The sequence below is a fragment of the Micropterus salmoides genome, unplaced genomic scaffold (genome assembly GCF_014851395.1).
Source record: "Micropterus salmoides isolate LMB-PRFRI ecotype aquatic unplaced genomic scaffold, ASM1485139v1 Ms_hic_scaffold_5, whole genome shotgun sequence".
Lineage (NCBI taxonomy): Eukaryota > Metazoa > Chordata > Actinopteri > Centrarchiformes > Centrarchidae > Micropterus > Micropterus salmoides.
Genome location: NW_024044237.1, coordinates 16,770,626 through 16,825,073, shown reverse-complemented (window position 1 = coordinate 16,825,073; position 54,448 = coordinate 16,770,626). Strand labels below are relative to the sequence as shown.

Sequence of the window (54,448 nt, the reverse complement as noted above, 5' to 3'; positions counted from 1 at the left end):
GAATGGCCACTGATATTTCATTATCAAGGTTTTGTGATATTTATATGAATTATATTAGACCATTGTTTTTATTGCTGATGCATTACACAGACATTAACATCTTGACAACTGATAAGTGTGGTGCTTTAAGCGTTAAGTACTTTATTGATGCTGAATACAAATACATAGTAGTATCATACAGGAATGTGTATATGAAGTAGCCTACAAATACCTGTAAGTCTGCAAAGATAATGGCACACACTGTATTAGGCCTACATTTCCTAATTACTCACATAAATGTAGACTATGTCTACTTCTAAGCAGCAGACACTAACGTTACTTATGATACACAGCCAATGTTACTACCCCCTATATTTATATATTTCTTATATGCCCTATATTCTCGTCCCTTCCTATATTTACTTAATTTTTTTTCTCACTAAGATTATGTCTGATAGTTTCTTGAAATAGGGCGACACCCTTTGGTCGGACGTGGTTCTCTGGCGCGGTGCATTGTGGGCTGACACCTCTTGTGGCGTCGGTCGGTTGTTGGGCCCGCTTGGCTCACATTCTGCAAAATGGCGACGTCCCTGGGATCCAACACCTATAATAGACAGAACTGGGAAGACGCGGTACGTTTAATCGGCATTATAGATTACAGAGCAAGGGTTACGACTAAAACGCAGTCCTTTCCAGTTAAAATCGAGGATTTAACGTGATTATAAAATCAGCCAGTTTGCCTCTAATTTGGCTGTTTGCTTGGTGTCTAGTTAGCCTCCCGTTAGCTACTAGCAACGTGGCTGCTACCTTCATAATAACATATCTCTGCAAATGAACGTTAGCTAAAGTGTTGACGTTAATTCATACAGCATCACAGTTTAGTCCGGACCCAGAAGTATTGGGCTAAATTGGGTGGGCGATAAACAAACTGCCTCGGATAATTTAACCGGAACGTACTTTGTGCTAAAGGTAGCTAACGTTATCTAAGCTAGCCAAGGCTAGCACTCGCAGGCTAATAATAATAAAACGAAGTCGTGTTAATTAACCTTAACGCTAATCAGATAACTCGTTCTACGTATAAGTGGGCTTTGCTGAATCGAGCCAGGCCGGCACATCGCAACGTTGTTTTGGATGAGGTATTCGGCAATGTGAACTCGTATCGTAGAGATGAACCTGTGAAGTCACGTTAGCTTAGCAGGCGCCCATAGAAAAGGAACATATCCGCCTACTTCACGGGTCAGTCTTTACTTTGCATTAACGTTACGACTCATCGGCATGTTAGGAAAGTGTAGATTTTGTTATAAACAGCTCTGAGGTCCATTCAAAATTGTTTGTGCGTATTTTGAGCCATGATTGTTGTTTGTCAGTCATCATCATACAGACAAGCTGGTCATTGTAGTGGAAAACTAACGTTAACTGATGTAACGTTGCGTTTGAGCTAAATTGAAGTTGTCATAAATCCAATCTTAACTCTTCCATTTACTGTGCACATCTTATGAACTTCTTAAAAGGTCCACCCTGCTATATAAGGCAAGAAATCAGTTTCCTCTCTTGAGCCATGACACAGTAGGGCCTTTGGCCAATGTTGGTTTTATCAAGACACCAGAATATAAACTTTGCAACCTTAGACTATGTACTTAATGTTTGAGCCACAAGAGCTGCTTATATTTAGGTGTTTGGCTGAAGCTGTCAGTGAGTTGGATTAAGGCAAGGTCATTTTCAGCAGCTAGCACTTGGACTGAAACAGCATCCTTCAACAGATGGCAGAGTAGGAGTGAGCAAGTCCATTGGCGCTCCCTGCATCCCCACATGTAACCTAACCAAGGTGCCCACACCAGAAAGCAATACAGAGAACATGGGCCAAGTTACTGCTTCAGATAACTTGCGTCAGAGGACTGCTGGATGACTGACAGATATGGGTCTGAATAACAGACACGGGGCATGGTTTTTATTAAATGAACATCTGTTTTCCTTTGACTTCCAGGATTTTCCAATTCTGTGTCAGACATGTTTAGGAGAAAACCCTTACATCCGTATGGTGAGTGAGCATTACTGTGTCATCATAATAAATTGGATGTTATTTTCTTGTAGTGCTGATTCCAGTAGGTGTGTGGACTCAAATGTGTTCATGCTTGTTTTTACAGACCAAGGAGAAGTATGGGAAAGAATGCAAGGTGTGTTTTTCTCAATATAACACTTTAAATCTTGGTTGTGTGTCACACAACACAGTTTAGCTTAAACTTGTAAGTCCATGTAAGAATTTTTTTTTTTTATGTTATTGTTCATTCTTTGCCCATCAGATTTGTGCTCGACCATTTACGGTGTTCAGATGGTGTCCAGGGACACGGATGCGTTTCAAGAAGACAGAGGTCTGTCAGACCTGCAGTAAAATGAAAAATGTTTGTCAGACATGTCTGCTGGATCTGGAGTATGGTGAGTCTCTGCGACTGACTCCTTTGTATTTTGTAAATGTAATTTTGCGGTCCCCTGAAACATAGAACTATGTGAGTTTAACCCTCTTGTCACACCGTGTGTTTTACAGGTTTGCCCATCCAGGTCCGAGACACTGGGCTGTCAGTTAAAGATGAGGTTCCTAAGTCAGATGTGAACAAAGAGTACTACACACAGAACATGGAGAGAGAGGTATAATGGCTTTCTGATTCAGACAAAAAAACGTTTGTTGTCTAGAGCTTCAATAGCTAAAACTAGCTTGTCGGGATTTCAGAAATTTCAAGTTCATATACTTTACCTACAGTGTACTTGCATTGAAACTAGTAAACCATTTCAGATATGATTGATACCTAAATACTGTTGCATTAAAAAACCTGCGTTTCAGCTTTCCTTTATAAATTTACTATAATATTTTGTGATGTACATGGAGAGAGGAAAGTTACTGTGAAATTGTTGTGGCAGCAAGGTTTGGACAGGGCTTAGCTTGTCTTTATTTTCATAATAAATACAATACTGAGTAAATGCATGTTATAACCATTAGTAGCGCTTTAGAGCACCTATAAAACAGGCCCAAAACAGGACATCCCTATAGTCTGTGTTTTTTTTTTTTTTTTTTAAGTTGGGATTTTTTGTCCTCATGTCTGTTTGGATCCTGGTCATTGATCCCTCATGTCTGTGTGTTCTTAGATAGCCAACTCTGATGGCACACGGCCGGTGGGCCAGCTAGGTAAAGCGCCAAGCTCTAGTGATATGTTGCTGAAACTGGCCCGGACCACACCATATTACAAGAGGAACCGGCCGCACATCTGCTCCTTCTGGGTGAAGGGAGAGTGTAAGAGAGGGGAGGAGTGTCCCTACAGGTGAGTGACACTTCAGAAAACAGGCTACAGTTGCTGTTCCTTAGGATGAACTTGGCAGCGTGTGGTGGAGCTGATTGTTTCTCATTTGATGTATGAATTTTAGATTTATTTAAGTACTAATTACCTTAGGCAAAATGGAAATCGGTGTTTTCTTATGGTTTAGTTTGACTTTAATGTTTTTATATTTGTTTGTGGTTGTTATGTCAGCATTGTCTCATTTTGCTTCTCCTTTTCACACAGGCATGAGAAGCCCACAGATCCTGATGACCCGCTGGCTGACCAGAACATAAAGGACCGTTACTATGGCATCAATGACCCAGTTGCTGACAAGCTGCTGAAACGGGCCTCAACTATGCCCCGACTAGACCCGCCAGATGACAAGTCCATCAGCACCCTCTACATAGGGGGTTTGGGAGATACTGTCACAGATGGAGATCTCAAGTAAGGATTTATTTTTCATAACAAGCTCTTGTACAACTTCCTGTGGCCATTGAGAGTAGGTTTTTACTAATTTCGTACTCAACAGTTACAATTTTAAACCTTTACTTCCAGTGTTTTGGGTCTATTGGACATTTATCTGTTTTATTGCAGGAGTCACTTCTACCAGTTTGGTGAGATTCGCACCATAACCATAGTCCAGAGACAGCAGTGTGCCTTCATCCAGTTTGCCACGCGGCAGGCAGCTGAAATGGCCGCTGAGAAGTCCTTCAACAAACTCATCATTAATGGAAGGAGGCTCACTGTCAAGTGGGGAAGGTAAGAAGCTGATCACAATGGTTATGCATTGGGGTGTGCGGGGTTTTCTTAATTGTGATGATTATAAAGACAAGAACACTGAACCCACTTTAGTCCCACCCAAGATTTTATTGTCCCGTTCGGGAAGAGGAGAAGTATGTAAAATACTTAGAATTCTCTGATGCACAAAATAAGCTTTTACACTGGTATCCTCCTCCCATCCCTATTCAGGCACATTCTGTAGGTTTGAATACACCATCTTTCTTGTAGCCTCTAGGTCATTTCAAGGGGCTTTTCAGGTAACATACAGCAGGAGGGCGTCTTTTGTACGTGAGGAAATGAAATACAGCTAGAAGAACCACTTGGATACCAGTACATTTGTCATATACAGTTCGGGTGTCCATTGCCAACCTGACTCCTGGACACTGAATTCATGCTCAAGCAGCCATGCTTGTTTATATGCAACCCCCCCAAAAAACTTAAGTATACTGAAGGAAAAAAGTATACTGAAGTAATAATTTGCTGCCGGCTGTATGTTTGAAATTAACAGCCTGCAGTATCATCACATTTTACAGTTTTTACAGTAAGAGCTTTACCACTGCGAAGAATTTGTGCAGGATGTTAAATGTTCTGTTATCGACACAGGTTCGCCGCTGCTATTTATTTTTATTTTCTGTCTACTGTACTCAGGGCTACTCTATGTGATATTACCTGATTTTATAATAAAGGTTGTGTGTATATTGAGGGAATAGCTTGTGGTGTTCATCCTATATAGTATTATTAGTAATATATAATAGTTCCACAGACTTCGCAAGGAGCACTGAAGCTGTTGTGGTGGTCTGACTCCATATTAAGATACATTATAACCCTAACCCTATTATACATTTTTTTTTTTCCTTTTATTTGTCACTGCTCTGTGTATATATGTAACTATATGGTTTGTCTTTTTAGGTCCAGGCAGCAAGAGGGAAGGATGGCATCAAAGATGGCGTCAGTGAGATGGGTACCAGACTTGATCCTGTACCTGGACTGCCTGGAGGTGAGTCTGCAAACACAGGGAGAGTTGGAATTTGTGTGTGTGAACATGTGTATGGATAGATGTAGTCATGTGAGAGCAAGTTAAAGTAGTATTTAATGTCTACATTGTGCCAGTAGGTGTTTGTGTGTCATGTCTTTAATTTTATTGCCCTTTGTACTACAGCTCTTCCGCCACCACCTGCTTTAGATGAAGAGGCTCCTGCAAACTACTTCAACCTGGACCCTGGCACCTCTCCTGCTGTCATGAACATTGCTCTTCCCCCACCTCCGGGCATCAACCCGCCTCCTCCAGGTAAAATCATAACCATGACCTCATAGATGCTGCCAATATCACGTACAGAGTGTCTCAAAAATAAGATAATAATTAGATCTATTAAAATAATAGATAATAATTATATAATGTATCATTTAATTCAGGCAAAATGAAATTGCAAACCTGCAACACCGGCTCTAAAAAAAAAAAAAAAAAAAAAACTTCCCGAGAGCATTTGTTTTATTGATTTACTGTTGGGATGTAAAGAGACAACAACTAAGAACAAATAATACCAAAAGGCTTCTGAAATGAACAACCTACCTCAGCTTTAAATTTGGATTTAACGATTTAAACATTGAGTTAGACGCTAACACTGTATTCTCTTTTTGAATCTATTTATCAGGTTTTGGCCCTCCAATGTTTCACCACATGGGTCCAATGGCTCCACCTATGCCACCTCCAATGAGCATGAGACCTCCTGGTCAAATCCACTACCCTTCCCAGGATCCTCAGCGCATGGGCGCCCATGCCGCACATGGCTCACGTCATGGTGATTAGCTGCTAGAGTGAAATCATACTGTGATTAGGCGTCAAACCTGGTCAGGTGCTTTTACTTCAGATGCTGTCAAAGGGCCTGAAATCTGCAGACTACTTCTGGGAGAAATACATTCATAGAAGATAACATCTGATTTATTATGCCCCCTGCAGTGCAGTGAATGAACTGAACGAAGCGCCATCTGTGTCTGGAGAGACAACAAGATGTCTTTGTCACTACTCGCAGTTAAAAAGCACCAGAACAGCATCTGAACAGTGGAAGATAACATTGTAAAAGACGTCAAACATGAGAGTAATGGCAAATGTGATCAGGGCCTTTTTTTTTTATTATTATTTTTTTTTTTACTACAGGCTCCTGTGGTTTGGAGCCATTGTACATATAAAAACTGTATACTTTTAGGTTAAACTCTATGTGTAACATCGTGCAAAGTATCACGTGGGGTATTAAACCTGTTCGTTTTCAGTTGCATTGACTTTTTTTATTGTTTATTTGACACAATCTTCATATTCCACAGCATAATGACCTAGTTTATTGTAAACCTTTCTTTGAATGTTGTTTTCACTTGTCATTAAAATGATGCAGTTGTCATTGATCATCTGAGAGTGCATATTGTTCATTAATATTCACGCATTTACTATTGTGAAAGAGCAGTGTTATCTCAAACTATTGCGCTTACACAATAGTAGGGGACAAAGGGGGGATGAAGATGTAAATCGACAGCGTGAAAGGTAACAGATGAAGACTGGATTGGGGGGCGGGGGCGTTGGGTGTTTAGGCATTGATTGGATCGGATGCTGCTACGGGTGATTTAAAAAAAAAAAAGTATTGTCCAGGACTCTACTGCGGTAATGAACTGATTCCAGCATCTGTGAGTTTGCCTCAGCTGGTCAAACCACTGAACAGTAGCAAACCACTTGATATATCGTGCGAGAGTGTTTTATTTATTTTTTCTTGCCCCTGCAGTTCCCACTAATTAACAGAGAAATTGTCTTTGTGGCAGGAGAGAAGCAAGCTTAGCCAGTCTTTAGCTGATCAGCCCTTTTTTCATAGTTCATTAGATTCAGGGCAGTAATCAATTCCCCATCCCCTGGGTGCTCTGTTGAAGTTGGGCCGCCGACACATGCGGTCCAGAGCGATGCCGGGCAGTTTCTGGGATTCCACTGCATCAAAGCTAATCACTGGGATCACCCTCTTGCTGGCCACAGCTCCCCCGAATGGCATAGCAGATCTGAGAGACAAAGAGATAGAGTCCTTACTGTGCAGGCCGAATGCATTGTGTTTTATGTTCCTGGCAGAAAACAACCCTATGTATCATATTTCTCAGACTCCATCCCATACGGGGGGGAACGTTGACATGACACTTAAGACCCAGTCTGGTCATCTGATTTTAACTGGTCCAGTTATCAGAATAAAACCACCCGGGAACAGGATGACTCTGTGTGTGGTGAACCCAACCTTTTGTACTTGTGTAGCTGTTGACTTCAGATTTAATTAAGGCATCACATTTTCATAGTAATCTTCAGGGTGTAAACAGATCCCTCCACAGGGGGTACAGTTCCAGACTGGTTGGCAGAAACAAAGTGATTGACAGCCCTAATTGACTAAAGTCTGAATTTGTCTTTCATATATTCTGCTTCATTTTTATTATTTTTTTTCCATCTGTCCAAGTTTAACCTTTGTGACGCCTCACCACAGTGATGCAATTCCCTGTGTGCCATGAGAAAAGTGATTCCCTTTCGTGCGTAATCTGTCTTGCGCGCGTGTGTGGCGGCAGCAGGGGGGCATTATAAACTCCCAATAGATCATCTGTCAAGAGCCGGGGTTCAAAATAACCATCATGCAGCCACACTCCTAAGGAGGTGCAATCCAGAGACAGGATTCATTTTCAAACTGGAAACATGGAGTGGAGCCCAGGGAAGAGATGTTTGTGATGGATAACGTGGTTAGGTCATGTGTGGGTCTATTTGAAGATGGATGGGTCTCCACACCTGTGCTTCCAAATGAATAGGGCATTTTAAAAATAAAGGAAAGGCAGATTTACCTGTTGAAGCACCTGTAGTTGGCAGGCTGTAGTCTTTGTGGGAGCTGGGGCAGCTGGGAATTGAGAGTGTTCAGGAGCTCTTCGTTGCCTCCCAAAGCCTCCCTCCACGGGGACCAGTAGGATTTGGGGATTACTGTTGTGTTGAACTTCTCATGAGGAACTTCCTTCAGAGGACCAGAATATCCTGACAGAAATAGACATTTAATGTCAGTGGGTAAAAAATGACATACCACTGTGAGTAAAGTGAAAGCTGTGTTACTTAAATCATTCTGAGTAATTTCATCTTTTAAATTCAAATTGAGCAAAATAAGGTCCCCTGTGTTACTAAAAATTGATATTCCTTGGGTTTGAAACCAATTACAAAACCCATTAGATAATGTCAAAAAAAAAGCAAGCCCCGACCAAGCAAAAACAGATCTAACACACTTATAAATCTCTTTGATGTCGCTCCTGTCAACAAGAGCAACTAGTAATTAGATCTCAATTTGAATCCCCGATAATAAATAGCGCTTAGCTCACTGTCAGTCAGCCTGGAAGCAGTGCCTTCTGTCAGGCCAAATACACAACAGCACTTAAGATGGTTTCAGATAACTGCTTTCTGCAATCTGCCGACTCTACTGGCTCTGATTGTAATAAAACCAATTTATTTGCTCAACACATTTCCATATGAAAAGGGAAACACTGACAGATCAAAGTGACATACAGCGTCCATGCTTTGCCCAAGCATTTGGCATTGTAATGAGCTAGTCTTATATCCTCTCTTCACCATGCGTTACCATTTACCTGGAGCGAGGACGTCAGGACTGCCCTTCTTTGCTACAGTCTTCTGAAGGTTCACGACCAGGCTATGCTTACCAGCGATGGAGAAGGCCTGGTTCTCTTTCCCACCCTGTGGTTCTGGGATGATCTGCTGGGGAGGAACAGCCTCTGGATGGACCTGGATGATGACGTCAGGGTTACCTCAGCTTGGATTTGAGACTTTTTTCTTTTTTTTTTTAACAGAAAGCCTGCATTACAAACTTGGAGATGTGGGATATAAAAGAACAGTAGTTTTTGGATGTTGTCCTAAATTTAAGACACAAATTAAAGCCCTCTCAGCCTCTGCTGCTTTGATATCGTCCATTCTTTTACAAATGTGTCTCATGTATGTGCAATAGGCTACTAAACTGCTGTAACATCTCCTCTTACATCGATCATTGTTCTTTAAGGGAATCACTGTCTGATGATTTTTTTTACAAAATGTCTCATAAATCAAGTTAGAAACAACCATTTTGCATCTGCAATTATTGTGGTGAGATGTTAAATGCCTGTTGCTGTACTCCAAAGAAATACGACAGCAGATCCAGAGAAAGGTTGTGGAAGAGTCAGACATAACTGGCCATTAATTATAGCTCTTCGATAAATCCAGCACACTAACAAGCTGTCATTAAGCATTAACTAGATGTCAGAAATGCAGGCACGTCGCACATTGTGGGTGTGTGGGTTGCAGTAAGTTCAGGGGATATGAGTCATTATGTGCTATGCACCAACTCTCTGTTCCTTACATTGTTGGTATAGTAAGCACCGCCGGCAGCGTTCTCCAGTGTGAACTTCTCGACCCTCCTCTGCCTCTCCTGAAACATTCGAGAGCCTCGATTAGATGGAAGGTTGAGCTCCTCCATCATCACGTCCTTTGGCACGCTGATCTTCTTCCCCAGGTTCAGACCGTCTGGTACAACATGACAGACAAGTGGAGCTTTTTAAATAAGTGATTGCATCTAATATTCCAATGCATTTTCAACATAGCTAAGAGAAATCTAATTTTTAGGCTGTGTGGCAGGGCATCAGGTGACTAGGTAATTCTTACCCTGCATAAATACATGTGCAAAGGCAATGATGACATTTGAAAAAAGAAGGAAAGTAGCACGGACTAATAAGGACCTATTGCAAATCGTGATGTCTCCTCTGATCTTCCTGTTTCTGTGGACTTTAAATAGCTGAGGGGCAAAGATATAAAAAAAAAAAAAACAACAACTGTGTTCAGCATCACTAAGTTGGTATATGCACAGCTTTCACTCAGGGTCTCTTCTCCTGTTACATCATGGCACAGTGGAAGGTCTGAAATAGCCTTAAGATGATGTCAAGGGGTGTGTAATGTTTGTTGTGCTCCAGGGTTTCAGGGGTAACTTGGCATATAAATAGGATCTTTGGATGAGGGACTCATGTAAGAGCGGATGGCCCTCTTTCTCACACATGAAAAATGTTAGGAGAAGTCTGGGCATGTGCCACCCTTGAGGAGCTGCCTTTGATCGGCCTGTGTAAAATTAAGGGTGGGAGTCACATTTTGCTGAGTTTGGGTTTCAAAGACAGTGTTAGAAAAACAGACAACTGGGATGGTCCCTGCTGGAATGTTTGGAGAATTTGAACAACACACTGGCACTCCTGGGATTTGGGTGTACCACACTGCTAGTGTCCCAGGCTGTGGGCTAACTTGTTTGGACGTTTGGCTCAATTACATCTGACAACCCCTGCTGTGATCACCCACTATGACAGTTTGAATATGAGTGCAAATACACACAAGAGCATACCAAGTTGTTGACGCAATATTAAGTAACCCATGTGAAGTGCTTCATGAAAAACTGCATAAATATTAATGTAAACTAATGTGTATATTTATTTGTTTACTAATGCGTGTATTTGTTTACTTCCAAATATTATTATGTGTATTTGTCAGTTCTATTTCAGTATGTGCAGGCACAGACTGGAACAAAAGCAGATCAATGCACAATCTCATCCCACCCAAACTTACCTCTCCTGACCTCATTAGAACGAGCCTTAGCCTGCAGCATCTTCTGCTTAGTCATGTCATCCAGGCCTGACTGCATCATCATCATCATTATATTCCTTTGATGGACACATGTGAATTATTATTATTTTTCGAAATTGCAATTTGTTCCCTTTGTCACTAAAGTATTAAAGTATAAGAGTATCTTATTTTGTGACAAAAGCAAAAAAAAGCACACTTCTATAGATGTCCTGTAAATTAAATATATCTCAAGTCCTAAATTAGGCACCACTCTATTAAGGGCACCTCCATTTTGTCATTTTGGCTAAATTACTCCAGTATTTCTCCTTCATTCCAGTCAATGCCTTTTCTGATATTGTGTTTAAGTTTCTAAAATTAAAATACCTATTTACTTATTTGGGTGAACTATCTTTTTCACATTTCACCCATTTCATGTATAACTAGAAAAAAAATCAAATCTCTCCAGCATCATAAAAATGTAGTTCCCTGTTTACTGTTCATTAAAGGACCTGAGGCTTCAACACTAACACTTATTTCAGTCAGACTGACCATAATGAAGGCCTACACTCCCCTCACCTCAGTCCTTACCTGTGTCTGCTGCCTGTCTGTATGACGGGTATTGGAGGTAGTCTGGATGGTCGTGTGTGGGTTTTCCGTACTGGAGACAGGATGCTTCCACCCTCCACTCTGACACTCCTCAGCAGAGAAGGAACAGTCGGTATAAAACTCATCCCAGGGTGCCTTGGGTTCTTACCTCACTGGGTAATTTTAGCAGAGAGAGAGAGAGTGAGGATGGAGGGTGGAGTTAGGGGGGTGGATTAAGGGGAAGGGGCAAGTATAAAGATTTACATCCTGACCTCGAACCTCTTTGATCATAAAAATCTGATCTCCTCTGTCTGTCTGTGTGCATGTGTGCGTGTACGGCAACAGCTGCTGTCAAGACAGTGACACTGAGCTCTCAGAGAGGCCAGGCATCCAAGCTCTCCGCTGCAAACACAGACACACAAACACCTCCCTGTTTTCTCTCTCTCTTTTCTTGCTTCTGTAAAGTGCTTTGTAAACTGCTCTGCCATATATGTATATCTCAGATACTTACACCATGAGTTTCCCACATCCAGACAGTTTTACAGGGGGGCAGATTGATGGGGTTGCTGAGATCAGAGGTTGCAATTCAGTTTTCCAGTTTGGGGTGAAAGGTTAAACTCTGTGGCAGTTTGCTTTTCCATATTTGATGGTGTGAGACCTTTAACATACTTTTCTTTCACAGTGCTGTGAGTTATGGGCATTCTACATACCTCTTAGTTATTCAGTAGTGTATAAAAGATTGTAATAAATAACAATACCGTGTTTTTGTGACTGTGTTTTCATTTATTTGCTGCCTGCCAACTGCTGAGAAACTCCAGTTGTGAGTTCTGCGTGAACTCGCATTTTGTGTTAGGCTAGCAGTGATGCCCTTCAACTTTATATTTGGTTGCCCTTTCTGAACTGAAGTTAGACTATCGAGCAGTTATTTCCCCCCACAAATTGATTCATTGAGCTCAGCAGGAGCCTGGAGGGAAAAAACATTTTCCTTATCCCTGTTGAGATTGAATATCGATTTTGCACCTGTTCTGCTCCACAATGCCTCTATCCCCCAGCGGGATTCCCCCCTGGCCTCAGAAAGAAAATGTGGAGTCATCCTGAGTAACAGAAAACACACAAGTGAAGTTGAATATTAGCTGCACGCTAAGGGTTTATTTAAGTAGAAAAGGCTTTTTTCGCTTTATTAAAAGCAACCAGAGCAGGCTAGTAGCCTCCCTTTAACCAATAAAATTCCAGCTTTTTTGTGGCGCTGCATCACACATAGCCTTAGTGATTAGAATCAATCTACCAGCTGTAGTTTATTCAGACCTGAGGCTTATTACAATTCATTTACAAAGAGTCATTATGACACATCTATTGATAATTTATTGATTTTAAAAAGTCATTTTAGGAAAGGACAGTAACAAGATAATGACAAATTGTTGTGACCGGTGACATCTGTGTTTGAGAGGTGGCTCCCGCAGTGTGTTCATGTCACATAGAGAGAGGTGCACAGCCACCAGCCGTTGACAGCTGACACAAGAACAATAGAGGCCCATTCAGACTCAAGGGTTTATGCAATTAGGGCACCTTTAAAACCATTAGCCCTGTTGGCTTTCAGATGAAACCTTATTTGGCTGGCTAGTCTGTGGAAGTTCAGAGCTCCATAGGTGGTGTTGAGAGCAAGAGAAGACAAAAGCAGCAAAATTCCGTTTATGCCTTTTTATAGCTTCACGCTGAAAGCAAAATGCATTAATATTCAGCTTGCAGGACTGAAAAAGTCATCATTCTGAACTTTTCTTATTCGCTTGCAGGTGCCTTTGGGAGGACTGTTGGAAGTCAATCAGTTGGGAAGCTGTCTTGACAGGTGCTCATTTTAAGCTGCAATCCAGAGAGACATAATGTACGGGCTGCTGTGTGAGAGTCTTCATGACTTCATCAAGGAGTCTTATGGGGATGATGTGTGGAAGCTAGTCAGAGAAAGAGCAGATGTCAGGCTGCACTCCTTTGTCACCCACCAGGTACAGTGTCTGCATTTCTGAAATGAGTGATATGATTCTGTATGTATGCACTGAATAGTAATATACTTATGAGGCCTGTGCTGCCTGTGCACATCTAAGTGAACCTGCCAGCTTTTGTCTGAAGGTTCATAGTCCTGGAGACAAAATATATATACTTTTCTCATTGATGATATATATGTGTGTCTGCAGGTGTACAGTGAGAGTGTGATTCCCCGTATTGCAAAGGCAGCTAGTGGAGTGACAGGCACGCCCTACAATGAGCTGATGAACTCCTGGGGTGTCTACTTCCTGGGCTTTGTTGGCAAGTACGGCTATGACAGGATCCTCAAGGTGAAAAAATGATCTTAGGCTCAAAACTGTCAGTCTGTCTGTACCTCCTTAAAACTACTATTATGCAAGTGAAAGGTTGTGGTTTTTAAATCCCTGCTTGTCTTGCTGCCTCATAGAGTGTTATTGTGTTTTTGAACAGTAGGTTCATGCCTCTTTATATAGTCATTAGACAACTGACAAATGAACATGTAACTCACACACCAGTCAGTATAAAATTAGGGCATTTCACACAAATGTACAACCTTAAAGTTTTCCATAAATTCCAAAATAAGGGGTTATCAGTGCATTACATGCACTTATACAGGCATACACACAAGTTTCTGTCCAGCCCTTATTATCAACCAATATATGTTTTGAATATTTCTGCAGGGTCATGTTTTGGAGAATTACGAATTAAGAATTTGAGTACCATAATGTAGTCAGTGCTTTAAAATCATCAAATCATTTTAAAGCAAAGTAGGAGCAAAAAATGATTGATGATAATTAAAGGAGTACCTCAGTAAATTAGGATTGCACTTTGATGAAGGTGAGATACTCCCAAATGATGGATTATGAAAAGCAGCAAAAGAGAGGATATCCTGATTTGTAGTCACTTGTGTGGGTCAAGCCCCAAATATGCTTGGTCCTAGAAATGTTTTAATGTTTTATCCTCAAGCACTAGCCAGACCTCCAGAGCCACAGAAGACACTATACAACTGTTTTTACAGCCTGAGTAGTTCTCCTCTTGACAAGTAATCTGCACTTTTTGTCTTAAATCAGTTGAATGTCTTTGATAAAAAGTTAGAGCAACAATTCCAGACATGACCTCTAAACGTCTCTGCCTTCAGGTGCTGGGCCGTCATGTACGTGACTTTGTCAATGGCCTTGATAATCTCCACGAGTATCTGCGCTTCAGCTACCCCAAGGTGCAGCCTCCAACCTTCTTCTGCCAGGAGGAGTCTGCCACTGGAGTCACCCTCCACTACAGGTCTGAGTCGAGCAGGATGAAGAGGAGGTGGAGGGCAGATGGTTGGAGTGTGTGTGTGTGTGTGTGTGTGTGTGTGTGTGTGTGTGTGTGGGGGGGGGGGGGGGCAGGGGGGTCATGATAGACTATCAGGCATCAGACATAAAAGTAGAAGGACAGGGCAAACAGAGACAAAACTGTGTGATTAAATTCTTTAGAATGATATTGATTCCTCCCTGCTGTGACCTGCAGGAGTAAACGCAAAGGCTACCTCCACTACGCCATGGGTCAGTTGAGGCAGATGGGGAAACAGTTCTACGACACAGACATCCATGTGGAGGTGCTGTCTGAGCAGATGGTCGGAGACTACTCCCATGTCACCATGAGGTACACACGCTCACAGCTTTTTCACTTGTGGTGGAAAGTAACTAAATACATTCATTCAATACTTCTACTCCACTACATTTATTTGGCAGCTACAGTTTTTCCTGATAATACATCTGTACTTTTACTTAAATACATTTTTTAATGCAGTATTTTTACGGTGTTGTTGTATTGTTATTTTTACTTATGTAAAGTATCTGAGTACTTCTTCATCCACTGGTTATGCCTCACATTAAACTTTATAAAACATATTGATCTTTATGTCTGTGCAGGCTGAACTTCGACAACTCAGCCTACCGCTACATCATGAAGGAGGATGAGGAAGAGCAGGAGATTTTGCCCATCACCTCAGACTTCTTCTTTGAGGTCTTCCCCTTTAACATCGTCTTCAGGCAGGTAATCCCTTTGAGTTACATTCCTGAACTTATCAAGTGCAGTTAACAAATGAATTGATGCATTAAATAAATGAACAATGCAATGCAACTCTTTAATTCGTTAGGACATGGTGGTGCATAACGTTGGCTCAGGCCTTGCCACAGTTTTCCCTGATCTGGATGGGAAGAAAATCAACGATGCCTTCTTGCTGGCTCGCCCCCTAGTGGAGTTCACCTGGAACATGGTAAGACATCATTTTACATGTCCCCGTTTCACACAGAGACAGTTTGAGTGTTTCCAGCCAATTCAGGTCTAACTTTATCTATAGCCTTCTGCAGTGAACAAATATGTATCTTAAAACATCATCTTCAAACAGAGTGCTGATGAGTGCTGGGAATACTGGCTTCTAATCTGTACACAGATCATCTCCCATCCCAACAACCTGTTTGAGATCATGTCCAAGGAGCCTGTGAAGAGAGAGAGGAACCTTCACAACCGAGTCCAGAGTAAGAGTGGGAAACGTGTGAACACCCGCAGCGGTGTGTGTCTGGTGGGCGAGGATTCGCTGGCGTGTGGTCAGATCAATTTTTCTGCAGTCAGTTACAAAAGACACTCTCAATTTCAGTGAAATTAAATTAAAAAAGAAGGAGCACGGCTGCAGTAAAATGTCTGTTCTTGTACTAGAGCTTGAACATCAACATTTAACCACAAAAACATTGCTGAATTAAGGTTTAAGAGTTGCATAAAGGGAATTGTTTGATGTCTAGATTAAACTTAAATTGATTGAATTCAGTGGAACTGATCCCAGCCAGGTTATGAGAAGGAATGTTTCTGATAGTTTACCCTGTTTATCCACAGATTCTGACTATGAAAACGCCAATCGCTCTGCTGATGTAGATGTGGAGCTCATGGCTTTCCAGTCCATCATTGGAGATGATTACAAAGGTCATGACCTTTCTGTTATCTAAAAAGACACATAATACCAAATAATCTTACTGTAAAGGAATAGTTTGACATGTTGGGAAATATGCTTATTTGCTTTCTTGTTGAGAGCTTTTGAGTTGATAAGAAGTTTGAGACCACTCTCATGTCTGTATGTTCAATATGATGCTAGAGCTAGTAGTGGGTTAGCTTAGCTTAGCATTAAGATTGGCAACAAGGGGAAACAGCTAGCCTCTGTCCAAAGGGAACACAATTCCACATACCACCACCTCTAAAGTTTACTAATTTACATGTTATATCTCATCTCATATCTCAGTATGAGATGTACATATCTCATATCTCAATATGTGCAAAAACAAAAGTGAAAAGAGACAAATTCATGATTTTGTGGAGGAGTATGTGCAGGACTCCTTCTTGGCAAGGAGTAATGACTTTCTGAAGTGTTGTTTTCACTGTGTGTCTGCCAGTGGACTCTCCAAGAAATCACTTCTGCCATCCAAGACAGCACATAACCCGCTAAAAGCCATTAATTAATTGTGGTTACTTTTAGACAGAGTCAGGTTAGCTGCATCCCCTTGTTTCCAGTCTTGATGCTAATCTATGCTAATTGGCATCTGGCTTCAGCTTCATATTGAACATACGACTGTTAGAGTGGTATTGATCTTCTTATCTAACTGTTTTCAAGAAAGCAAATAAGTATGTTACCCTATTCCTTTAAAAATTCTAAACTACTTAATCCATTATGATGAAATTGTTAACACAGTGCAGTAATTATCTGCTGCTGAAAATGAACCTAAAACACCTCTCTAAATGCTTGTCTTGCTGGCATTTCATCGTGCTCCTCTTTTAGACGGCAACAGCGCTAATGCGATGGAGAGCTGGGGCGATGGGAGCCGCTGCCTAAAACTAAAAGGACAAATGAGGTATATGCCGGAGTGGGAGTCCATCATCTTCCTGGGAACCCCTGTGTAAGCCCCCCCCACACACACACACACGCACACAAATGGACACACACAGATCTTTATTAAAACGCTGCAGTTTAAAAGTAAAACATTCTAAAAAGCAGCAAGAGCTAAACTGAATTACGAGGCTGGAAAGAAAAGTCCGGGCAGTGAATCAAATCAGGGGCCCATTCTAACAGCACTTACCATGCATGAAATGAGCTGCTAATTAGCTTGTAATCAGACAGTGCAGCTCTTGTGAGCCTAATGGGAACCCATTTGCAAATGAGAGTGTTTTCCACAGAGTACATTACCAAAACATTCTCCCTCCTCTTCTAAAACATTGTGTTTTGCAAGTAAATGCTCTTATGCCTGTATTGACCAAACTACTGAAATATTAAATGCCTTATAAAACTGCTTGGATTATTTATATTGTAGGAAAACTGCATCTCTCCAAATTACTGTATTTTAATTCCCCAACATTTTATAAAAACTGCTCATGGTAATTCTAAATTTATTTTGCAACTTTATTTTTTACATCATTGTTGTTATTTGTCTTTCATTTTAATCTTTTACTCTCTATATGTGTATTTGTGCATGTGTGTATAGGATGGAGAGTCTGAGTGCTATGTTTAAGACCGGCCTGTACATCAATGACCTGAGCATGCACGACTCCAGCAGAGACCTGGTGCTGGCAGGCACGCAGCAGTCAGAGGAGCTGAAGAGAGCTCTCATACAGGTTCACTCTGCCAAAGTGCAACTACATTTTATATGTGTGATCAGCTCACTTGTCACTCTGCATTATGCAAAGTCACTCTGAAGCCCTTCCCTCAGTCTAGCGGCCCCAGCTCACTTGCCACCCACAGACCTGAGATGAAAGAAATAGATACAAACTCACAGTGTTATTCTGTCTTATTCTCCATTGTGAGTGCAGGAGCAGAAGAAGTCAAGTAAGTTGGAGGAGAGCATGAAGATGTTGGACTATGAGATGAAGAAGACTGATGACCTTCTGTACAGGATGATTCCCAAGCCAGTGGCTAAAAGGCTGCGCAAAGGAGAGCCGGCTGTAAACACGTGCGAGGTCAGGATTGTAGATTGAGCCACGGATATGCCACTGTGATTAAACTATGATTAAGCACCCGAAGTACCAAAAACAACAGAAGCAACAGTTTCAGTCTTTTAACATGCTCTGCTCTTTAAATAGTTAACATTGTGGGAAATGCTGTCATTCACTTTCACGCATTGAGTTGATGCCCAGCTCATGGCCGTAACCTACAGCCAGTTAGCTTAGCACAACGTCTGGAAATAGGGGGAAGTAACTAGCCTGGCCCACTCCAAAGGTAACACAACACGTCTACAACCACCTCCAGCAAAGTCCACTAATTACAAACATGATATAACATATTAATTAGTGAGTCATTTAACAGGCTGCTGGCTATAGTTTCATATTTATTGTACATTGACATATCAGCCAAACTGTCTTTAACTCACATTCATGTACTGTACTGAAGCAAAAAATAACTATTGCACAATTAAAGATTTTATTTTATCAATCACAGGGTACAAACTGAGTTTTTTTCTTGCTCAATAAGAAAGTGACTGGGTATCTAAACACACACCCACACACTCACAAACATACGTATAAATCTTCTGAATTCTTACTACATGTGTAGTCACACTATTGGAGGTTTTGCTATAGTAAAATTCATGTTGATTGAGAGTGGCTGATGTTGCTTAGCAGCATTTGCAAAAAATGGCCAATGAATGCCTCCCTCACCTCTCTGTGTGTGTGTGGGCAGCATATCAACCTGCCTGCTCATCAACTCCCTTATCGCTCTTCTTCCAGGTGTTCCCAGATGTGACCATTCTTTTCAGCGATGTAGTGGGATTTACTCGTATTTGCAGCCACATCACTCCAATGCAGGTGGTCTCCATGCTCAACACCATGTACACACTGTTTGACACGCTCAGCGAGAAGCACCGCGTCTTCAAGGTTTGTGTGTGGATTTTTCCTCTGTTTCATATACTTTATAAACAAGTGCTGCTGCATAAGAGCTGCTATTTCTGCCTCTTTCCAGGTTGAGACTATTGGAGATGCCTACATGGTGGTAGCCGGAGCTCCAGAGAAGACAAAGTATCACGCTCATAACATCTGCGACATGGCCCTGGACATGGTGCGCTCCATAGATCACCTGAAAGACCCCTCTAATGGCAACAACATACAGATTCGTGTTGGTAGGTAGAGTGCTGTGTGGACCTATTTGTGTGTTTATGTTGGCGTTTGACTGAATTAACTCTCCTGTTGTTCTGGTTGCAGGGATCCACTCTGGGATGGTTGTGGCAGGTGTGGTGGGACATAAGATGCCACGTTACGGTCTGCATGGCGACACAGTGCACACTGCATCTGCCATGGAGAGCAATGGAAAGGTAGGGAAAGATAATGAGTGAAAGGAAGACCAATGTGAGAGAAATAAACACTCAAAGTAAGTGTGTACACTGAACTGGTCTACTATATTTATATAATACATATACTGCGTGTGCGTATATAGATACATTAATGACATATTGAAGTGAAAGTCTGATTTTGTTGCAACTGACTTTTTAAATACTTTTCCTCTCGTTCAGGAGATGCACATTCAGCTCAGCAGTGCCACCTACGAGCACCTGAAGGGAAGTCACTTTATTTTTGAAAGGAGGGGTATCATTACCATCAAGGTTAGGGGTCAATTCACTACATTAATTGCATTCACTCACCCACTATAACTACATGCAATTAATATGATTTGCTGCAGAACGTATGAGCAACACACAGCGTTGATGTGTTGGTGTGTTGAGAGGTGTCTGTGCGTCTCCACCTGAAAGTAAATGTCAAATGTTCAGGTAGGTTGTGTACATTATGCACAACCTACCTGAAACTAAACATTGAAGGTAGATTTGCGTATCAGCATATATATATATATATATATTAATAACTCATAATGTTTTTGTCTCTGAAGTCAGCACACTTAGTATTCAGGGCTGGTAAATTGCAGCTTGCTTGTTGATTTGCCAGTCTGTTTTATCACTGGTCTGACTTTGAGGCTGTACATTCAGTGATAATGGCAGCACAGTGACTCCCAAAGGTTTTTGAGGAAGCTGATTACAGGTGCCAAGTTTTCATTAGGGAATCTTGATGATTGAAAATCTGCATTTTACTCCCCTCCATAGCAGAAATGATTCCCATGAGTATGTCTTTTTGAATTTTTGGGCATATGGCACCTTTATGTCCAACCCTAATTCTCTCTTTCACGTTTTGCTTCTCTTGGTCCATTTTCAGGGGAATGTAGAAATTGAGACCTACTGGCTGAAAGGAAAGAGGGACAAAGACGGCAATGCTCAGGCAGCGTGTCCTCAGTTTGAGACCCAGACTATCAGTAAGGCCATAAGCAAGGCCACCGTCTCAGGCCCTGAGGCCACAGTGGATGAGCAGGGACTGGTAAAAAATTGGAACTAAGACATGCTTGAATAGTATACACTCACTGGCGTTATTGCCACCACCATCACCATCTGATTCCCCAAGTCTCCTTATGACTTTGCCCCCAGGTTTTCCCACTGGTGGCAGGGGAGGACGAGGATGATGTAAAGTCTGTTCGCTCTCATCGTATCAAGATGGAGATTTCAGGCCATTCTCTGGAGGGGTCGACGGAGGAGTGCCGGGTGGAGAAGATGTCGGTTCATAAGGTGAGAGAGAATATGTGGTGCCAGGTTTTTTAGAATGCAAGACTTTTCATCCACACCTGTCACTGCGATTCCCTTCCTGGGTTATAATCAGCTGTTAACACTGCTTTATACTTGCTGTTTTGTTATTGGAGTGAAAAAATGAACGTTTCCTTCACTAGTCCCACTATAAGGTTGCTTTGCAGGATGGCCTCCATGACTCTCACCTGGAATTGGACTCACTTCACTCTGACGGCAGAGACTCCATCATGGAGTCCCGTAACAGCTCCTGTGACTCCCGCTGCTCCAAGAGTGCCATGTGCTCCGTGTCATGAACAAATGATGCTTTAGCCAGAAACTCATTTGTATTTTTTGCTTTTTTAGGCCAAATACCAGATAGGAGTGCAGTTTTTGCTGCTCTTTTTGCCTTTTTGGAAGAGTTCTTATAGTGATGCCATGGCAATCTCTAATGCTGTGTTGTTTATACATGGACTAGTCTGTAATGCTTGAAATTTGTAGTGGCATTGTGTGTTGTTATATTGCACAGCAAAATCATCAGTGCTCATTTAGCGCTGTACAGTACAGAAATCCATCTCAGCTGTCGTTAAACAGTTTTAAGAGCTGCCTCTGAGCTTTTCCATCCCTAGGAGTGACACAGACACTTCCCCAATTAATACCCCAAAGCCATTGCCACTAAAACATTGCTGTGTACCTATTGTATATTGTGTTTTAGTATCAAAAAGTGTTCACTGCCATGTCAGCTGGACACAAGCTTGGTAATTTTCTGCACTGTACTTGCACTTGTTTCATCCTGTGAAGAAATCACTCGGACTCTGTCCTCCATCCCTCTCCCTCCTCTCTCCTTCTCGCATGCCTGAACTCATTGTTCTATATCAGTCTCGTCAAAAACACAGCCACAGCACAATGTAAACGCTTGTCATCTCACTGAAAATAAAGCAAGATGACTGCAGAGCCGCGTGTGGATCCGCTTGTTATTGTTTGTCTCTGTCACTCAAAGGCATTTGCAGTTAGAGTCACATTTACATTTGCATGTATTTTTCAATTTTTCATTGAACACAATTCTCCATGGATATGGATGTATGGATATGTTTTTATTCTCTGTGTGTGCTTACGTGTCATGCATGCATTTTAAACACCAGGAAATCTAGTACACAATCATTTTATGCCCTTGCAGTTTAGCTTCAAAATGCATCATAACTATATGTTTGTGTGATTGCCTAGTGTTCGAAATTCTTGCTACTGTTATTTCAAAAATCAAAAACAAATATCAAATCAACATGGGAGTTAAACCAACATCTCAAATTCCATGCTTTGGTTTAAGGAAGGTGTAATTACTATCTGCCTCATGGTGCTGCAACACACAACAAAATACATTGATGGACAGTCAGATAGCAGTTATCCGGGTACGGTGCTCCAGTCAGACAACGTTCCCCACTGACTGGGTATCAGTGGAGCTGCACTTGTAGGTGGCGTCCTCACGGTCTAGGCTGCATCTGTTGTCTGAGCGCGTGTCTTTAGGCAACGAACCGATGGAACAATGGAAGCAGAAGGCGTAGAAGAAGGCAAGCAGGAGCAGGAAGCAGACAACACAAAAAATGATGACAATCAGGATGGTGTGCACCTGCATGTGCACCTCCTCCCACGGGAGCAGTGTGGTAGTGGGCAGGAAGCTGAAGGTTATTGGGGTAGCATTGGAACTGGGTGGAGGAGTCACTGTGTGTAACTGTGGCTTCAGGTGGGTAACTTGTGGCATGATGGCAGGATGTGTGCCCTTTGCTGCAGCTTTAAGGTGAAAGACATCTCTTAGTTTAATTTACCACATGCACAGATAACACACACTTTAAAAAGATGCAGTAGTCATTTAATTTAATGTTAAAGGTAATTATGTTAAATATTAATCCACCTGCCAAAAAACAAGAGAAAAACTTTGTATCATTTCCACATTTAGTGCAATAATAATAAGGTTTGTAACAAAAAAGATAATCTCATTTATATCAACATCACTTCTACATATTAAAAAGCAGCAGGTAAATTATCTTCCTCGCCAAACACAGTCTTGAGTCTTTTGGTCTTACCTGGAATTTGTTGTTGTCTCTCAGAGCAGGACTCAGACTTCCTTTTGATGAGCCTAGCTTGGGAAGATGATAGAAATGGAGGACAAGAGAGGGAGGGCTGGACTGAAGATGAGAGGTGGCTGGTGGACTATGAATAACAGGGAGGGTTGCCATGGCAACACTTGCTGAGGTGACATCACATTGCCTTAAGATTACGACTCTGTAGGTATAAAAATGGGGATGATAGGTGATTATCATTAACATATGTCAGCAGAATGAGTTAGAAACATGTACAGAACTAAAGCTCCAGTATGTGCACCCAAATCACCTGTAGCTTATAGAAAAATTACTTATGTCTGTATTTACTGGTATTCTTTGGAGGCAGTGCAAGAGTAAAAGTAAATGCCCAGTCAAATCTGAGCTTTAGAACCCCCCTGTCAAATCACTTATTTGTAAAGAAACAAAGCCTCCCCCTCAGCCCTGAGATCAGACTATATAATACTGCCACCTGTTGGGAGAAGCAGCAGCACTGAAGTACACGCTGCACAAAGCAAACTCATCTCGCCACCAGCCCAGCTCCTGTGCCGTCTGGTCTCTTTCAAACAGCCATAATGATCCTTTAGTACAAGTTGTAATTGGTCCCACACCCCCTGCTGTGCTCCCTCAACAGGAGTCGGTGTCTAAAACATGTTTTAGTACTTGCACCAAATTTTTGTTGCTATGGAGATGACTCCATATTCATTCATTTTGTTCACACTTAGCAAGTAAAACCAGAGAGCTGTTTTTTTTTTCAAAGCCACTCATAAATATCAGACAAAAGAAAAGAAAAATATTAATTAGCATAATTTCATGTAGAAGAGGACACAGTACAAAGCCTGCCCACTGATTGATTTTAGAGTGCTTTCAGATGGTTAATTACAGCTCCAGACAACAGACACAAAAGATCCATTAAATCCAACTGCAGCAGAGTAGAACCAAAATAGCTGAATAGAGGACGTAGCCTACACCAAAGCCAGTCTAAAGGACAACTATGTGAAGAATGACCACAAGGCTGTGTGGGCCTTCAAGCCTGGGGCGGGTTTCCGACCTGTGTCGTCCCAGCAGAGACGAAACATATGTGGGTAAAGACTGAGGAAGTCTCCTTTTTTTGTAAATTGTTTGTCTCAGAACAGAAGAGTTGCTCACATAAAGTAGGCTTCTTGTATTTCTGCTGGGAAAACACACAGCGTTCACATCTGGGCGTTAGATGTGTCATATGGCCAACTACCTCAATGAGGAGGGATCCTGATGAGCTTTAACAGACATGCTCATTGCCGCAAGAGACACTGCATGCTGCGTAATAGTCCCAGAATTAACATATAAAACAAACATTTTGAGAAAACCATCTCCATGCTGCAAATTAGTCAACCTCTCTGCACCTAATTTCCTGCACTGTTTGTTCTGCTGTGCCTTGAAGATTTGATATCTTGCCTCTGCCATGTGAGTGTATAATTGTTTATGCTCTTCTCTCTCACTCTTGCTTTTCAATTAGTCTCTCTCTCTCACACTGTACAATGTAAGTGCTTGTCATCGTGGTGTGGAAATAAAGCAAGTTGGCAGCTGAGCAGGAGGGGATCAGCTTGTTATTGTTCCTCTTGTCACTCATAGAAGTTGGCATTTACAGTCAAGCACCAAGCGTTCTGTCTTTCACTGATGGTTTTAAAACGATTATTTGACCATTAATGTATTATGGCTTGTGCATGTATGTATGCATTTTCTGAGAATTTCATTAATACATAAGATTTGAAAACAACAAAAAGCACAATAGCAGATTAGACTAATTATTTTATTGTCAAAAATCTCAAAACACATACTTTACACTCACACTGAACTGAACAGTTCTACATCGCTACACACTCAACTTGGTCTTTAAGAAAGCACACAGATTGACCAGAAAAAGATCCTCGGTATAATGGGAACAAAAACATACATTTTTAGGATAGGACAATGAGTAACAAGGGGCCTAATACACTTATTGTAGCCTTCTTTAAATTAGTTACATTAGCAACATAAAACATAACATAAAAATTACATACACTGTAAAAACAGAATTATTCAAATCTGTCAGGGGGGCAGGATCTCAGGTCATATTAAATGAAATATTTCTTTAAATCCCTTATGTGATGCTGGTTCTCAGACTCTAGTCGGTGTTGCTTGGGATGCTGGTTCACTTCTTCTTATTCACAATGTTGTTGCAAATCCAATTCATGCCATCCTGTCGGGGGATAATTAAATAAAACTGTCTGAATCAGTTTCATAGACGAGTCCAGACAGTTTGAAGATAGAAAACAGTCAAAACCATCAAACTAAGCAAGTCAAAGAGGTTGTTGATAAAACGCCCAACAGTAAAATATTGTACAGCAGGAAGGCAGGGAGCACTTTTTATATGGTTAATTAGATTCCATCTGAGAAGAAATCAATAAGGTTTGGACTAAGTCTGACCTGAACTCCCTCTCCCGACACAGCTGAGCAGGCCTGAATCTGCCACTCACGATCCCGGTATGTATGTAGGTTGAGTCCCTCAGCGATCTCACTGGCCGGTGATGCTGTGGCCAGATCCTGCTTATTGGCAAAGATGAGCACTGGAACACCCTTTAGATTCTCCTCGTCAATCAGCTCGGACAGCTCCTGCACATACACGCAAACAAGTTTTTGTTCAGTTATTGAAACAATGACTTTCACATTCATGAACTGAATTAACTTCAGAACAGTATTTGCGTGTATAAATGACAACTGTGCATCAAGCTCACCAGTCCTGTCTCCTCAAACCGCTTCTTGTCTGCACTGTCAATAACATAAATCTGAAAGAACAAATGTGTAACAATAAAAAAAGCAAAAACAGAACAGGCATCAATATTTTGCTGTCTGCATGTAAACTCCTCTACAGCAGCCAAAAAGAAAGGTCAGCGTTACCTGAGAACAGAAGCTACGGTTATTATCCTTTAAAAACATTAGGGTTTTACTAGCAAGTGCTTAATTTGTGCATATATGTGGCGTCCTGTCCTTAGTATGAACAGCATGTATCAACACTAGTCTATGTCCATTTATGTATTTTATTGTACTTTAATATTGTGGATTTTATTGCTTGAGATGCTTTGGTGTGGTGTAGCAAAGACCTGTGTGGATCCCGGGATAACTAGCAACCACTTTGTAAAAACTAATCCAAATAGAGAAATAAAGCAAATGTCTCTCAGGGGAAATTTGAATTTCACTTTAAGTAGCCTAAGTGTAGTCACTCACCAACAGGTCTGTGTTTTCCAGGTACTTTTTCCAGAAGGTCCTGATCTTCCTCTGTCCTCCAATGTCCCAAACATTGAGTTTCATGCCATGAGAGGCGACACTCTTTATGTTGAAGCCCTGAAGTGAACACACAAACCTGGAGTCACTGTACTGCACATCACTGCCTTCAATTTGACATAGTTCCAATTGGCAGCACCTGGAAAGCCTTGCAAATGGTTATGAAGCAATTCATTAAGCGGCAATGTACTAGAGCACAGGTGTGTGTTTTAAATCAGTCACTGTTTGAGTACTCTGAATTGTAACCTTGTTACGTGTCAGCAGGAGTGCAACATGTGCTCTAAGCGTTCATAAGGAAACGGTCACAGGGTTAATCCGCAGCCGTTTTTCATAACGCGTCTCCTTTCTGTTTTAGTCGGTGAGGTTGTATAACAACTTTATCCTGGGGGCCAGCTGAGGTGCAAATCTAAGGATAAGACTGGAAGGATCAAGTGCAGTGTATGTGTTTATGTGTCAGGTCTGATTTAGCTTTGTGTTGACCACTGACATGTCATACTGGACTATGTCGTCTTTGCCTGGTCGACCAGGACCTGGCGGTACATCTGCTCTATGTCTTGTCTTGTGAGAATAATGCAAGGGTATTAGATCATCATATTAGAGGTTAGATAATCGCATAAAAAAAGGGTGAGACCTCACCACAACGTTAGGATCTTCCCAGAAAATGCAAGTCAGGAAGGTCATGCAAGGTATTATCTGCTGCTGAAAGGTTATTTAACATACAATATATAACAAGATCACCTGACATCCTCAAATCATTGTTTTACTGATTGGTGGTTAAAGCATATGTGCACTGTAACACCAATTATTTCACAGTAAAGGTCATCTGAATCCCATTACTTTGAGCGAGTGTACACTGGTCCAGCTAGTCTCACAAGATTACATACAAGGCAAAATATCTTTTTGAAAAAACTCAACAAGAGTGGCAAAAGGACTCAGTGAGAGCAAAGTGTACTGGTCTGTGGAGTGGTAACTTATTGGTTAACAAAATATTGACACAATATGTCTGGTAGATGCACCCTGTTAATCTAAAATGCACTTAATGATGAACATCACATAAAGGTGTTGAGAAGTGGCTCAGCTGTTCATGATAAGATGAATTAATTAAAATGAAGGACACAAAAATATCATCTGGAAGTGTGTCAGTCAGTGGTGTTTTTTTGCTTTATTATGCCGTACAGTGACTTTCCTTAAGGTCATGATGTGTGTGTGTGTGAGTTTTAACTCACAACTTCCTCTTACCTGTGTTGGTGTGATGGTGTTCACATCCTCAGAGGCGAGGCTCTTTAGCAGGGTGGTCTTGCCGGCATTGTCCAACCCCAGAAGCACTATCCTGACCTCCTGCTCTGTGGATCCCTTCAGTTTCTCAATGACAGAGAGTAAGCCCTGCGTGTAGGGACGAGGATGGGATGGGTGGATGTGGAAGGATAGATAAGACCTTGAACTTATTGCAGCATTCACTGCATCTTGTAGAAATTTGTATTTGTAGAAAGTACTTCTCTTCAGAGGAAGTCAGCATGTATCGTGACATGTCATTTATAATGGGATATTTCAGTTTAATAATACAAACAATTTAATAGTTTTTGTGTAGAATACAAAAGTATATGGGGGGGATCTGCTATTTTTGACAATATTTTCTTGGAAAACCAGAATATTACTATGACTACTCTTTCCTTTCCTCACGGGCGCAGTGTTCCTTTGATATACTTCCAAGATAATATCCACGGTTAAATACAAACAGTTGAAAACTGTCAAAAATCACACTGACATCTTTCTGATTTGAGGTCAAGGCCCACCCCCCTTGCATACAGCACTGCTGAGCACACATCTTGCTCCACCCATCCCCCGTTCAGTAAGAATTAATCTGTTGCTTCATTTTGAAAAGCATTGGTCTTGATTAGAGCTCCATTCATATAATGGTGCTGTTTAATGTGATTAGTCGAAGTGAGGTTGCACAACCGCAGACTGCAGACAAAAGAAGCACTGTGGCTTTAAATATTTGATTCACAGTAATAGGCACGACAGTGAATGTGTGATTAACTGTACGTCAAAGGACATTAAAGGTTTTCATTTAGATGTATAATCATCATATCAACACAATGTTGACAAGCCGAACAATTTTGATAATCCAACCATCACAGCAGAGAGCTCCCTCTAAAACAGAAATACTGTAAAACATGTATTAGTACACACTTTTGGAGTCATAACCACCTGTAAATAGTTCTTTGTATCAAACATATACAGAAGGTTCACATTTGGTTTTATAAGTCCTGTTCCTCCAGATCAGGTCACTTACCTTTTGAGCTTCTCCCATGGTGGCGTTTCCTGTGGCTTGGCTGAAGGGCTGCAGCTACATTCTCCAGTGAAGCTCCCACAGGTGTGTTAGCTATCAACGAGGTTAGCTATCCAGAGCCTCTGTCTTTTCCCCCTCTTCCTCCTCTATAAACTTGGGTGGGATGAGTAGTATGTGTGTATGTGATAGTAATGTCTACCTGGGCGTCAAATTGTTCCTCACTGATGCTGGGGGAGTTAGCAAGCAGGAAGAGGGGGAGGGTGGATGGGACTGGGATTAGGAGGCCAGAATTAGCCCTAGTCATCCATGCAAAGGCCATCCCATCCACCCTCCCCCTTTCCTCTGTCCATCCCTCCGTCTCCACTTTGCAGTGGCTTTACCTGGATTATCCCTTAGCCACCTGCTATAGGAGGAAACTGAATAAACAGTCTTTCCTGACATGCATATTATAAGCAGAAAACAGAAAACAGTTTTGCCAAATACCTGGGGGGGGGGGGGAATACTTTACTGCAGAAAAACAAAGACATGCTGGGCAGAAATAAGACTGTCAGTGTGGAAAGGGCTTAACACATAAACTTCAAAGGATTATATCATGTTAAAGCAGGGAGTTTATTATTTCTGTGTTCATAAGTCAACTCAAATCTCACACCCATCCCTCTCTTGGAGAGGAGTGGATAGCATTATCACTCCATATATCCATTACATGCAAGCCGCTATAAAGCTGCTCTGTGGGGGTTGTCTGTAGTGTGTTCCTGTGAGTAGAGCATTCAGCGGGATTATTGTGAGCATGCCTGTCCCGTGTCTGGATTAAAAACATTTCTAGGCTCTTTTCCTTAATTGAACAGGCTTTCTCGTCATTTGGCATGGTCACCATGAAAACTTTGGTGAATAATGGTCTGGAAATGCCTATGCATAAGCTTGTAACCTCATCTGATCACATACACTCACCTCAAAGACAGGGATAAAAGGAGGTTTTTATTTCTACAGCAAATTCTACAACAGCAAATTATGAAACACTATTAGTATTTATTATTTTTCAAGGTGATAGACCGGTTCTTATTTAGGACCTTCTTGGTGTGAGCGGAGCCGGACCGCCCCTCTGCCCGGCCTGTAACCTCTGATTCATCCTTTCTTTGTGTTTGTCTGCAAAATTAGGAAATATTTTTATTTGTTTTCATGTAGAGAGTTTGATGAGAAGATCAATACCACTCAGCAGCCGGTTAACTTAGCTTAGCTTAAAGACTGGAAACAGAGGGAAACTGTAAGTCTTGCTCCATCTAAAGGTAACAAACACCAACTACTGGCACCTCTAAAGTCCAGTGATTGATATATTAGAACTCGTTTTTATAATAACCACTAAGTTGTTTACTCACTAGAGAGAAGTAAATTAAAAATTTGGACAATCATTGTCATTTTGCATCATCCCTAACAGCTATACAGTCATTATTGCATCTATAAAATCTAATGATTGTATTGTGTGATGGCTAGCAGAAAAAGTGTACATGCCATGTAGACAGCTTTTGTCTTACCAGTGTGGAATTTTAGGGGCACTATAAAGTGGACAAATTTACAAACTCAGAATTCAGACACTTGAATGAAAAGGCTGTTCTTATAGTAAATATGGAGTGATTTTGGTCACAGCCCATTTCTTGGCTAGGGGTAGTAACGTCCTGGAGTTCTCCACTGGTGGCTCCTGGCCAAGAAAGTAGTCACAGAAAGGTACAAAACCTCCTGTAAAGCCAAGACCTGCCATTTCAACTCTTGAGTTTTTGCATGGATTAAACTAAACAGATATAAATGGTGAGCTTTAGAGGTTCTTTTGGGTGGCTTTTGTTAGCTTTGGACACAGCCAGGATAGCTGTTTCCCTCCCGTTCCAGTCTATGTGTAATAAATAAAAATGTGTAATAAGTGGAGGAGCTTTATTTCATTTTTTTCTCATTCTCTTTTCTGCATACAGGCTGAAGTGAGCTCTTACCGGTGTCTCTTTTCAGCTTGATCTTCATAGCCAGCCCCATTGACAAGACCAGGACCAGAGCGCCAACACCACAAACCAACAGGAGCACCACACTGTTGCCTGGATGACACAGTTATAAAGAAATACAGACAGACAGTGAAGACAAATGCTATCAAGAGTAATTGAGATGTGCATTTCTTCATTGAAATCTTACAAGTGATTAAATGTTTCTGCTCTTTCATTTTTAAGTCAGAAATTGGTTAATGACTTAAAAATGCACAATCTACATTACACAGGCAAAAGGTAATATCTGGCTGTATGAAATAAGAATGATGATTTCTACTTACTGTGTACAGTGAGTATGTATGGCAGAGACGTGTAATTGCCACATGTGCTATTCACAATGCAGATGTACTGGCCTTGGTGAGATGCAAACACCTTTTGGAGAACCAGTATGCTATTATTTTGGCCAGCCATTTCTTCACCGTCCTTCTTCCACTTAAACGCCAGGATCATATCTGAGAGGTTATTCACACACGTTAGAGTGACATCATCACCCTCCTGTGGCTGGGGTTGAGTGCTGTTTACAGAAACCTCAAAGTCTGAAGGGCAGCGTAAACATTCAAGGGAAGGGAGGCAACAGTGATAGTGTTAGTTAATCATATAGGTGTCACTTATGTGTTTCAGTGCACTGCCACAGACAAGGATATCGTTACAGGTTACCTTTTGTGCAGTTTGATGGAAAAGTTCCTAAAGATGGAACATGGGAATAAATGAAAACAGTCAAAGTCAACATTTACTATAAAACAGAATAAATATTGTACAAGGTATTTTCTAAAAATATAAATGCACCCACTCACTTATTCCACTCAGTAAACCCTCAACAATACATTAGTTAAGAAGAAGAATCAAATGAACATTTATAAGCATTCAGATTATTTTCCATGTTTGCCATATTTGAGTCAACCTCATTGTAGTACCACTCCCCACTGTATCTATTGTACTGCATGTGAAATTCATGGGATTTATCTTCAAGTAAACAGATGAAAAGAAAGATGGCACTAACCATTAATGCATCCTGGATCGGTTGTACATTGGGCACAATGCACAAGGATATATATGGAAAACAGAAATGGAAGGAATAGCATTAGGAACATTTTTATGTGCATCTCTCACTTCACATTTATCTAAAGGCAGACAATGTTACATAACATTTCCAGATGTAGCCTTTAAAAAGTGAGAGGTTTGGTTTATTTATTTTATACCTGACTTACGCAGTTCTGTGACATTACATTTCAGACACTGGACAGGAACACAGACAGAGCCAACGGCAGCTAAAAAAAACAAAACAAAACAAAATGTATGTGTAGAGTTAATCAACCATACATTCATAGAAACATTCATAGATAATACAAAAAAAAAATATACATATATACACACACACATACACATACCTTGAAGATGACCAAGCAAAAGATAAAGGAATATTTCTCGCATTACCATTCTCTGTTGGAAAACTCATATCATTAAGTTGATTTAGCTTTAGAATACGTAGAACGAGACATGTCAGAATGTCTGCAAATAAAAGATATACAACATAAAACAACATCTAAATGCGGCATAGCACTGACACGTGCAGCAACTTGTACATGAGCTATTAAAAATAATCCTGAAGCTAAAAGATAATATTATAATGTAAAGTGTTTTTCTTTTTACCTGCGGCGGTGTCGTCTCCTCACACAGGGCTGACTTATGACCTGCTCTGCTTTGCCTAAACTAATGGTCTTTGAGTCGGAAATGGCCCGGCAGAACTGATCATAAACACTGATAGCAATGCAAATGAATTAATTCCTGGAACTAAATAGCACAAACAATACAGCTGTTTGTATGTTTTGTAGGTGGGCGTGATGGCAACGACAACAGTTAGGCTGAGGCTGCTTTTTATGTTGTTGAGTAACATTTAGGTTACACTGAAGAAGAAAGAAATTGGCAGACTAGGGGGTATAAAGACAGAGACAGAGGTAAGTAAAGCTTGTTATCAGCAAAACAGTGGTTTACTTAGGCAAACTATCCACTGCATTATATAATGTGACACTAATAGGGATAAGTTTGCTCAGAAGTTTTGTAATTATGGCCAAACTGACTAAATTTGAAGAACTGAAGCTTGGAAATGCACAATTATTTTTCATTGTCATCCATTGCTTTCATACACAGCCACTTATTCATGCAGCAGCCACTAGAGGGTGCTGCTGCTTATCATCATCATCATCATCATCATCTTACCTCCTTCAGGGACACACAGAGACGGGTATGGAGCCTATCCCAGCATGCACAGGGAATAAGCCCCTGACCTACAGTCTATGCTCAGACCTAACAGCCAGTAGGCAATTTAGCTTTTTAGTTAACCAAACCTGCATGTGCTTTGAATGTGGGAGGAAAACAGAGCACCAGAAAAAAAAACCCACACACAGAAACACAGTGAACATGCAAACTACTCACGGAAGTAATCTAACTGGTTTGTGGATTCAATTTGCCTCCGAGCCACCTTACCCCTCCATCGTCAAAGATAATGTACTGTAATGAAAAACAGGTTGAATGCATAAAGTTGGCTGGCGTTTCACGTTAACCCAACCCTGATCCTAACCGAACAGGTTGTTGTACCCCAACAATGAAGGACAACAATGTGGGAAGTAAGACTCAAAGGGGACACCGAACCAAAGTCTGAGCTGTTCTGGCTGCCTGTAAACACTTTATACTTACTTATAATTAATTTGAGCTGTCTTTGAGACAAATATCAATATGGATTTTGTGCTCACCACAGCATTGAGGCAGCTCTAGTTAGTGTAAATCACCTGAGTGAGAAGAAACTCCCGATTTAATTTTAACCCTTGGTTTTCCCACTTGATCATAATATAGTCTTGGCAGTGCTAGCAACCAAAATCTTTTCAGTTTACACATTTCGTGGTGGGCCATGCGTTCAACTTTAAACTGTAAGGTTACATTTGTCGGCCAGTCCATCCATTAGTTGATGTTCAACGGAACTGTTGGATACGGTATGCTTCAGTCATTGATCCCCTGACTTTTCATTTAGTGCCCCTAAGAGGTCAAAAAAAATCGTGTCAATATTCAGTTTACATTTTTACTTTGTCCTGGTCGTGTCATGTGTATCTCTCACATGCTAAATGTTAGCATGTTACACTAACCTGCTAACATGTTTACTGGCTAATAGTCTACTGTTGGCATTCTTCTACATATGAAGACAAAAGTTAAAGCATTAGGAAGCCGTTTAGATGTTAGCAAGCTAAATTCGTTTACAGCTTAAGGTGAAGTAATGTTACAGCTGAGGTGATAGGCAAACAGTGCAGGCCAAACTGCACTGCTAGTGAAGAATGTTTTGCTAAACTATTGTCTGGACTCTTGGAAGTCCACAAACTGTCATTATATTAAGTAAGTTAAAACAAGCCCGTGCTGAATAACGTTCAGTCCTGTTAACACGCCAGCTCAATTACAATATTTAAAGACCGTTTCAAAAGACAAAAGGTGCACTGGTAATTAAAAATACCCTGCTTCACCTGTGTCTAGCTTGTGCGCATGTCAGGACACAGCAAACAGTGTGATCGAAGCTGTTAATTAACTCTTACCTGGAAACCTCCAGGACTCTGCTGGATGTTACCATCTCTCTCGTTTTGACATTTACCTGAAGATGGTCGCTTTTAGAGGACTTTATCATAGGTTCTCCTGCCTGGCAAAAGTTGCTGCTCAAAAGCAATTCAGGAGATATGACAAATGGTGCACAACTGGCATCATGGCGGGCAATAAGGTAGGACAATCATTTCACACTCAAGATACAACTGGAGAGGACAATGTCTGGCAATATAGAAAGTGTAGTGTACAGTTTGCTCAACTTGCACACACTACTTGGACTCCACATATATTTAATTTCTGTAGCTGTAGAATAATGATGAACGGTTTAACAAACTAAACCTTTATGAAAGTCTGCTCACAAATCTTGTTTAACTTTTCTGAACAAGTGGATAGGGAGATATTGAATTTGTGTTTTAAAAACTGAAGAGAAAGACTTTATTTGTTTGAGAGATGTAAAGCTGAAATTACTCCCATATCTCCCATTAAGGAAGTTTAGTGATGTTTGTACTTGCTTCCATGAAACTACACACTAGAATTACTAATCTCAGTGTATCCATGAGGAGGCATTGCGTTTTCTACTTTTAATGACTTCCGAGTAAAAAGAAACTTCACTATGACTAAAAAAGGAGAAGAAAAGTATGACACGAGCTAAAAACAAACTTCCAAGATGCAGCGCAGTGGCTGAAAAATTGCTATCTAGATTGTAAAGCCTAACGACTGTAAACTGTGCCAAGAAATTCATACTGTGACTGTACATCAAAAGCAGAATGAGAGTGTTTGTCTTGTCTGTGTTCCCACATCACAGTGTTTCTCAAGACGTAGGCTTAGAACAGTTTGATCATAGTAACCATACTTCCTCTTTTGTGGCTTGTTGCTATGGCAAGACTTCCCTTCCAGGCAGGAAGTGACAGGAAGACCCGAGTGATGAGTTTTTTTTGTGTGTGTGTGTGTGTGTGTGTGTGTGTGTGTGTGTGCGTGCGTGCGTGCATGCATGAAGAGTGTGCATCATGTTTGGGTGGAGCACTTTACTGTGTCCCCTGGCAGTGTGCACATCGTATTAAGACTTTGGCTTGTTAGTCCGGTGTCTGGGCCGCCATGGCAAAGAACAGCAATGCTCTAGGGATTCCTATTGGCCACATGGTGAGTTGGCAACACTCTTGTTAGGTTTGGTTTGGTTCTGCAGCTGTCCTTTTGGATCCAGAGGTTTGTTTATGCATTCATGATGTATAAAGGAGGAGGCTTTATCAGCCCTTACACAGTGGCGTTTCAAGACAGCAAGCACATCTATATTCCAAGTACCAAGAGTAGGTTAGAACAGTTTCTTGTGTTGACTTGCATTGTCTGTCCCAGCTCCTCAGCAGAGCCAGAACCAATCAAGCTGTGTGACTGCAGTTGGTTGCTACTGAAAACAGACCAGGCCTGCCTGAGTCAGAAGCGGAAACCAAGCCATGCCTGTTTGCCAATCTGTCATGTGTAGGCTGAGTTGGCGTCTGTGTACTCTGTGCGAGACCATTACATTTCTTGAATTGCCAAACGTGTGAAAGAGTGTATAAAGATGTATTTCACAGAGGCAGAGAGGAGCTGGATGGTTTAAAAAAAGGGGCTCTCTGTACTTTCTGTGTGATTGGAAGAGTTCCCATAATTGGTGCTGCATCAGACTCTTCCCTCGCAGAGTACGTTTGCATATCTCGTCTCTCCTTGAAAGGATTTGCAGAGAATCCTAATCCTTTAGATACTGTTCTCTGCTGCAGCATACAAGAACGAAAGGTGCTTGAGCAAGACAATGATGAGTCATTTGCCTTCATCATTGTGGAAAACTGTGGATTTAGAGTGTGTCGTCTTCTCCTTGGAAGTGTATTTGTAAGCACTGACATGTGTTTGTTTTAATTTTTTTGGAGCCAGTGTTTGAGCAGCAGAGCACAGAAGTGAAGAGGTGGGGTCACAGTGGAGCTCACAAATCGACTTTATATGAGCAAAGTTTATCAAATACCATGAGCTGTTGCCTTTTGAGCTGTTGTCAAGCACAGTGACGCTTTCTCTCTGTGTGCACTAAAATTATACTTTTGTACTATACTTAAGTATAACTTATCACTGGCAATTTGTTTAAGGATGAAACTTTAATATTCCTCTTGTGTTAAAGAGCTTTTGACCATCTCTTTCTACATAGGAGATTGGCCTTGGTCTCGTGCCTTGTACTAATTTAGCTGGGTGGGATGTCAAATTCTCTCTCCGAAGACTTCTGTATTTAACTACCTAAACATGAGCTAAGGTTAGTCCCATGGTGTTACCTGGAATTTATTTTTTATTTTTGTCACATAAGAGGAAAAGGTTTTCTCACGACACATACCTTTCAGTGTGACTCAACAGTTTTTCGCACTTGATGTAGGTACAATGTGGTCTTGCCCAGAAATGAGGTCAAGATAAGCTGGACTTTCTGCAAAAACCTCAACTTTACCTAACCTTGAAAAGGTGATTCACATTTTAAGACATTTTAAACAACCAACGCCCAAGCTAAAACATCAAATCAGTAAAGGTCTGGTTTCTACTATCAAGAAAGCTCCTTGTGAATGAGAAAGCTGGGGTGTTAAGCACAGTACACATCAACTCATAATAAAGGAGATATTATAAATCAAGAATGAAAATAAAAGCAAGATTTAAAAAATAAAAATAAAAGCAGAAACTACTGCCACAAACTACAAACCAGTGGAAGTGACAATGCTATGTTAGAGTTCATTTTTATGAACTTTACATCCGGTGTACATTCTGGGCCAGTTGCTACTCACTGCCTATATAGACAAACACACTCACATTCACACCTCTGGGCAATTTTTGAGTTTGAGCCTGCATGTGGTAGGAAACCAGATCACACAGAGGAAACCCAGACAGACAAAATGAGGTGAAGTGCACACAGAAAGGCCTATGTGCCACCCCCTAAATAACATTTTAATATTGCCAGATTCCTGTGTGACTCTGAGAACTTGCTGATCCTCTTTTCTGAAATACCTCCTCGGGGCTTTTTGATCAATATCTAGGTGCCTTGATACCTGAGTAACATGCACACATGGCACATCGGCACAGTTTTGTGTGCAAAGATTTTGCAGCATTGTAGAAACTGAACATGCTTGGACTGAAACAGAAAGAAGTCTTACAGGCTCTGAAAATTTGTGAGCTCTGAAAGCTGAATGAGAGCCATTGTCAACAGTGTCACAACCACTTCCTGTGAAAACAGCTTTGGCTGATTGCACTACATTGTGATATAGAGAAAAAGCCAAACATGTGCAGCTGGTGTTCACATTTCACTTCCTAAATGTATGCCCTTTGTGTTTTTGAATGCGCGTCTAACTTCTGTATTTCGAGTACACTGTGCCGTGTACATTGTAAAGCTGTTACTGTCATTTCTTAAATTTACTGAAAATACCTGAAGTTAGTTTTTATGATTTCAATCATACTAATGTTGAATTTCTCATTTCTCTGTCTACCTCCACCTCCTCACAGAGCCAGGCAGTGTCAGACGGAGGTAAGCATGAACAACCAACACGCACGCTGAAAATGCTGCACATCTCGCACTATCTGCAAACTGAAACATGTCTGTACACGACAAAAGAAAGTATCTGATTCAGTCTCGTTCTTGGTCATGCTTTTCTATGCTGATAAATGGGCGTGTATGTGCCTGGATGTGTTGTAGAGTTGAACATGTCTGCACGGGGCTGTGGAGGCAGCAGCTCCAGCCTTCCAGGGACTCCCGGTGGAGAGGCCAGCCCAGCCACTGGTGTGCTGAGCTGGGCCGTCTCATTTGAGAAGCTGTTGGAGGACCCCTGTGGAGTCGGCCACTTTACGGTGAGAATGTTGTAATTTTTAACAAGTTCAAGAATAATTCAAGCGTTGTCGTTTCCTAACGACCTCTCACTCTGAGCCATGTATGTTCATACGCTGTATACGGGTCTTTCTCCACAGGCCTTCTTGAAGTCAGAGGTGAGTGCGGAGAACATTTTATTCTGGCAGGCTTGTGAAAAGTTCAGGAAGATCCCAGCCACCTCCTTGGTTGAGGTATGATGAGACTTTCACCTCTCTACCTGGTGAATTATCTTCCCTGTTATGATTCATTATGGTGTTGTGTGTTTTTATGTTAAAATATTTCTATATTTAGTGAACAAGCCTCAGGTAACATTAATCAACAATTCAGTATACACTTTATTAATTTAATGTTGACCCCAGTGGCAGATAAAGCTGTTTTTAAATCCTTCTTTGCTTTCTTTTGTACTATTCCATCAAAATAAAATTGGCTAGTTTTAAAAGCTATAACCAACTTGAATCTATTGTGTACCTTGCAGGCAGAAGGAAATATTGTTCGGATAATTCAATTCTGTTAAGAAACAGGAAGTGCAGGCATTGTCAGGGTTATTGACTGTTCACACATAAACTGAGTGTCTGCGGTTGCTCAGCTCACTGAGAAATGAATTGCCTTTTTAGTGAGTTATTGATTGTATTACTTGCAGTGTGGATTGTTTGGGAGGGGGGTTGATTCTTGGTATAGCTAACAAGTAAGGAGAGTGTATAAATATATACAGCCCCACTGATTACTAATATTGTTATTTGGGGATTTTAAATTCAAAAATCTGCCCATTTATTCTTTTTTTTTCTTTTCAGAATCTCATAACATAAAGATTATTCCTTATTCCACATTTGTTATGTGTAGTTATGAGACCTCAAGATAATGTGACATAATGCAGTTTAAAATTACCTTTTTTAAGTGCTGATTATGTCAAATTATGGATTTATGGCCTACCAAACACATGTTGCTGACAAAGGCATTGCAGAGTGCCCTCTGGTGGACAAACTATGCAGTTAAAACACTCATAACATGATTGGAAGATCCATCTGCTGTCTGTTTTTTAATTGTCATTTATCAGCTACAAACACCGATATAGATGTATCCTCAATTAGAGGTACAAGGTAGTTTGCATAAAGAAATTTGTAGTTCCTTCATTCTCCGTACTTGTAAATGCTCCATACTTGTATAGCGCCTTTCTAGTCTTTTTGACCACTCAAAGCGCTTTTACACTACATCCAGTCACACACATTCATACACTGAGCCTAAGTGCTCAAACGGAAACTAACATTCACCCACATCCATAGCGGCTATTCCGCCAGCCAGGGGTAATTCGGGGTTCAGTATCTTGCCCAAGGACACTTCGACACGCAACCAGGGAGCCGGGGATTGAACCGCCGACCTTCCGATTAACAGCCAACCCGCTCTACCTCCTGAGCCACAGCCGCCACACACAACATATATAATTAAGTGTAGGCCTATATTAAAAATATGGTAACATAAAATAAAACAAGATATACAACTATTTATATACATACACATGTACACCCCAAACATTCACAGTGCATTTTTTTGAATTTGCATACTGGCTGAATTTAAACAGCCGCAACCAGATGATGATATGAAAGTTTCATCTTCACAATAAACAGCCTGACATTTGGGAAACAGAGTCCATCTTGACTGCATTTGTGCACCAAGCATCAAAGATGTAAAACAGAGTTCACTTACACTCATCTTGCCGAAGTCTTGCGCCGGCAGCTGGGAACATGGACCACCTGCCGAGTGCTTGATCCGGGATGTTGATGGGGCAGATCTCTGTAATGATGTGTGCACAACAGTCTCTGAATTCCGTTGCTTGGTCAGCATGAGTCCGATTTTGTCCAGACTGGATCTATAGGAGCACAATTAAGTCCAAGCTGGACCAACATGGCTCCTCTCCTGGCTCTTTCCTCTCCTCTGAGTGAACACTGCACCCGCACCTAGTCCGGTTGTTTGAGCTAGGTGGATTGTGGTCTGCTGCTCTTTAATTCAAAAAACCTGTCTCTATCTTCCAATGAGTGTACTTATGTCAGAAGTAACATTGTTTTGGCAATAAAGCCAGAAAAAAAACATTTAAAAAAACAAGTGTAGTGAAGTTTGAAGGAGCTTACAGCTGCTGCTTCTACAAGCGCTGCTGGTTAGCTCATATCGTTTGATATTTTCAGCATGCTGACTTATTGATTGGGCTCTAATACAGTGAGTGGCTTCTTATTTGGGTATTGAAAGCTACATACTCAGATCAAAGTGCCTTTGGGGTTTGTATAACTCTTGTTAAAATGTCTCATCAGCGTAGAAACAATGATTAGGAAACAAAGTGTAGGTCATATCTAATCTTTAGGAGGTTTCAGTCTGATGGTGCTGTTGCGTTCCCAGCTGAAAGCAGCAGCCCGCTCCATCTACAACACCTACCTGTCTGACAGCGCTCCCTACTCAGTCAACATCGACGACACGGCCAAAACCGAGGAGAAGGACCTGGAGCAGCCCACACCTGATATGTTTAACAAAGCTCAAACGCAGGTCTGTTTGTCCACACTCCCATTTTACCCATACATTGTTGGTGTCTTGGCTGACTGTGTGCCACTGTTTCCTGCTTTGTTTCAGATATTTAAACTGATGAAGATGGACAGCTACAGGCGCTTTGTGCGCTCTCCTCTCTACCATAAATGTACCTTGGCAAGTGCAGAAGGCAAACTTTCGCCTCAGCTGTCTACAGAGCATGTCCGCATGGGATCCTGGGAGGATGTGGCCACCAGAAGCCAATCATTAAATGAAAAGAAGGTAGAGTGACCGGGAGGAAATGGACTGAGGGGCGGGGAAAGGAAATAAAAACATGTGATTTCTTGTCTTAATTTTGCTGTAATGGCATTTCTTTTCATCACACTCTTAAACAGAATAAGAAGTCAGACTTTAACAGCTTGCCTGGTGACAAGAGTGCCTCAGAGAAACAGCGACAGAAAAGAGGATCCTGGGGAGGTAGTGGCTGTCAAATGTCACATTTTGTGCTTCTAAGTTATTCTGTGATGTACATCCTGTGATTTAACTTCACAATTTCTCTTCAGTTCTCTTATTCTTTTCTTCCCATCGATAACTATAGATCCATCCAACATCTTTGGTTCAGTCCCCCATATGTCAGTCAAGTCAAGCAGCAGTGTGGAGCTCGGCTCCCTCTACAGGCAGATAGAGGTTAGTGCATCAAGTAACAAAAGGGTTTGTAGCTGGCTCATGGAAAATCGATGTTATTTTAAAGTTTTTTGATTACTGAGGCACACATGGTGGACAAAATGTAGTCTTCAAGGTGACAAATGTCAGTTCAGAAGAAAACCTGCCATAAAGTGACTCACTCTATTGTTCTAAAGGATATTTTTCACTCTTAAATTCCTTCCTCTCTTCTCCATCTGTGATGTAGAATGGCAGATCGATGCCCGGGCCTCCAGAGCAGGTAGGTGGGAGTCGGATAGGGGTGGAGGGAGGCTACTGCTGTGTCTACCTCCCTGATGGCAGTGCCTCCCTGGCCCCGACACGTAATGGCCAGCCCATCAAAGACATGCTGGCCAGCCTGTGTGAGAAGAGAGGCTTTCCACTGAAAGATGTCATCATCTACCTTCAAGGCAAGGACAAGGTGAGCACTTAGCTGCTTTGTCTACAGCACCCAAAAATCAAGAAGCCATTCAAAAATATCTACTGTACCACACTTCAAAGTTGATGTCCTGATATTCTCTCAACCTCTTACTGCCTCGTCCTACTTTTAATTTCTGAAACTTTGTGGATTTTATTTTACCCCCATTTGATACTGACATCTCTGAAAGTCACTTTACTTTCTCTCTGTTGCTCCCTCTATAGCAACCCTTATCGCTGGACCAGGACTGCTCCGTACTGAGAGATCAGCAGGTCTCTCTAGAGCTCAGGGTGACGTTTGCGTGAGTCAGCTGTGTCACTTCCTCCTTCCTTTTCATTTCCTTTTTTGTCACCTCAGCAGGCTTTGTCATCCCCATCCCCATTACAGCATACCACTTCTTATATTATTAGAGGGAAGTCCTCGTGTCAACACTAGGCATTGACATTTGTATTTGCTTCTAAGACATCATTGGGATTTTTCCTGTGGTACATGCTTTGCATGACTAGATTTTCATGATGCCATACTGCTGTGTTACTGCATTTGACTTTTATACTGTTTGTGCTTTCTTTTTTGAGGGAGCTCATTATAATGCATGTGGGTTTCAGGCTGGAGATTGCCTTCACTGGTAAGACAGTGGGGATCATGGTGAAGTCCAGTAAGACGTTGCAGGAAGCCCTCTCTGCGGTACTTCAGAAACACAATCTCAAGCTGCAAGAGGCCCAGGTCACCATGGTGAGTCTGTATGTGAGAATGAGACCATGACATGTATAGTACTTGTAGTTACTCAGATAAAGTAATTTCTAATTAGTTTCTCTCAATTGTAAATAACTTCCAATACTAATTGAGTTTATTTCTGAAAGCAGAGTTGGTGAAGGTGTCAGGGATTTCTAACGTGTAACTAACATCTCCCTGTAACAGTCTTGTATTTCTGTGAAATAAATTCATTTATGACTCGCCTCCATTTTCCAGACAAGCAACAGACCTTTTTAAAAATTGTTGCTAACAGTTTATGCATCAGTGTGCATGTAAATATTTATGTCAAATCTGTAATTTTAAGGTGATTACTGAAAATTGAATGTTACACTATTGTGTTCGTGGAATAAGCAATGAAGATTATACCGTCTTGGTAATGCATTAATGTGTTTTTTTTTTGTGTTCTGTAATGCATAATTTTTTTCTGCGGGCTTGATTCTTAGTCAATTAATTCTTAGTCTTAATTCTTAACTCATTGTTGTCACCTTCGGTCTGCCTGGAACCCTTCATATCTCATTCCCTCGTTCATTTTAGGTTGGATGCGACGAACCCGTGAACATGACCATCAATGTGTTCCGACTTGCCAATAAGACTTTACGGCTTGACAAAACCAAAGGTTAATATACTTGACCTTTTTTATTTATTTTTTTTAAAAACCTAATGTTTTACTTTAATGTGAACTACAGAGAATCCTGTTTACATCATTTAACAATTACTACACTGCTTTCCAAAAAGTACAAGCGGCCACAAGATGAAAAGACCCACAATTGACCAATGATAAAATGATAAGTTCAGTCAGATAAAGGCATATTCCAGCCCTCCATCCACTGTCTGGGTGATACATCGGTAATGCTTTGCATATTCTCCTCTGCTGCCTGACCCTTGGCTGTGCCTTTTGACTTATCCAGTTGATTGGTCCTAGAAAGTGTTTCTGCCTTTCTTGGCCCTTGCTTGGTCTTAGCTGGCGGCAAAGAAAGTCTTTTCACTGTCCACTTAAGTGTCCTGGTTTTTCTGCGTCACTGCCTGTGTGTTCCTTTTTTCCCCACTTTGATTTCTTTGTGTGTGTCTCGGTCTCTTTATTCTTTTCTGGGGCTGAAATGTCTGAGTCCATTTGGTTTGTTGAGTGCTGTGTTCACTCACCTCATTTCCCAACTGCTAAGAGACCAGAACCAACTTCACTTTGTATTAGTGCACCTCACCTTAGCTCCCCTCACTGCATGTAGGAAGCGGGAAATGGATTCGATTAGAGTGGCTGTGTGCCAGGAGGACCAGTTTCATTGTTGCCAGGAATATTTTATCTGGCTGATATCAGTGTTTAACACAGTGGGGAAGTTGTCCAGCATCATCAGCAGTCCACATTATGCTTTCGTACTGAAAGTAGAGGAAACTGATTTGTATCTTTTTGTTTGAGCAGGAAGAGACCAAAGCACCGTTTCTAAAGGCAGTGGTTCTGCTGCAGTCACACAGGTAAGGTAATGGTAATAGACTGCTAAACGTCAAACAAATCTTATTGCCATACTGTTGTGTAAAGAAACATTTTATTTTTAAGATGCTCCTTTATGATACTGTTGTGTCATGAAATTGTTAAGAATGCCACAGCTTTATTATTCAAAAACATAATTTTGACAGTGTTAAAAAGAAAAGGCAAGATCCTTAGATGCTCTCGGTTATTATTAGCTAAATAAAGATTATCTCATGTCCCACTACACAACCATGACACTACTTTTGTCATACTCAGAATTCAAACACTTAAACTAGGTGACAGTAAATACACAAATCAGCCGTAACATTATGACCCCCTGCCTAATATTGTGTGGGTCCCACTTTTGCCACCAAAAGAGCCCTTACCCGTCATGGGTCTGGGCTGTGGAATCTGGCACAAAGATGTTAACAGCAGGTCCTTGAAGTCAAAGTTGCGAGGTGGAGCTTCCATGGTTCAAACTTGTTTGTCCAGCACATCCCACAGATGCTCGATTGGACTGAGATCTGGGAAATTTGGAGGCCAAGTCAACACCTTCAACTCATTGCTGTGTTCCTCAAACCATTCTTGAGCCATTTTTGCTTTGTAGCTGAAAGAGGCCACTGCCATCAGGGAATACAGTTTCCATTAAAAGTTGTACAAGATCTGCAACAATGCTTAGGTAGGTGAGCCTTGGCCATCCATGACCCTGTCGCTGGTTCACCACTTCTCCTTCCTTGGACCACTTTTGATTGATACTGACCACTGTAGTTCAGGAACACCCCACAAGAGCTGCAGATTTGGAGATGCTCTGGTCCAGACAGCTAGCCATCACAAATGGAGTCTTGTCAGTCACTCAAATCCTTAGGCTTGCCTATGTTTCCTGCTTCTAAGGCATCAACTTTGAGGACTATGGCAGAATCCCAATGTCCTCTCTCAGACTTTGAGGCGCGTTCCCGGGAAGTCCATGAGGGCTTAGGGCTGTCCCATTGCCAAATCGTCAAATGCACGAGGGCTCTCTCGTGGACATTTTGAGCCCTTTTTAAACCCTTTTCATAAGTTCGCATTTCTGCAGACCTTGCCTGAGGGAATTGCCCACAGTTCATAACAGTATGACGTGATACACGGGGGGGGGGGTTACCAAGGGACACCTGGAACGAGGGAAATGTCAAGGCAAATCTGCCTTTATAATAGAAGAACGGTAAACAACAAGCATGGACACGAATGCTGATGCTAAAGTTGTTTGAATTTTCTTAACATAGTTTTAAGATGGTACATAGAACACATGAAGTCACAGGAAAGCAAACAGCTGCAGGACACAAAATTCTTGTTAGAAAGCATCAACATTTATCTCTGATGAAAAATCGAATCCTTGTATAATTAGTAGAATTTATAATCTACAGTTTTACTGTAATTTAAACCCTATGAAATGTTATTTCATATGTATTTATAATGCTTGCATCTGTTTTGGTCCCAGGCAGGAGCAGTGAGTGCAGGCGGTGTGGAGGCCCCAGTCATGCGAACCAAGACTCAGCCCAAGCCCAGTAAGAACCGCGACATGGATGGTAGGACATCTCAGCAGTATCTAGTAGGGTTGGGCGATATGGAAATATACACCATAAGATGAGAGAAAATTTGACAACAGTCAGAGATTCTTCCTCATCACTTATAACAAGGAATCTGTGTATTTACCAAATGTTTTAATCAATGTGGTGAGAGAAGAACAGTCTCTCAATTTGAGCTTAGATATTCATTCTTGACCTTGGAAACGGAGGCTTTGCAAAAAAAAAATTCTCAAGACTAGGATACATCCCATGTATCTCTTCTATTTCCTTGCTCCTCGCTTGATCCAGAAGTCGTTCTGGTCTGCCATTTTGCAGGCCGTCCCAAAGCTCTTATTTCTGCTGTGAGGTCCGAGGAGCGACCTTTGAGGAGCTACAGATACACCAGAGCAGCCTTAACGGAAGTCTTTTACTGGCCAACACGCCCCTAGTTATTGAGTGGATGCTGCACCTGATCGGACTGATCTGATACATCATTGAAGTTTCATACTGGAGTGAAGACGCATAACGGATTATACTCCCAAGTTTTATATTTCATTTGTTTTCTAATCCACCATCTGGTTAAAGTCTGCGTTAATTGTAGGTCTGAATAACAAAAGGACCACAAACAACTTTCTTTTATTAGAAATGTTTTTTTCACAATCTAGTAATTCCGCCCATTAACTTTTATTATGGATTCAATTTAAACTTTTAATAATGGATAGATAATGGTCGGAGACAAACACTTTTACTCATTCCGTTAAGTAACGTGAAGCTGGAAATTCCTGAGCGTCGGGTTTGATATGAGTTACATCATTTAAATTTCCCTTTAAAACTTTTAACCTAACTAATCATTTCCAGTGTTTAAAAAGACTGGGTTATTGGACACAAACTCTATCAATAAGATTGATCAAAAGCTACAAATTGGACCAAGAAGTGAGTTTCTTCAGTTTAATATGTACTTTATTTCTTTACATTCATACTGCAGTATAAAATTATATATAACATTATTTTATCCATATCGCCCATCCCTATTATCAGCCAGGATGCGTTTGAAGAACACTATGCTATTTATATGACATAATCACTGTTATATATTTATAAAACTTATCTAGAACAGGTTGAGACAGTAGGTGTTACTTAATTATACACTCAACTATAAAATGTAAATACCTTAAGCAGATTAGCAATAGCAGTGTTTTTTTGTTTGGGGTGTGTGTGTGTGTCTGTCAGGATTACTTGACATGCTGACGAGGGCTCAGTGCAGCAGGGTTGATGACCAGCGAGGCCTTTTGACCAAAGATCAGCTCGAAGTCCCTCTGTTCCTGCAGCTGCCCTCAGACCAGGGGCAGGACACTGTACTAAATGAGCCCAGTAGAACCAGCTCCACCACTGCAGACTCCAAAGAGGTAGACGTCAAAGAAGACAAGACATGTTCAGCTGGAGCAGCGAAGGACATGCCTGACACTGCTAAATCTGTACCCAAAGACAGGGAAACGACAGTCTGAAAGACTTCTGGGGAGGGAGGGGGGCACATTCAAAAGCTACAAACGTCTAGCAGCATCATGTTGCTGTTCGTGTCAAGACAGTCAAAATGGTCAAGCACTTTTTATAATTGTTTACAAATAAGCTCTGAGACAGCAGTGTGCTACCATCTCTGCTACTGATAATTGGCCCTTTTGAGGCATATGTTAAGAAGAAAGATCATGGCAAGCATTGATAGTGTCATTTTAAAACACTACACATCTTAATAGGGGGGAAATGTTCGCTATGAATTGTTTATATATCCAAAACTGTTCTGAAAAGAAGTTTTTGCCTCCACATTTCATCCTGATGCCTGTGTGTCTTTGCTTTATTGTTCCTCGATGTTTTTTTTTTTTTCCTGTACAGTCTGCAGTTCACATTGCTTTTAATTCTCACAATCTCACATTGAATCCATGCTCTTCTTTGAACTCTAAGCAAAATCATGTCTATGCACAGGACTGTCCAGACGGGGGTTTTGAAGTGTATTGCACAGTTGTTTTCTCCTTTTGAATTAAGTTTATTGAATATTTTTACTGATGAGTTTTTAATGTTTTAAATGACAAATTTGTTTTGTGTGCTTGCTTGCCATATTTGTTTGCGGTACTTAAAAATGCATTTTGTTTGCTGTGATAGCATAGCACTTTGAGAAGCCCTGGTCAAGTCCTGTTTTTCTGTCACCTCAGACTAGGGTCCAGAGAATTAGTAATGTGATATTACAGGAAATGGATCAGATGTATTATCAAAAATATCCCTTCGGGTGTATCCAAACAATTAAAGTGTTATGATGAAATGGGATCCTTTTTGTCTGTATTTGGTGTTGGGGAAAGATTCCTGGTTTCAACTTTTAGCCAACAGTAAGGATTTCTCTTTTGTGTTTATTCTTTTTTTTGATGAATCACTGAGGTCAGTTTTTGACTTCACATTTGCTGTGTGATTTGGTTTTATACGTAATGCTAGTGGGGGTCTGGCTGCATGACTCATGCAGTCTGTGTATCTGCCTGTATAGCTGTTGATTGTAATTGGCTTTGATTGTGTTGGGTCTTTGGTGTGTCCTGGTAGTGAAACCTCCCTCTAAAATGCCATCATGTGATGTCATTTTTGCACTGTGACGGTGGATCATTGCACTGCCGTGATTGGCTCTTCATGAAGGCCCTGTAGCCAATGACTTGCTTAATCTGTCTACATACTTGTTGCTGGAGGGTATATTCAAGCAGAGGAGCCTGGGAAGACTATTATGGGGTGTATGTGACTATTGTGTGGGTTACAAAACAAATTAGATGAGTCACAGATGAATTCATCCACATGGATGTCAGCACCATGTGTATTTTAGAGTACTTCACAGCATGAGGTTTGGGAAGCATCCCACCTGCCTATATAATTACCTTTTTGTAGATGTGATTGTCACTGAAGTAATTAACCTGAGACAATGAACAGAGCTGTGTAAGTAAGCATTAAGGTGCAATATACGATATCTGTATGTTAGACCCACAGCTTCCAGCTGCCAGGCTGGAGATATTAACATACACTACTATGATTGGTGTGTGTGTGTGTGTGTGTGTGTGTCCGTCCATCCATCCATACATGCGTCGGCGGAGCTATGAATGGGCAGAGAGGGGTGTGCTCTCACAGACACCGTAGCAGCAGTGAGATGAGGAGTGCCATCTACTCCACTGCACGTCTATACTGAGCGAAGGGAGAAAAGGAGGTGAGTGTCTGAATTTCCCCAGGCATGTAATCTAATTTTTTGGGGGGGAGATCGATCGGCTCGTTTACCCAGTAAATGTATTTACTTGCCCTTTATCTTGCTGTCACTCCCATCATTCATTCTCTCCTCTTGTCCCCCCCCCCCCCCCCCCCCATTTCTGAGATTTATTAAATACCTTATTTTTTGTTATTTACTGCTTTCAGTATTCTACATTGTGATGGACAACCAGTTTTGAATGTCTCCTTTCTGAACTCAATCATTTGTTAATTTGGAGCTCTGAATGGTACTCACTGTGCCTTTTTGAGAGTCCTGCAGCGGAATATATAAGTGGCGTAAAACCAAACCCATCCATCAGATCAATGCTTGCACATTAATGTGCACTGAAAGATTCTGGTCAGCCGGGGATGAACGGACAGTGTTCAGTGTGTTAAAAATGAAAACGATAGTGGCGTTATCGGTACTGACTCTTATTGACTCTACTGACTCTCTTGTGAGATGCACATGGTCGAGCTGTGGTCCACTGCTGACTATCAATTCATGCAGCTGGGGCGGGGGGGGGGGTTGGAGTGTGTCACACCTGAGCGTGGCAGAACAGGCAGCCCATCATCATCAATTACAGGACACAATGTTCTTGCCAGTGTGAGCCGTCTTAATGTGCTCCCCCTCTCTCCTGCTGGACTTACTGTCCAGATGTTCACCTTGGTGTTCTAACCCCCTCTGTATGCATGTATGTGCTATAACAGCCTCTATAGTTATCATGATCACGCGATCTTCTGTGATTAGCCTGTTCAACGGCAAAGCTGTTTTTACCTCCTGGACTGAAATTATGGGGTAATAAAAGAGTGGAAACTATCTCAAAGTTGCTTTTCACTCAGTTCAAGGCTGAAAGGGTATATTCTGTCATCGTTACTAGATGAATGAATGAACTCCGATGACCACAAGTTGGAGAGACTATCAGAAGGGTTTGGATCTTCAGCAGGTTATCAAGTTCAAGAAGACGGCAGGACGTGGTGATTCAGATGAAACTTGACTGTACTGTTCTGTTTGTCTTTTCTTTTTTTCTGTTCTTGTGAAACTCTCTAAAATGAAGCTTAAGAAGTTCTTGTCATGTGCTTCTCAGTTTGGGAGTTAATTAGTGTTGACCCAACACTCCAAGCTTTGAGCAGGGCCAATCTCTGCCGCTGTTATGGATTTAAATCTTCAGAACAGACTTTCCGTAAGGCTAAATATTCTCTTTTCTACCTCAGATTTATAATCTTCCTCTTGCAGTGTCTCAGTCAAAGTGATGACAGAAAGAGGTGCAGTGCAAAAGACTGCGAGGCAAAATATTTGCTCATTCTTGCAGAAAGAGGTCCTGAGTAGCTTTTAAAGTCTCAGTGTTGCTTTGTGTGTGTGTGTGTGTGTGTGCCCCTCTCCACGCAATAATGTGTGAGCATTTTGTGCGTGCACGCTTTTTTTTGTATGCATACCACAAAGAGGCGTGTGTGTCACCTCGGCTGTTGTTAGCTTGCTCATGTGGATTAATCAATAGCGAAGTGTTTCTCAAAGCCACTGGGCTTCTCTACCTTGGCTGCTAAGGAGATGCGCTTCAGCACCGCTTCTAGCCTATGCGGTCCTTCATCCCCTTTGCCTTGCCATAGAAAGGAGGGATTCCTCATTTAACAGGAGACAGACATTTGAGATTTAGGTAATTTCCCTCAGTGAGCTGGTCCGAGAAAGCACTCGGGACTCGGTGAATGTCTGGCCATCCTCCCGTATAATACACATTTTAGAATAAAAAGAATGGAGCACACAACAGTCTTGTATACCGCTGGGTGTCCCAATTGAACATGTTTGTGCATAATAGGTTTTATGTATGAAAGAAGCTGGGCACACCACTGGGTCAGTCCCTCTGGTACAGATTATTGAATTGACTAGCAGAGTTCCCTGCAACATCAAATGTGGCACAACCATGTCTGCTGACGTTAGCCGTCACAGTGTGAGCGAGCGCCTGTCGATCAGCTCAAATGCCCATTCTTCATGAGCCCTGGGGTGAATGCTTCCTGTAGTGCGGCAGGCTGAATTCGGTGCTATACAATTCACTGTCAGTTCAGTGAGATCAGAAAGTAACTTTCTACATTTTTATTATCTTATCAAAATGCTAAACATAGTTTCGAGGAAGAAATTATTTTGTCATCAGTAATATAATGCACTGAAAAAACTTAATTATAACTGGCAATGTCAATTTCTGTGCACCAATCAGGATTTTGCAACGTTTGAATGATTGAATATTTAATGTTGTAGAGAAATACTTGAGTGTTCAGGGGTTATCACCTGAAAATAAGAATTATGTTTTTGTTACATTAGAATGAGCTATTTTCTTTACAGGAGCAGTGTGTCCTCTTCAATGAAGTAGCCCAGAACTGACAAATCAAACACTAGCTCTACAGGGTCTCTACATATGTTCTCCTCCTGGCTTGTAACAGGAGGGTGAGGGGAAGGGTTATCGATTGCTTGCAATCTGTAGCCTCACCACTAGATGTCACTAAATCATACACACTGGTCCTTTAGTACTCAAAAATATGCAAACACCCATTAAATTAAATAAATGTCAAACACATATTGCCACAAGAATTGAAGAATGTAATCATATTTCTGTCAAAGAAATTGATATTGGTGCAGCAGTGAGTTAAATTTGGCCGAGCCTATAGCTCTGAGCACCTCCCTGCCAATCCATGTGCAAACATGGAAGGCCTGAGGCAGAGAACGGCAGTAAAGACCCCCCAGGGTAGAGAACAGAGCAGGCTTTATTACAGAATGACATGATTAATCAGATATGGCCTGAAAAGAGGAGCTGGGGTGGCGGTGGGTTACAAGCCGATTGCACAAGAAGCAGCGAGGGCAGGCAAGCTAGAACAGCTTAAATAAGGCGCCTTGTATGGGATTTACCAATGAATGCTAAGAGAGGAATCAGCTGAGTTGTCAGCTGATGTGGCTTGCTTTAAGATGGCTGCTATCAGCTGATGTGATGGGATTGTGAGGTGAGCTTGACTTTGTTGCCTTCCTGAACTAATACTATGCATACTGTAGGGGACTCGATCAAATAAAGCAAGGTCAGCACACACAAGCACAACGTCCACTTACTTGTTTCCAAAGCTTCCAGCAACATCTTGTGGCCTAACCCTTCAAACTCACTCTTTGTGTTCAGAATACATAACACATAGTATTGCTTTATTATGAGAACATCAGTAAACCACATCTACAAAACTCTCCGATAATTCACCCTTCCAATTACATATGTGTCTCCATGTAAAGGTCTGGCAGAATAGAAAACCTTTAAACGGCCCATTTCACTCTGAGAAGCCAGGAAGTGTTTTGATCTGATCTATCTGGTCAGATGTCAGACAGAAGCAGACACTGACAGGTGTCAGCAGAGTATAAAAAATCTCTCTTGCAAATTGACCCAGACCCAGAGGTGTTTTGTTCCCAGCCAACAGGGCTCATGACACCAGCTGTGGATCTGGCTGTGACTGTTGGCTGGTCTTCACTGTGGCCTTTTCACCCGTGCAGAAATTGTTTTTTTGTGCCTGTATGGCTCCGTGTGTGGGGTTTTTGATATATTTAGTCTATCCCCTTTCAAAGTGGATTCTTCTTCCTGCCTTTTTATGTGTTGTGTTTCTTAAAAGCATTAATTATTGCTTAATTATTTATTAAGTGAATCTGTTTAATTTAATCTCTTAAACCTGAGTTTCCAAGGATGTCAATTCTGGAAATCTATCCTGTTCCTGCTGGTCCAAAAACTTAATGGACAGAATGTAACAGTGGAGCATCTCTGCTGCTAGGATGCACACAAGCCTTTATTTTATGACATTCATCTTAACATTCTTAATATTTGATAGAAATGTTGTGTAAGGAAGCAGGATTGGAAGCATTATCATCAAGAAAATCCATTTTAATAGCAGTGTCTGATACTGTGATTTCTGCCAGTAGGATGAAAATAAAAAGTCAAATTAATTAGCAGTCAGGTGAAAAGTGTTTTTCCTTCTGTTTTTACAAATCAAAATGAGATGCAGTGATAGGAGCACCAGTGTCTACGTCTCAGTTTGGCGATCAGTACCAATCTCCAAGGTTAATCCCAGAGGAAAATCACCCAGCTAAATATTCTCAGAAGGGAGGTGGAATCAACAGTGGATTCCTGAAGCAGAGTCGCCATCTAGTGGAAAGAAGTCCTACAGAGAACCTACAGATGCTCCTTGAGCCCCTCATAGAAGCAGATGAATCAGCAAAAGGTCTTGCATTTAACCACTACATACAAACACATGGCTGTAAAGTCTCTCTTGTTCTTTCACCTTTCTTTATAGTTGTACAACCGCACTACGCCACAGGACATCATCCATCCTACACCTGCACCAGCACTGAGCTTCTCCTGAGAAAAATCCTTACGTCGGCCATGGAACAGAAGGTGAATGAGGTGTGAAAGCCAGATGAACAAAATATTTGAGTCATTCTGGCTGTGTCAAATGTGATCCTCCCTCTCTATCCTTGTCTCTCTAGAGTCCCACCACCACCTCTCCTCAGAAGCACATGAAGAACAGGTCCAAATCCACGGAGGAGATGCAACAAACGAAGAAAGTGAGCAGCAGCCTGATATTCAGACTTTCCTAGTGTTTCATTCTAATACTGATTGTTCATACTTTCATTCTCATCAGATCTAATGTGCCCTGTCTTACCTTACAGGCCTTTCCCTCACAAAAATCACTCCCAGGCAAACCAGAGCTGGATAAAGTGAAGGTGGGCTCTGCACGTGTTCCTGTGAAACAAAAGGACTGTGTACTTTGACTTTTTTTCCTGGGTGTTTTGTCAGGCATATTTCTAAATAATTAAATAGGTGCTGTTATGCATTTAATTCTACATCACTCTTGATACTTCATGTAGAATAATTTGAATAAGTAATGATCGGAATGAAATCTAATGAAAAAATTAAATGTATTTGGGAAAACATGGGAATGTACATTGAGTTGGAGCTGTATTTTTCCATACGTCTCCCTGTTTTTCAGGAGTGTCCTGACTGCTCTGACACGCCATCGTCCTCCATGGAGCAACTAAAGTGATAAACCGACGGACTGATAGGACATTAAGAGTTAGCATCACGTTGCAAGTTCATCATACAACATGCATAAAATGTACATATGTACACAGGGAAAAAAACTAAATATTGAAGATAATGGTGAATTAGATTATAAGACATACAAACAATGAATTTATGATTGGCTGAAGGAAACTATAAATTATACTAAATAGAACAAACACACAAACTCGCACACTGAAACAATCGCATGTAAACAAATGGAAACCTGTGATGATACTGTTTCATTGTACTGTGAGTGTCGTATACATACCAAACTGAATGTGTATTGACAATAAAGTGATGGTGTAAGCAGTGATTTTGTCTTTATTCTGCTTTCATTCACTTCAAACAATTGATGGTGTACTGAAAGATGACACTGAGTAGAATTAAATGCAGCTTTGACTTTATTTCCCACCAGAGTGGAAAATTGCCTCTGTCATCAAAATGTACAAAGACATGTAACCTATACAAATATAAAAACAGGACAGGTATAAAGCACAGCACACTAGCGGTAAATAAATATAAAAGATTTCAAATAAAGCATAAAACATAAAATACAGTGGAGTGAGAATTGCAGTTGGAATAAAAGACTCCTGGCACCTATAACAGCACCTACCAGATGTTAGTGTTTCAAACTGAGGAAAGTAGAATCAATAGACTCAATCATACCTTTCTAAACTTTC

General features: G+C 41.2%; 5 protein-coding genes and 1 long non-coding RNA gene across 20 annotated transcripts; 3 read left to right on the top strand and 3 right to left on the bottom strand.

The window, feature by feature from the left end:
- The first annotated feature begins 484 nt into the window (after positions 1 to 484).
- Positions 485 to 6,464, top strand: rbm22 (RNA binding motif protein 22). Its single transcript, XM_038699256.1, is given in 11 exon segments — positions 485 to 611; positions 1,964 to 2,017; positions 2,124 to 2,153; positions 2,280 to 2,412; positions 2,522 to 2,622; positions 3,118 to 3,290; positions 3,531 to 3,731; positions 3,882 to 4,053; positions 4,983 to 5,064; positions 5,227 to 5,355; positions 5,720 to 6,464. Coding segments are annotated over 11 exon segments (1,284 nt in total). The 5' UTR covers positions 485 to 557; the 3' UTR covers positions 5,875 to 6,464.
- LOC119888602 (myozenin-2-like) lies at positions 6,205 to 11,438 on the bottom strand. 2 transcript variants are annotated; one of them, XM_038699253.1, is made up of 6 exons: positions 11,287 to 11,438; positions 10,702 to 10,796; positions 9,458 to 9,621; positions 8,697 to 8,850; positions 7,914 to 8,097; positions 6,205 to 7,100 (listed from the first exon to the last, which is right to left on the bottom strand). In XM_038699253.1, exons 1-6 carry the CDS (start codon positions 11,427 to 11,429, stop codon positions 6,917 to 6,919), a joined length of 924 nt encoding a protein of 307 aa, XP_038555181.1. In that variant the 5' UTR covers positions 11,430 to 11,438; the 3' UTR covers positions 6,205 to 6,916. The 2 variants fall into 2 exon arrangements, with proteins under 2 accessions (XP_038555181.1, XP_038555183.1); XM_038699255.1 differs by having other exon boundaries at positions 8,769 to 8,850.
- Positions 11,439 to 12,904: 1,466 nt separating this feature from the next.
- Positions 12,905 to 21,863, top strand: LOC119888601 (soluble guanylate cyclase 88E-like). The gene is made up of 18 exons (XM_038699252.1): positions 12,905 to 13,280; positions 13,470 to 13,610; positions 14,438 to 14,577; positions 14,806 to 14,940; positions 15,210 to 15,333; positions 15,437 to 15,556; positions 15,734 to 15,818; positions 16,171 to 16,257; positions 17,105 to 17,222; positions 17,805 to 17,934; positions 18,130 to 18,276; positions 19,042 to 19,188; positions 19,274 to 19,430; positions 19,513 to 19,622; positions 19,821 to 19,910; positions 20,512 to 20,670; positions 20,778 to 20,915; positions 21,098 to 21,863. The coding sequence occupies exons 1-18, from the start codon at positions 13,161 to 13,163 to the stop codon at positions 21,224 to 21,226; spliced, it is 2,277 nt and encodes a 758-aa protein (XP_038555180.1). The 5' UTR covers positions 12,905 to 13,160; the 3' UTR covers positions 21,227 to 21,863.
- A 62-nt stretch (positions 21,864 to 21,925) lies between these two features.
- Positions 21,926 to 23,159, bottom strand: LOC119888600. Its single transcript, XR_005441909.1, has 2 exons — positions 22,988 to 23,159; positions 21,926 to 22,694 (listed from the first exon to the last, which is right to left on the bottom strand). It is a non-coding gene; the product is annotated as an uncharacterized LOC119888600 (long non-coding RNA).
- A 1,618-nt stretch (positions 23,160 to 24,777) lies between these two features.
- Positions 24,778 to 34,250, bottom strand: arl3l1 (ADP ribosylation factor like GTPase 3, like 1). 12 transcript variants are annotated; one of them, XM_038699249.1, is made up of 16 exons: positions 33,751 to 34,181; positions 33,548 to 33,643; positions 33,047 to 33,121; positions 32,264 to 32,371; positions 32,002 to 32,122; positions 31,813 to 31,881; positions 31,614 to 31,625; positions 31,271 to 31,297; positions 30,895 to 31,149; positions 30,569 to 30,667; positions 28,596 to 29,735; positions 27,542 to 27,685; positions 26,246 to 26,362; positions 25,756 to 25,806; positions 25,448 to 25,633; positions 24,778 to 25,220 (listed from the first exon to the last, which is right to left on the bottom strand). In XM_038699249.1, exons 11-16 carry the CDS (start codon positions 28,611 to 28,613, stop codon positions 25,173 to 25,175), a joined length of 564 nt encoding a protein of 187 aa, XP_038555177.1. In that variant the 5' UTR covers positions 28,614 to 29,735; positions 30,569 to 30,667; positions 30,895 to 31,149; positions 31,271 to 31,297; positions 31,614 to 31,625; positions 31,813 to 31,881; positions 32,002 to 32,122; positions 32,264 to 32,371; positions 33,047 to 33,121; positions 33,548 to 33,643; positions 33,751 to 34,181; the 3' UTR covers positions 24,778 to 25,172. The 12 variants fall into 12 exon arrangements, with proteins under 12 accessions (XP_038555177.1, XP_038555178.1, XP_038555179.1 ...); XM_038699250.1 differs by lacking the exon at positions 32,002 to 32,122; XM_038699251.1 differs by lacking the exons at positions 32,002 to 32,122; positions 32,264 to 32,371 and having other exon boundaries at positions 33,751 to 34,180.
- On the top strand, positions 34,233 to 47,748 carry rgs14b (regulator of G protein signaling 14b). 3 transcript variants are annotated; one of them, XM_038699237.1, is made up of 15 exons: positions 34,233 to 34,367; positions 37,688 to 37,709; positions 37,878 to 38,029; positions 38,147 to 38,239; positions 40,434 to 40,577; positions 40,662 to 40,838; positions 40,952 to 41,033; positions 41,155 to 41,243; positions 41,467 to 41,679; positions 41,901 to 41,977; positions 42,282 to 42,408; positions 42,964 to 43,045; positions 43,844 to 43,896; positions 45,366 to 45,432; positions 46,663 to 47,748. In XM_038699237.1, the coding sequence occupies exons 1-15, from the start codon at positions 34,251 to 34,253 to the stop codon at positions 46,935 to 46,937; spliced, it is 1,770 nt and encodes a 589-aa protein (XP_038555165.1). In that variant the 5' UTR covers positions 34,233 to 34,250; the 3' UTR covers positions 46,938 to 47,748. The 3 variants fall into 3 exon arrangements, with proteins under 3 accessions (XP_038555165.1, XP_038555164.1, XP_038555166.1); XM_038699236.1 differs by having other exon boundaries at positions 45,366 to 45,453; XM_038699238.1 differs by lacking the exon at positions 34,233 to 34,367 and adding an exon at positions 35,199 to 35,332 and having other exon boundaries at positions 45,366 to 45,453.
- The last annotated feature ends 6,700 nt before the right edge of the window (positions 47,749 to 54,448 follow it).

Bases quoted from the DNA above. Each gene is read 5' to 3' on its own strand.
- arl3l1 (XM_038699243.1), bottom strand. From the start codon at position 32,050: ATGGTAATGCGAGAAATATTCCTTTATCTTTTGCTTGGTCATCTTCAA. The intron at 31,882-32,001 runs GTATGTGTATGT...TGTTTTTTTTAG, and splicing joins TTTGCTTGGTCATCTTCAAG to CTGCCGTTGGCTCTGTCTGT. The intron at 31,150-31,270 runs GTAACCTGTAAC...GCTGCCCTTCAG, and splicing joins TCCATCAAACTGCACAAAAG to ACTTTGAGGTTTCTGTAAAC.
- rgs14b (XM_038699236.1), top strand. From the start codon at position 34,251: ATGGTCGCTTTTAGAGGACTTTATCATAGGTTCTCCTGCCTGGCAAAA. The intron at 40,839-40,951 runs GTAGAGTGACCG...ACTCTTAAACAG, and splicing joins AATCATTAAATGAAAAGAAG to AATAAGAAGTCAGACTTTAA. The intron at 42,409-42,963 runs GTGAGTCTGTAT...CGTTCATTTTAG, and splicing joins AAGAGGCCCAGGTCACCATG to GTTGGATGCGACGAACCCGT.
- LOC119888602 (XM_038699253.1), bottom strand. From the start codon at position 11,429: ATGAGTTTTATACCGACTGTTCCTTCTCTGCTGAGGAGTGTCAGAGTG. The intron at 8,851-9,457 runs GTAAGGAACAGA...GTCATCATCCAG, and splicing joins GTGCTTACTATACCAACAAT to GTCCATCCAGAGGCTGTTCC. The intron at 8,098-8,696 runs GTAAATGGTAAC...TATTTCTGTCAG, and splicing joins TCCTGACGTCCTCGCTCCAG to GATATTCTGGTCCTCTGAAG.
- LOC119888601 (XM_038699252.1), top strand. From the start codon at position 13,161: ATGTACGGGCTGCTGTGTGAGAGTCTTCATGACTTCATCAAGGAGTCT. The intron at 17,935-18,129 runs GTTCACTCTGCC...TTGTGAGTGCAG, and splicing joins TGAAGAGAGCTCTCATACAG to GAGCAGAAGAAGTCAAGTAA. The intron at 19,189-19,273 runs GTTTGTGTGTGG...GCCTCTTTCCAG, and splicing joins AGAAGCACCGCGTCTTCAAG to GTTGAGACTATTGGAGATGC.